Raw genomic sequence first — 72089 nt, 5'->3', positions numbered from 1 at the left:
TATACTCCTCTATCCCCAGGACTACTCCTCCTATTATACTCCTCTCCCACCAGGACTACTCCTCCTATTATACTCCTCACCCCCCAGGACTACTCCTCCTATTATACTCCTCTATCCCCAGGACTACTCCTCCTATTATACTCCTCACCCCACAGGACTACTCCTCCTATTATGCTCCTCTCTCCCAAGGACTACTACTCCTATTATACTGCTCTCTCCCCAGGACTACTCCTCCTATTTTACTCCTCTACCCCCAGGACTACTCCTCCTATTATACTCCTCACCCCACAGGACTACTCCTCCTATTATACTCCTCTCTCCCAAGGACTACTACTCCTATTATACTGTTCTCTCCCCAGGACTACTCCTCCTATTATACTCCTCTCCCCCCAAGACTACTACAGATATTATACTCCTCTCCCCCCTGGACTACTCCTCCTATTATACTCCTCTCTCCCCAGGACTACTCCTCCTATTATACTCCTCTCCCCCAGGACTACTCTTCCTATTATACTCCTCTCCCACCAGGACTACTACTCCTATTATACTACTCTCCCCCCAGGACTACTCCTCCTATTATACTCCTCTACCCCCAGGACTACTACTCCTATTATACTCCTCACCCCACAGGACTACTCCTCATATTATACTCCTCTCCCCCAGGACTACTCCTCCTTTTATACTCCTCTCCTCCAGGACTACTCCACCTATTATACTCCTCTCTCACCAGGACTACTCCTCCTATTATACTCCTCACCCCCCAGGACTACTCCTCCTATTATACTCCTCTATCCCCAGGACTACTCCTCCTATTATACTCCTCACCCCACAGGACTACTCCTCCTATTATACTCCTCTCTCCCAAGGACTACTACTCCTATTATACTCCTCTCTCCCCAGGACTACTCCTCCTATTTTACTCCTCTACCCCCAGGACTACTCCTCCTATTATACTCCTCACCCCACAGGACTACTCCTCCTATTATACTCCTCTCTCCCAAGGACTACTACTCCTATTATACTGTTCTCTCCCCAGGACTACTCCTCCTATTATACTCCTCTCTCCCCAGGATTAACACTCCTATTATACTCCTCTCCCCCCAGGACTACTACGGATATTATACTCCTCTCCCCCCTGGACTACTCCTCCTATTATACTCCTCTCTCCCCAGGACTACTCCTCCTATTATACTCCTCTCTCCGCAGGACTACTCCTCCTATTATACTTCTCTCCCCCCCAGGACTACTCCTCCTATTATACTCCTCTCTCCCCAGGACTACTCCTCCTACTATCCTCCTCTCCCCCTAGGACTACTCCCCCTATTATCCTCCTCTCCCCCCAGGACTACTCCTCCTATGATTCTCCTCACCTCCAGGACTACTCCTCCTATTATCCTCCTCTCCCCCCAGGACTACTACTCCTATTGTACTCCTCTCCCCCAGGACAACTCCTCCTATTACACTCCTCTCTCCCCAGGACTAATCCTCTTATTATACTCCTCACCTCCAAGACTACTCCTCCTATTATACTCCTCTCTCCCCAGGACTACTTCTCCTATTATACTCCTATCTCCCCAGGACTACTTCTCCTATTATACTCCTCTCCCTCCAGAACTACTCCTCCTATTATACTCCTCTCTCCCCAGGACTACTCCTCCTATTATACTCCTCTCCCCCCAGGACTCCTCCTCCTATTATACTCCTCTCTCCCCAGGACTACTCCTCCTATTATAGTCCTCCTATTATACTTCTCTCTGAGGGTTGCGCAGCATGGGGGATGAAGCACGATGGGGGTGCGCAGCATGGGGGGATGAAGCACGATGGGGGGTGCGCAGCATGGGGGATGGAGCATGATGGAGGTGCGCAGCATGGGGGATGGAGCACGTTGGGGGGTGTGCAGCATGGGGGATGGAGCACGATGGGGGGTGTGCAGCATGAGGGATGGAGCACAATGGGTGGTGCACACCTCCCCCCAAAACACACACACACGCACACCACCACACACGCACCGCACAATACACCACACACACACTGGAACCACAAATCCCGCTTTACACAGACACCCAGACACCCAGACAACGCTGTACACACCCAACACCCAACACACAAACACTGCGGCACACACAAATATGCGCACACACCGCGCAACACACACACTGCACAAAACATACCTCCCAAAATACACACACGCACCCCACACACACACACACCCACACAAACTACGCAACACACACAGCACCACACACACAGCACCACACACACACAACGCTGCAGACACACAGCACTCCCCAAACAACACAACACACACAACGCAACACACAAACAACACCGCTCTCACACACCCCCATACCCAGACAACACCCAGCACCCAGCAGAGCCCTACACAAACACTTGGCAACTACACACAACAACATCTATATAACAAAAATCATACATTAACTACACAATAAATTGTAGACTACCCAATGCGTTAGAATCGGGCCACCTTCTAGTATTAGATATTAGTTAGATTAACTAGATAGGGATTTAGATGGAAGTGTCTTTGGCCTTTGGACCACCCCTTTAATGTCCAGCACATTTATCACCCTCTTGGCATGTGTACCTAATTTTTTTTTAAAGGGAACCTGTAATTTAAAAAAAAAAAAACACTATTAACCTAAAATTACGGGTTTAAGCTGAAGGTTAATCTGCAGGTTAATACTGGTCTGACGTCATGTACCCGGGAGGAAATTAACTTTTTGCATCCTGGCAGAAAATGATTTTTAGGCATTGATGCACAGCCAGTGCAGTTTCAGTCAATGCACACAGTATACAGCATGCAGTGGCTGTAATTGCATCACCCTGGCACTGACTGACAGCTGGTTCAGCATTGGACTAGCACAGAGCTGGCTTTCAGTCAGTGCCAGGATGTGATTACAACTGCCACTCACTATGTACAGTATGTGGTGACTGAAACCGTGCCAGCTGTGCCTCTATGACTGAAAGCCATGTGTTGTTGAGACAATTAAAGTTAATTTCCTCCTGGCAGCGGTGCTCACAATGATGCGGCAGCATGGCGTCAGAACACTATTAACCTGTAGATAAAGCCCATAACTGCAGGTTATTTACATTACAGGTTCCCTTTAAATTATATCATCCCCAATGTTCTTGTATCCATTCTACATATTATTTGCACCTCGTATCATATATACATGTGAGTGAGACACAGGTAACACAACATTGTCCCCAGGATTTATGTAGATTGTCTCTTCAGGGTGGAAGGAGATAAACTGTAGTGCTGCCTATTGGAAGTAGAAATCCTAAAAGTCAAAAGTGACCCTTTAATGAGCTTTAGACCCTATTATATCTTTTTATACAGCCAGATCAGATCTCATACTTTGCACTGACGAGGGGCAATCACCCCAAAACACAGAGCCTGCAAATTAACGTTCTGATCTGGCATAAATAAGTCATATGACAAAGCTCCTTAAAGGGCCACTTTTGACTTTTAGGATTGCTGCCTGCAATAGGTGATGCTAGAGTTCGTCTCCTTTCTCCCTGAAAAGACAATTTGAATATTACCCAGAGGAGCATTACAGCTATAAGGCTATGTGCCCATGGGAGCTTGTTTGTGCGGATTTTGCTGTGGAAAACCTGCGGATTTTTTGGGATTTTCCAGATAAATCCGCAGGTTTTAGCATGTACAATCACTCCCCATGTTATCCTATGGGACATGGGGAGTGCTGTGTCCACGCTGCGGAAAGTGCAGCTGCCGAACATGCTGCGGATGTCCGCATCCGCAGGTATAATTGCATGTCAATTATTCATGAGGAATTACCTGCGGATGTCCCAGCCCTCCGCTATGGAGATAGAGGCTGGGACGTCCGCAGGTAAGCCGCATGAATGTCCGCATGTTTCCCGCAGCTATTCCGCTGTAATCTCGCAGCTACAAATAGCTGCGGACGCCGCCGGGCAGCTGCGGGAAACATGCACTCGTACCTGCGGATACATCCGCAGGTACGAGCACCCGTGGGCACATAGCTTAAGACTCCTCACCACTGGCAGCCAGAATAGTTTGTCAGTCTCTGCAAGAAGAAACATTTTCCCCTTAGACAGGCTTTATGAAGGAAAAGGGAGCCAGCACTATCTGAGAGTGGCATGCATCATATAAAAAGTGCAAATTCACAGATTTATTCCAACTGTACTATAATATAAAATGAGATTTTTAGCAAATAAACAATCGATTCTTTGAGCCACCCCTGTTAGTTCACGGAAAATCTCAATAAGGGGGTCCTACTCTTTATTATGTATTTTATGTGCCATGCGGCCTTCTAGATAATAAATTAAAATCAGAACCATATTGCAGCACACATTCCTGTAACCTGTATATAACCGCTTCTATGTCGCAAAAAGAGGCAACTGTAGATAAAAGCCAGCCCAGGTCCCAATGTGAGCAGCAGACGCCACACACGCCAGGACTATATCAGAACTGACTTTCACAGTGCCACATCAGCAACTATACATCAAGGCGGATCAGATCCAAGTATGGTGCTTAATTAACATTGCCTGTGGAAAAAGGTTCAGGCAACTGAATGTGAACAGCTACCAACAGAAAGAATATATTGCATACCAAAGTCAGGCATGTATGGTAATATGTGGTGGTCAATCACCAGACCAATGTAGCATAACTACAACCGAACAAAGAAAAGAGAGCCAGCACGATCTGAGAATGGCATGCTTCATATAAAAAGTGCACATTCACGGATTTATTCCAAATGTACTATAATACAAAATGAGATTTTTAGCAAATAATTGATCAATTCTTTGAGCCACCCATGCCATTTCATGGCAAATCTCGACAGGGGGGTCCTACTTTATATTATGCATTTCATGTGCCATACGGCCTTCTTGATAAATAAATTAAAAGCAGAACCATAATGCAGCATGTGCCGTCCCGCCGTCAGCAGCCGGGCTGCTCGGATCCGGATCCGCGGTGGCTCGAGGGGGAGGTAAGGGTCACTTGCGTACTCACTCAGTCCAATGACGCTGACACAGACAACTTAGTAAACCAAAGTTCTGGACACTGCTGCCACTAAGGGGAGCACGTTTGGGTCCCGTTTCTGCTGGTGTTGCCTGTTGATCTGTGACCTTTCCCTTGGCACCTTGTTCTCTTCCTAGTTGGCCCCTGTAGCTTGAAACTAGTTGTGTCCTTCTCCCCAGTGTGGCTAACTGGGTGAGCTTGCTCTCAGGGTTCACGCTTGGGATTTTCTGGACCATATGTGTGGAAAGTCCTATCCCCCTCGTTGCGCTAGTACCCCGATTTTGGAGCGGGTGGAGAGTGGATCTTGAAGGCTCTGCTCTCGTCGGGTAAATTGTCAGGTTGCCTGAAGCTACTCCCTGACCTACGGTCGACATACCCCGTCGTGCCCTGGTCCCAGCCCGGTGATGGTACAAAGCCGCCGGCTGTCCTCCACAACAATGCCGTGCCCCTTGTCACGATGCCTTGCGACCGGGGGTCCAGCTTCTACCAGGCCCAGACCAACGTCTGCTACCTAGTACTTCCAAGGAGCCCAGCTCCTGACCTCTTCTCTCCTTCACTTCCAACAGTACACTGGCCTACTCCTGACACTCCTGACCTCCCCTTAACGAACCCCCCCACGTTGGCGACCCGATTCCACTTAGGCCGTCCACTGGTGTGTCTGATGGGTGTGGTGCAGAGTGGATTTTGATTAACTGGTTTTGGCAACACCAATGGTTAAGAACCCGTAACCAAGGAGGAGGTGGATATTGCACAGAAGGGCAGATTGCACAATACCCTGTGATGACCTGACAAGCACACATACCTGTAACCTGTATATAACCGCTTCTATGTCGCAAAAAGAGGCAACTGTAGATAAAAGCCAGCCCAGGTCCCAATGTGAGCAGCAGACGCCACACACGCCAGGACTATATCAGAACTGACTTTCACAGTGCCACATCAGCAACTATACATCAAGGCGGATCAGATCCAAGTATGGTGCTTAATTAACATTGCCTGTGGAAAAAGGTTCAGGCAACTGAATGTGAACAGCTACCAACAGAAAGAATATATTGCATACCAAAGTCAGGCATGTATGGTAATATGTGGTGGTCAATCACCAGACCAATGTAGCATAACTACAACCGAACAAAGAAAAGAGAGCCAGCACGATCTGAGAATGGCATGCTTCATATAAAAAGTGCACATTCACGGATTTATTCCAAATGTACTATAATACAAAATGAGATTTTTAGCAAATAATTGATCAATTCTTTGAGCCACCCATGCCATTTCATGGCAAATCTCGACAGGGGGGTCCTACTTTATATTATGCATTTCATGTGCCATACGGCCTTCTTGATAAATAAATTAAAAGCAGAACCATAATGCAGCATGTGCCGTCCCGCCGTCAGCAGCCGGGCTGCTCGGATCCGGATCCGCGGTGGCTCGAGGGGGAGGTAAGGGTCACTTGCGTACTCACTCAGTCCAATGACGCTGACACAGACAACTTAGTAAACCAAAGTTCTGGACACTGCTGCCACTAAGGGGAGCACGTTTGGGTCCCGTTTCTGCTGGTGTTGCCTGTTGATCTGTGACCTTTCCCTTGGCACCTTGTTCTCTTCCTAGTTGGCCCCTGTAGCTTGAAACTAGTTGTGTCCTTCTCCCCAGTGTGGCTAACTGGGTGAGCTTGCTCTCAGGGTTCACGCTTGGGATTTTCTGGACCATATGTGTGGAAAGTCCTATCCCCCTCGTTGCGCTAGTACCCCGATTTTGGAGCGGGTGGAGAGTGGATCTTGAAGGCTCTGCTCTCGTCGGGTAAATTGTCAGGTTGCCTGAAGCTACTCCCTGACCTACGGTCGACATACCCCGTCGTGCCCTGGTCCCAGCCCGGTGATGGTACAAAGCCGCCGGCTGTCCTCCACAACAATGCCGTGCCCCTTGTCACGATGCCTTGCGACCGGGGGTCCAGCTTCTACCAGGCCCAGACCAACGTCTGCTACCTAGTACTTCCAAGGAGCCCAGCTCCTGACCTCTTCTCTCCTTCACTTCCAACAGTACACTGGCCTACTCCTGACACTCCTGACCTCCCCTTAACGAACCCCCCCACGTTGGCGACCCGATTCCACTTAGGCCGTCCACTGGTGTGTCTGATGGGTGTGGTGCAGAGTGGATTTTGATTAACTGGTTTTGGCAACACCAATGGTTAAGAACCCGTAACCAAGGAGGAGGTGGATATTGCACAGAAGGGCAGATTGCACAATACCCTGTGATGACCTGACAAGCACACATACCTGTAACCTGTATATAACCGCTTCCATGTCGCAAAAAGAGGCAACTGCGGATAAAAGCCAGCCCAGGTCCCAGCATGTGCAGCAGACGCCACACACACCAGGACTTTATCAAAACTGACCTTCATAGTGCCAGACCAGCAACTATAAATCAAGGCGGATCAGATCCAAGTATGCTGCTTAATTAACATTGCCAGTGGAAAAAGGGTGAGGCAACTGAATTTGAACAGCCAGCAACAGAAGGCTCTTCTTTCTCTGTTAGGCTGTAGTTATGCTACATTGGTCTGGTGGCTGACCACCACCATTAGCATGCACGCCTGACTTTGGTTTACAATATATATTCCTCCTGTTGGTAGCTGTTCACATTCAGCTGCCTCACCCTTTTCCACAGGTAATGCTAATTAAGCATACTTGGGTCTGGTCCGCCTTTATTTTTGGTTGCTGGTCAGGCACTGAGAGGGTCATTTCTGATATTGTCCTGGTGTGTGTGGCGTCTGCTACTCACGCTGTGACCTGGGCTGCCTTTTATCCGCAGTTGCCTCTTGCTGCGACATGGAAGCGGTTATATAGAGGTTACAGGTATGTTTATGGTTCTGCTTTTAATTTATTTATCTAGGAGGCTGCATGGCACATGAAATACATACAGTTAGGTCCAGAAATATTTGGACAGTGACACAATTTTCGCGAGTTGGGCTCTGCATGCCACCACATTGGATTTGAAATGAAATCTCTACAACAGAATTCAAGTGCAGATTGTAACGTTTAATTTGAAGGTTTGAACAAAAATATCTGATAGAAATTGTAGGAATTGTACACATTTCTTTACAAACACTCCACATTTTAGGAGGTCAAAAGTAATTGGACAAATAAACCAAACCCAAACAAAATATTTTTATTTTCAATATTTTGTTGCGAATCCTTTGGAGGCAATCACTGCCTTAAGTCTGGAAACCATGGACATCACGAAACGCTGGGTTTCCTCCTTCTTAATGCTTTGTCAGGCCTTTACAGCCGCAGCCTTCAGGTCTTGCTTGTTTGTGGGTCTTTCCGTCTTAAGAAAAAACAAAAAGCCAGCACCAAATGTGCACTACAGCACTAAACATTCCAAACTGTACTTATTTTAAAAATTTTGAGATTTTTGGCAAAAAATTGCAATTTCTTGAGCTGCTTCGCCACGTCACGGCAAATCTCATTTGAAGCAGTCCTACACTAAAATATTTTTATAAAATGTGCCATACGGCCTCACATATGAATAGTAGAACTGCTCTTAGCAGCACTCACCTGGTCTATTTCAATCCCGTACCCATGACTGAGTCATGGCTGTGGGCGGGACAGGTCCAAGCAAATGCTGCATGAAGTAAATAGCCTGTGGACAAAGCCTGATGACTTAATGTGAACAGTCACCAACCGCCAAAATCCAGACAGATGGAATACATCCCAAATTGGGGTGCATAGCAAGGTGGAGGTCACCCACCGACCAATTCAATGAAGAAAAAACAAAAAGCCAGCACCAAATGTGCACTACAGCACTAAACATTCCAAACTGTACTTATTTTAAAAATTTTGAGATTTTTGGCAAAAAATTGCAATTTCTTGAGCTGCTTCGCCACGTCACGGCAAATCTCATTTGAAGCAGTCCTACACTAAAATATTTTTATAAAATGTGCCATACGGCCTCACATATGAATAGTAGAACTGCTCTTAGCAGCACTCACCTGGTCTATTTCAATCCCGTACCCATGACTGAGTCATGGCTGTGGGCGGGACAGGTCCAAGCAAATGCTGCATGAAGTAAATAGCCTGTGGACAAAGCCTGATGACTTAATGTGAACAGTCACCAACCGCCAAAATCCAGACAGATGGAATACATCCCAAATTGGGGTGCATAGCAAGGTGGAGGTCACCCACCGACCAATTCAATGAAGAAAAAACAAAAAGCCAGCACCAAATGTGCACTACAGCACTAAACATTCCAAACTGTACTTATTTTAAAAATTTTGAGATTTTTGGCAAAAAATTGCAATTTCTTGAGCTGCTTCGCCACGTCACGGCAAATCTCATTTGAAGCAGTCCTACACTAAAATATTTTTATAAAATGTGCCATACGGCCTCACATATGAATAGTAGAACTGCTCTTAGCAGCACTCACCTGGTCTATTTCAATCCCGTACCCATGACTGAGTCATGGCAGTGGGCGGGACAGGTCCAAGCAAATGCTGCATGTAGTAAATAGCCTGTGGACAAAGCCTGATGACTTAATGTGAACAGTCACCAACCGCCAAAATCCAGACAGATGGAATACATCCCAAATTGGGGTGCATAGCAAGGTGGAGGTCACCCACCGACCAATTCAATGAAGAAAAAACAAAAAAAAAAAAAAAAAAAAAAAAAAAGCCAATACCCAATTTGGGATGTATTCCATCTGTTTAGATTTTGGCGGTTGGTGACTGTTCACATTAAGTCATCAGGCTTTGTCCACAGGCTATTTACTTCATGCAGCATTTGCTTGGACCTGTCCCGCCCACAGCCATGACTCAGTCATGGGTACGGGATTGAAATAGACCAGGTGAGTGCTGCTAAGAGCAGTTCTACTATTCATATGTGAGGCCGTATGGCACATTTTATAAAAATATTTTAGTGTAGGACTGCTTCAAATGAGATTTGCCGTGACGTGGCGAAGCAGCTCAAGAAATTGCAATTTTTTGCCAAAAATCTCAAAATTTTTAAAATAAGTACAGTTTGGAATGTTTAGTGCTGTAGTGCACATTTGGTGCTGCTTTTTTGTTTTTTCTTCATTGAATTGGTCGGTGGTTGACCTCCACCTTGCTTTGCACCCCAATTTGGGATGTATTCCATCTGTTTAGATTTTGGCGGTTGGTGACTGTTCACATTAAGTCATCAGGCTTTGTCCACAGGCTATTTACTTCATGCAGCATTTGCTTGGACCTGTCCCGCCCACAGCCATGACTCAGTCATGGGTACGGGATTGAAATAGACCAGGTGAGTGCTGCTAAGAGCAGTTCTACTATTCATATGTGAGGCCGTATGGCACATTTTATAAAAATATTTTAGTGTAGGACTGCTTCAAATGAGATTTGCCGTGACGTGGCGAAGCAGCTCAAGAAATTGCAATTTTTTGCCAAAAATCTCAAAATTTTTAAAATAAGTACAGTTTGGAATGTTTAGTGCTGTAGTGCACATTTGGTGCTGCTTTTTTGTTTTTTCTTCATTGAATTGGTCGGTGGTTGACCTCCACCTTGCTTTGCACCCCAATTTGGGATGTATTCCATCTGTTTAGATTTTGGCGGTTGGTGACTGTTCACATTAAGTCATCAGGCTTTGTCCACAGGCTATTTACTTCATGCAGCATTTGCTTGGACCTGTCCCGCCCACAGCCATGACTCAGTCATGGGTACGGGATTGAAATAGACCAGGTGAGTGCTGCTAAGAGCAGTTCTACTATTCATATGTGAGGCCGTATGGCACATTTTATAAAAATATTTTAGTGTAGGACTGCTTCAAATGAGATTTGCCGTGACGTGGCGAAGCAGCTCAAGAAATTGCAATTTTTTGCCAAAAATCTCAAAATTTTTAAAATAAGTACAGTTTGGAATGTTTAGTGCTGTAGTGCACATTTGGTGCTGCTTTTTTGTTTTTTCTTCATTGAATTGGTCGGTGGTTGACCTCCACCTTGCTTTGCACCCCAATTTGGGATGTATTCCATCTGTTTAGATTTTGGCGGTTGGTGACTGTTCACATTAAGTCATCAGGCTTTGTCCACAGGCTATTTACTTCATGCAGCATTTGCTTGGACCTGTCCCGCCCACAGCCATGACTCAGTCATGGGTACGGGATTGAAATAGACCAGGTGAGTGCTGCTAAGAGCAGTTCTACTATTCATATGTGAGGCCGTATGGCACATTTTATAAAAATATTTTAGTGTAGGACTGCTTCAAATGAGATTTGCCGTGACGTGGCGAAGCAGCTCAAGAAATTGCAATTTTTTGCCAAAAATCTCAAAATTTTTAAAATAAGTACAGTTTGGAATGTTTAGTGCTGTAGTGCACATTTGGTGCTGCTTTTTTGTTCTTTCCGTCTTAAGTCTGGATTTGAGCAAGTGAAATGCATGCTCAATTGGGTTAAGATCTGGTGATTGACTTGGCCATTGCAGAATGTTCCACTTTTTTGCACTCATGAACTCCTGGGTAGCTTTGGCTGTATGCTTGGGGTCATTGTCCATCTGTACTATGAAGCGCCGTCTGATCAACTTTGCAGCATTTGGCTGAATCTGGGCTGAAAGTATATCCCGGTACACTTCAGAATTCATCCGGCTACTCTTGTCTGCTGTTATGTCATCAATAAACTCAAGTGACCCAGTGCCATTGAAAGCCATGCATGCCCATGCCATCACGTTGCCTCCACCATGTTTTACAGAGGATGTGGTGTGCCTTGGATCATGTGCCGTTCCCTTTCTTCTCCAAACTTTTTTCTTCCCATCATTCTGGTACAGGTTGATCTTTGTCTCATCTGTCCATAGAATACTTTTCCAGAACTGAGCTGGCTTCATGAGGTGTTTTTCAGCAAATTTAACTCTGGCCTGTCTATTTTTGGAATTGATGAATGGTTTGCATCTAGATGTGAACCCTTTGTATTTACTTTCATGGAGTCTTCTCTTTACTGTTGACTTAGAGACAGATACACCTACTTCACTGAGAGTGTTCTAGACTTCAGTTGATGTTGTGAACGGGTTCTTCTTCACCAAAGAAAGTATGCGGCGATCATCCACCACTGTTGTCATCCGTGGACGCCCAGGCCTTTTTGAGTTCCCAAGCTCACCAGTCAATTCCTTTTTTCTCAGAATGTACCCGACTGTTGATTTTGCTACTCCAAGCATGTCTGCTATCTCTCTGATGGATTTTTTCTTTTTTTCAGCCCCAGAATGTTCTGCTTCACCTCAATTGAGAGTTCCTTAGACCGCATGTTGTCTGGTCACAGCAACAGCTTCCAAATGCAAAACCACACACCTGTAATCAACTCCAGACCTTTTAACTACTTCATTGATTACAGGTTAACGAGGGAGACGCCTTCAGAGTTAATTGCAGCCCTTAGAGTCCCTTGTCCAATTACTTTTGGTCCCTTGAAAAAGAGGAGGCTATGCATTACAGAGCTATGATTCCTAAACCCTTTCTCCGATTTGGATGTGAAAACTCTCATATTGCAGCTGGGAGTGTGCACTTTCAGCCCATATTATATATATAATTGTATTTCTGAACATGTTTTTGTAAACAGCTAAAATAACAAAACTTGTGTCACTGTCCAAATATTTCTGGACCTAACTGTAATATAGAGTAGGACAACCCTATTGAGATTTGCTGTGTAGTGGCAGGGGTGGCTCAAAGAATTGATCAATTATTTGCTAAAAATCTCATTTTGTATTATAGTACACTTGGAATAAATCCATGAATTTGCACTTTTATATGATGCATGCCACTCTCAGATCTTGCTGGCTCTTCTTTCTAGTCTTTATGAAGGGCACACAACCAATTTTTACATGTGAATCCATTGAGTTTTTAATACATAACACACTTCAGGAAATGCCAGTGAGTTTTTTTCCTGAAATGTTTTTTGCAGGATCATTTCAGATTTTTTTTATGTCTTTTTTATTTGTGTTTTTTCATTGAATAAAGTAGTGAGCAGCTTACAAGCAGAAACCACATGAATAACTATCCAGTCACTTTGTTTAATCGCTTTATGTCTTTGTAAACCTGAAGCGATTAAAAGAAGCTTAGATGTCTGAAGATGTGCACAAGTCATTCTACACTGCAGCACATATGTTTATTCTTTTTAGCATCTATTTAGCATTTTTTAAGGTAGATTATGGAGCATACAAGCCTGAAAAAGACGTGTGCACATCAGTGAATGCTATACCAAGTTACTTTATGTCTCTGCTACCTCTTACTGCAAATGTTTGAGGTTACACGACCAAGATGGTGCAACAAGATGCGAAAAAATCCTAATCATTCTTTAGGCTATGTTCACACACTGCGTTTTTTACCTGCGTTTTTGGTCCGTTTTTGCTACAGAAATTTCTTGAGAAATTCTTGTAACCTTTCTGATGACATTCCCCAGCAAAACCTATGGCAAAAAAAATTAGCTGTGCGCACACTGCATTTTTTTCTTAAGAAAATTCTTTCAGTAGATTTTCTTAAGAAAAAGAATGAGCATGTCACTTCTTTTCTGCAGCTAACTGCGTTATTTGCCATAGATAATTGGCACAATAACGCAGGGAGCAACCAGCGGTAAAAATGCACCAAAAACGCACCAAAAACGCAGGTGCGTTTTTGGTGCGTTTTTTAACGCAGGTGCACTAATGCTTCACTCTTGAGAAATTTCTTAAGAAATTTCTTAAGAAAAATCATTTTTCTAGTGTGAACATAGCCTTATAGCTATGGCATAGAACAATCACTGGATGTAAGTCAGATCCATGTGTGAATGCTGTACATACACAGTACATTGATGGGACAGGATGAGGAACCAACAGCAGGAGTCCGCTGTCACATACTGGATCAGCCTTTTAACCACTTAGGTAGCTGGGTCAGTTGCCACCACAACCAAGTGGCTAGAAAGAGGATGGAGCTACCGAGTTGTGCCATTGTGACAGGACTGCAGACTGTCAAAGGCTTTAATGGCAGCTGGGGGCCTAAGAGCTCTGGAATTTTAACCACAAAAAGTCAAATAGATTTGTCACATTAATCCTTCATACTCTTCATGCGACAAAAAAAGGAGTAGAATGAGCATTAACTAGCCACCTGTAAAAAGTGGTGCCAAACCTTCACATACCCCGTTTCCTCAAAAATAAGACATCACCTGAAAATAAGACCTAGTAGAGGTTTTGCTGAATTGCTAAATATAAGCCCTCCCCTGAAAGTAAAACCTAGTAAAGTTTTTGTTTGGAAACATGTCCCCCGAACAGAATACCAGGGCATGTTGTACATGGAAATAATGGTAGTAACAAGAAATTCTTGATAAGATTCACAGTTTGTTTATGCTGGTTTGTGATGACCACTGCTGTACAGTATATAATAAATGTTCATTTTTTGTCTTCAACAGTAAATGTGAATTCTTTTTCATGGAAAAATAAGACATCCCCTGAATATAAGACCTAGTACATCTTTGGGAGCAAAAATTAATATAAGACCCTGTCTTATTTTCGGGGAAACAGGGTTGATGGAATAGCAAAGCCGAGTGTAGAAGAAATAGGTGGCACTCAGAATCCTTAAAAGTAATTTATTTTGTTTGCTTAAAACCCATGGATGCAGGAGGAAATGGCGCTGCCCGCATACTACTAAATCCATGGCTTTATTTAAACAAAATAAAAGACTTTTATGGATCGGTAAGTGCCACCTATTTCTTCTATTCTCAGCTCTGTTATTTTAGATCTCTACAACCTTAGCATACAATACATTTCATTTTTAAATTATTGTGATATCCTGATGAAGGAGTTTTCAACTCGGAAACGTGTTGAATAAAATCACTCTTTCTAGCACCAGCATTTTCCTTGTGGATAGCAGGCCAGCTTTTAACCCTTCATCTCCATTTTCAATAAAATTTTAAAGGCACAACCCCTTTAAAAGGAATTTGTCCACTCATTCTACCCTTTCACTCAAACTGATGACAGGTGTGCTCCTTATAAAAACGCAAGTTAATGTTTACGCTTTTCAAACTAAAATGATGATCTGCAAAGATATGCATTTTCAAGTAATATGCAAATAATGCAACCTATATAAGTCCTCTATATATGAACATCCCCATGTGGGCTATATATATATATATATATATATATATATAAATATTATAAATTTAAGAGCAGTCAGACTGTGGAATACCCTACCACAAAAGGTAGTAATAGCAGATACTATAACAGCTTTTAAAAAATAGCTGGATGATTTCCTCAGTGCACACAAAATTGTTGGTTATAAATGATTTCGTGATGAAATCAGATCATGCAGGGGCCAATTTCACACACAAATATGGGGATGTTGTCCTGGACACATCATGTCTTCTCCTGCAGAGACGCAAGTGTTCTATGCAGGAGAACGCAGCAGTCCGTGCCCATGATCAGGGAACTGACTGCTGAGGACTTAAGCTGTGTTCTCCCCACTGAGAATACTTGTGTCTCTGTAAGCATAAATTCACATGATGCTGCTCGCAAAGTCGCATCGCATGTCTGTTCACACTGCAGGAAAAAAAGCACAGTGTGTATGGAATTTATCTTAGTCCCATCCACTGTGCTTCTACTGTACAACGTAACATCTTGGACTTAGTGAAAACATGGTGCATCCAAAACACTGCTATTTCTGATTGTGGGTCTGTACCCTTGTAGATCTATTTCTACTTGGATTTCATATGATTTTGAAGTTTTCATTTTAGGCTTTTTTTTCTTGCTGTGCCTTTTACTAAACACATCTCTTTATACTTAAAGGGAATCTGTCGGCAGGTTTTTGCTTCCTCAACTAAGAGCAGCATGATGTAGGCAAGGTGATTCTGAAACCAACAGTGTATCACATAGATTACTGGGTACAGCTGTTCTGACACAATCTGAATTTTTAGAATTAGTCATGTAGCTGAGCCCAGGGAGCTGTCCCCGCCCACACAAAGCTATCAATAGAGATTGCAAATTGACAGTGATATGTCAATTAGAGAAGGAGTTGTGCTGCACAACATGGCACAAGTTAATTAGTCCTAGCAATGATTATCACCAAGTGATAAAGCCTTTAGTTTAGGTAAACAACAATATGGAGCCTGATAAGCAAGGCATAAATATTTTTTGTTGTTTAACCACCTTTAGCATGCTTGCTTCGGCTTACATAGCAAAATCCTGCTGACAGATTTTCTTTAACTTAGCTGAAAAACTTTTTACTTAACGTTTGCAAAAACACAAGTGATAATATATTTTGTTTCTTAGTGAGTAGCAACCATAACCCAGGAAAGAAGCCTTTTGAATTTTTTTTACTTTCAATCAATGCAAAGTAATAGAAAACTAACAGACATATTGTATATTTACTTTGCAGTGCTGTGCTCATCATACCGTATGGCCTTCTCGTATTAACATTCATTTTTGGCAGGCTCACTGATATTAAAGTGAAGCGCTCATAACTGTAAAGGAATCACATTACTCATTACTGTACTAGCAGCTATCAATTTGTTCAATATATGAGGAAATATTAAACCTGACAAGATTTTTATTAATACTCTATGCTATTGGAACATCCACATGACCAGCGCCAGAGTGAAACAATTTCCAACATAAAATATCTGTAGTAATGATTCAACAGATGGGGAATAATAAGTGTTCTGAGTAAAGAAAAGGAAAATTCTAATGAACATTGTATACGTGCATGGAAATCTTATCAGGTGCATGAGAGAGTTTCCTAACATTGTGTGATCCAATGCTCAAGACAACAATCCGTACTTGACTGGTACAAAGTTAAAACCCATTGAACATCCAAAGATTACAGCACCTAAGGATTTTACTCACCTTAGTCATGGCACTTGACAAATAAAAATTGACACATATTGAAAGGTTAAATTATTAAAAAATTTAAAAAAACTTGCATATTGGGATAACCGCACACTGCCTGGAGACCAATAATCTCTTTTATTGGCTACCTAAAAGGGTTCAAGAACACTAAGCCATCTCCTTCAATTTCTCATCCAGAGCGTTCCCCAACTGAAACATTAGTTAACTATTTCACGACAAGGCAGAGTTTCATTTTTTTCAAACAAGAAGCTATGGGAAATACCGTATTTTTCGTTTTATAAGACACACCCCAAATTTAGAGATAAAAAAGGTAAAAAAAATATGGCATCCGTTTTATAATCTGGTGATGTTTTACTGGAGGGGACGGCAGCTATGGTGAAGCAGGGGTCACAGGAGGCAGGGGCAGTGCTGGAGTATGGTGATGCTGTGGGTGGTGCAGAGGGGGGCCCAGATGCTCACTGCGGGATGCGGCACTGTGTTGGGACAGCTGGAGCTGCTGTGTGCTGGAGCAGCCGACACTGCTCTGTGCTGGGGCAGCCAGCGCTGCTCTGTGCTGAGGCATCCAGGACAGCTCTGTGCTTGGGCAGCGCTGCCCTATGTTAGTGCTTGCTGCAGGCAGTGAGGCACTTGCCATTCTGAAGATGTTGGCGGTGCGGGCTTCAAAGAAATGGCAACCGGAGTCGGTACATGCGCAGATGAGAGCTTGAGCCGAGAGCTCCATTTGCGCACACTCCAACTTTGAGGCACCATTATTTGAAGCCCTTACCGCCGACATCTCCAGAATAGCCCGTGCCTCACTGCCCACCGCACAAAGCCTCATTGTGCGCCGCACATAGCCTCGCTGCCCACCACACAGAGCCGCACAGAGCCTCACCACCCGCTGCACAAAGCAACGCCTACCCTGGCACAGAGCTACACAGAGCAGCACCACCTGCTGCAGAGAGCTGCACAGAATAGCACCACACGCTGCACAGAGCCGCACAGAGCAGCACAACCCACCGCACAGAGCAACACCCGCAGCACAGCGCACAGAATAGCCCGGCCTCATGTGACCCCTTCTCCACCACCCAGTAAGCTATATTCAGATTTTAAGACGCACCCGTCCTTTTCCTCCCAAATTTTTGGGAGGAAAAGTGCAGCTTATAATCTGAAGAATGCGAAAGTTATTCAAATATTTTTGCATCTTGTTTGTGGTACAAGAAGTCCAATTTATACTTGATTTTGTTATTGATATTTCTTATTTTGTGGCACTATAAGGTGACAATTTAAAGAAAAAGGAAGTTATGCATCTAATTACTACTAGAGATGAGCCACCCCCTAGAGTTCAAGTTCGGTTCAGTTCGTCGAACGGTGCCCCGTTCGACGAACCGTTCGACGAACCTCTCGAACCCCATTGAAAACAATAGGAGGCAATCACAAACACCTAAAAACACCTGGAAAACACCCTCAAAGGTGTCCAAAAGGTGACAAACAACTCCCAAGACAACACAAACACATGGGAAAGTGACAAGGACAAATACCCATGCGAAAACTAAACAGCTGGACGAGGAAAAAGAGGAGGAGACACAGATATAGGCATGGCATGCCCTTCTAAAGTCATGAAAAACACAGCTTGGAGTCTCCCTTTTTTCCCAAAATTGGGCCACACAGACACCCCTTCAGTGGCATCACTTGTGCCCCAGTTGTACACTTCACAGGTACATTTGCATCAAGCACATTCAAAAATACGCCAGCCTTAACTGTCCCCAGGATGACACCGGGGAAGGTCTAGCAAAGTCTTTGCTGATCCCAGATCTGTTCATCTTGGATCATTTTTAAAAACACAGCAAGCGGACTCAAAACAGAGTCTTCTTTTTTTCCAGAAATTGGGCCACACACACCACTTCAGTGGCAGCACTTGTGCCCCTGTTGTACACTTCACAGGTAGATTTGCATCAAGCACATTCAAAAATACGCCAGCCTTAACTGTCCCCAGGATGACACCGGGGTAGGTAGCAAAGACTTTGCTGAACCATGACTTGTTCATCTTGGCTCGTTTTTAAAAACACAGCAAGGGGACTCCAAGCGGAGTCTCCCTTTTTTCTAAAAATTGTGCCCCACAGACACCAATTCAGTGGCATCACTTGTGCCCCAGTTGCAAACTTGACAGGTACATTTGTGTTACGAGGGGGACCCGGGGAAGCGTGCCAAGATGGGGAATGGACAGCCTCCGCCGGTCAAGGTCCACTGTGCGGTGTAAGGGACCGCTGCTATGGTGGGTGAAGAGTGAGCGGGTTGCTGCTAGCGATCGTCTGGAATGTCACAGACGATCTATGTACACCGGTCTGCCCTAACCCGTGAGGGTTGTATGGCAGGGATCACACGGCTCGGTGTACCTGTTGCACGGGGAAGCACAGAGGTGCCCACGCACGTGTGCCAGTGGAAGTCACGAGAATATGGCACGAGGGTAGCACAGAGGTGCCCACGCACGTGTGCTTTCGATAACCAGGTGAGTCCGGTGGAGACTCGAGGAGCTCACCTGGAACAGGAACACGGCCTGTCAAAGGAGCTACTGCCGGAGCAGCAAGGCAGGGACACGGCCTGCAAACCAGGTGCTGCCTAAGCAGCAAGGGCCAAGCCCACAGAAGACGATAATGCCTGAGCAGTGGCGTGGCAGCACGCTGCCAGACATCCAAACATAGAAGGACGGTCGCGCGCCGCCATGATGGCAGGAGGAGCTTTTAAGGAGGTGTAGCTCCAGCCAAGGGCGGGCGCGAGGCGGAGATGACGGATTTGACCCAATCAGGATCCACGACATCCCAGCCTGGCCAGTCAGGATTCACCACGTCACCAGCCTTGTCATCAAGCCGTGTGACGTCAGTGGGCGAATCAGGATCCACCAAGCATAGCACATGCTCACCCTCCTGCCTCTGGGAAATAGAGGCGGGATCCTCGGTCTCATAATGTGTAGAGATAACAGGAGTCTCACTGCTTCCCTGAACAGCAAACCTCTGCACATTGCGCAACCTCACAGACCTTCGAGGCTGCTGAGCAGGAGGAGCTGCGGCAGGCAAGGAATGGGAGACCGCCTCATCTCTTGCAACAGGAGTACCACTAGGTGTCACTCTCGTGCTGCCTCTCTGAGGAGGTTTCTCCTGCACTCTGCGCAGTCTGGCAGACCTTCGGCGCTGTTGAGCAGGAGCGCTCGTGGCAGGCAAGGAGACTGTCTCATTCCTTGCCACAGGAGAGCCACGAGGTGTAACATTACCCCCCCGTCTAGGCCCCCCCCTGCCCGTGCTCGAAGGCCGCTATCAACCCCGGGGCGCGGATATGATCCTCCAACTCCCAGGATCTATGCTCCGGACCACGACCGGCCCACTCCACGAGGAAGTACCTCTTGCCCTGTATGACTTTTGTCTCCACAATTTTTGCCACCTCAGGGTCGTTGGACGGGGAGTCTGTTTGAGCCGGCAGGGACCCCGAGAATTTATTAAGTCGTACGGGTTTCAGGAGGGACACGTGAAAGGTGTTGGCTATAGCCCAGCGTGGAGGGAGCTGGAGTCGGTATGCCACCGGGTTTACCTGCTGTAGTACCTTAAACGGACCCAGATACCTAGGGGCGAATTTGGCTGCCTGTACCCGTAGGTTAACATTCTTAGAGGACAGCCATACTAGGTCACCAGGGGCGAAGGATGGTGCAGGGCGACGGCGGACATCAGCCGTTGTCACCATCCGGTCTTTAGCCCTCTTAAGAGCCTCTTGGGTGTCATCCCAGATCTCCCGGGCCTTGGTCGCCCAATCCTCCACTCTAGTATCGGGTGACGTAATGGGCATCGGAACCGGGATTCTGGGATGTTGTCCGTTATTGAGTAGGAACGGAGTCTGGCCAGAGGATTCATGGACCGAATTGTTAATGGCAAATTCGGCCCAAGGAAGGAGGTTAGCCCAGTTGTCGTGATGCGCGGAGATAAAATGGCGGAGGTAAGTTACCAAGGTTTGATTAGTCCTCTCCACTAGTCCATTGGTCTCGGGATGGTATGCGGAGGAGATGTTCAGCTCTATCTGCAGGAGCTTACAGAGCTCTCTCCAGAAGCGAGACGCGAACTGGGGACCCCGGTCGCTCACCACCTTGTCAGGCATGCCATGCAACCTAAATACATGCCGAATGAACAAGGTGGCGAGAGCACGTGACGTCGGGAGTCGTGGGAGAGGCACCAAGTGGACCATTTTAGAGAAGTGGTCCGTGATGACCCATACGACCTTGTGCCCTGCTGACTTGGGCAGATCTCCCAGGAAGTCCATCCCTACCACTTCCCAGGGACGATCCGGCACTGGCAGTGGGTGAAGAAGACCTGCCGGTCTCTGCCGAGACGGCTTATTCCGAGCACACGACATACAGGCTCCCACATACTCCTGTACGTCCTGGGGTAGTCTCGGCCACCAATAATGCCTGGTCACCAGGTCTCTGGTCCTTTTGACCCCAAAGTGACCCCCGACCTTGGAGGCATGGGCCCACGATAGCACCTCGTTCCGTAGTTCAGGGGGAACGAGGGTTTTGCCAGGTGGCACCTGGTCCAAAGAAGTGGGAGTGACCATCCTCAAGCTGTCCGGGGGTAGTATAAGACGAGGCTCCTCCTCGTCCTCCTCCAACACAACCATACAACGTGACAAGGCATCGGCCCGTACGTTCTTCTCACCGGCCAGGTGGCGGATAATAAAGCGGAACCGGGAGAAGAATAAAGACCAACGGGCCTGCCTTGGGTTCAGGCGTTGTGCTGTCTGGAGGTATGTGAGGTTTTTGTGGTCAGAATATACCTCAAATGGATGCTTCGCACCCTCCAGGAGATGCCGCCATTCCTGGAATGCTAGTTTCATCGCCAGTAACTCCCTATCCCCTATGGAGTAGTTCCTCTCGGCCGGAGAAAAGGTCTTGGAGAAAAAGAAACAAGGATGCTTCCTTCCTCGTTCGTTTTTCTGGTACAGGACTGCACCTGCACCGACCGAAGAGGCGTCTACCTCCAGTAGGAAGGGTTTGGAGATGTCTGGACGATGAAGGATGGGAGCTCTGGAGAAGTGAGTTTTGAGAGAGTGAAATGCCTCTACCGTTTCTCGTGTCCATGCTTTGGGATTAGCGCCCTTGCGGGTAAGGGCAATGATGGGTGCTGCCACCGTCGAGAAGTTGGGAATGAACTGGCGATAATAATTGATAAACCCCAAGAATCGCTGGATCGCCTTCAGCGAGCGGGGCTCAGGCCAGTTCATCACTGTCTCCAACTTCCCCGGATCCATTGCTAACCCCTGACTGGACACGATGTACCCCAGGAACGGCAAGGATTCCCGTTCAAAAACGCACTTTTCCAGCTTAGCATATAGCGAATGGGTGCGGAGCCTCTTAAGTACTCGGATGACATCCCTCCGATGGGTGGTAAGATCGGGTGAGAAGATAAGAATGTCATCCAGGTATGCAACCACGGAAAGATACAAATCCCGGAAAATGTCATTCACAAAGTCTTGAAATACGGCGGGGGCATTGCAGAGTCCGAAGGGCATTACTAGATACTCGTAGTGACCGTCCCTGGTGTTAAAGGCGGTCTTCCACTCATCGCCCTTTCGGACTCGCACTAGATTATACGCCCCGCGTAGATCCAGCTTTGTGAAGACTTTTGCCCCGCGGAATCGATCAAATAGCTCAGTAATGAGGGGCAAAGGGTATTTGTTCTTGATCGTGATTGCATTTAATCCCCTGTAATCGATACAAGGGCGCAGATCCCCTTCCTTCTTCTGCACAAAAAAGAACCCTGCACCAGCCGGTGAAATAGACTTGCGAATGAACCCCTTCGCCAGGCTGTCCTGAATATATTTGGACATAGCCTCCGTCTCTGGAGCAGAGAGTGGATACACTCTGCCCCTAGGGGGCTCGGAGCCTGGCTTCAGGTCAATTCGGCAATCATATGGCCGGTGGGGAGGAAGAGTATCTGCGGCCCTTTTTGAAAAGACATCCCTATAGGCCTCATAAGGTGTCGGTAAACCCGGCCCCCCTGTATTCTCTGAGGACCCAACCGACCTAATGGTAGCGGGTGGTTCGGTAGTCACGAGGTGCTCTCTACAGGATCCTGCCCAGGATGAGATCTCCCCTGTTGCCCAGTTGAGTATAGGAGCATGCTGTCTCAACCAGGGAAGGCCCAGTAGGATCTCATCCGTCCCCCCTGGAAGCACCAGGAAGGACACCTGCTCATGGTGTCCCGGTGGTACATCCATCCTGAGAGGGATAGTGATCTGGGTGATAGGATCGAGTAGTATGGACCCGTCGACTACCCGGACCCTGAGTGGCTTGGGCAACAGAACCAGGGGAACTGAGTATCGGGTTGCCAGGGAGGTCGAGATAAAATTGCCTTCAGCACCTGAGTCCAAGCAAGCCAGGGCAGAGAAGAGAGTAGTGCCGAACTGCAACTGGGCGCTGATAGTCAACCTAGAGGGAGAGGTAGCGTCTAGAGTCCCCCCTCTGATAGAAACTAGACGCTGTCTTTTCCCGACGGTTTGGGACATCGGGTAGCTATGTGTCCCCTCTGCCCACAGGAAAAGCAGATGACACCAGACCGAGAACCTGGGGTAGAGGAGACCGCTTTGGACACCTCCATTGACTCCAAGGAGTCGCCTACAGAGCTGGCTGGGAGACCTGTCTGGTGAAAAACGGAAGCCAGACGCTTTTTAGGCCTTGAGGACGTGGGTACTGAAGAGACCTCGAGCCTCCGCTCCGCCTGGCGGATGTCTATGCGAGAGGCAACCACAATCAAGGACTCTAAAGTAGCAGGCACCTCACGCGTGGCCAGTGCGTCTTTGACGAACCCCGCCAGGCCCTCCCAGAACACAGGGACAAGGACCTTATCCGGCCAGTCCAGCTCTGCGGCAAGTGTCCTAAAGTGTACGGCAAAGTCCCCGACTGAAGCGGACCCTTGCCGAAGTCGTAGGAGGCGCAGCGCGGAGTCGTGGGTGACTTGAGGCCCGAGGAACACCATTCTCATGGCCCCAAGATAGGCTGCTAAGTTATTCACCACCCGATCTCCGCGCTCCCACAACGGCGTGGACCACTTCAGCGCTCTGCCTGTGAGCAGGGACTGGACGAAGGCTACCTTCGCCTTCTCGGTAGCGTAAAGAGTCGCGGACAGCTCTAAGTAGGTGGTGACCTGGTTTATAAAGCCACGGCACTCGGAGCTGTCCCCGCTAAAGCGCTCTGGAAGCGCAAGGTGAGGAGACCTTCCGCCCAATATCACAGCCTGGGTAGCCGCCTGGGTGGCGACTGTCGTCAGAGTAGTCTTGTCGGAGGAAGACTGCTCCACTGCTGCCAATCGTGATTCCAACTGCTGCACATAACGCAGCAACTGCTGCTGCTCTTCAGCCATAGCCAGACCTTTGGCGCGACCGTAATGTTACGAGGGGGACCCGGGGAAGCGTGCCAAGATGGGGAATGGACAGCCTCCGCCGGTCAAGGTCCACTGTGCGGTGTAAGGGACCGCTGCTATGGTGGGTGAAGAGTGAGCGGGTTGCTGCTAGCGATCGTCTGGAATGTCACAGACGATCTATGTACACCGGTCTGCCCTAACCCGTGAGGGTTGTATGGCAGGGATCACACGGCTCGGTGTACCTGTTGCACGGGGAAGCACAGAGGTGCCCACGCACGTGTGCCAGTGGAAGTCACGAGAATATGGCACGAGGGTAGCACAGAGGTGCCCACGCACGTGTGCTTTCGATAACCAGGTGAGTCCGGTGGAGACTCGAGGAGCTCACCTGGAACAGGAACACGGCCTGTCAAAGGAGCTACTGCCGGAGCAGCAAGGCAGGGACACGGCCTGCAAACCAGGTGCTGCCTAAGCAGCAAGGGCCAAGCCCACAGAAGACGATAATGCCTGAGCAGTGGCGTGGCAGCACGCTGCCAGACATCCAAACATAGAAGGACGGTCGCGCGCCGCCATGATGGCAGGAGGAGCTTTTAAGGAGGTGTAGCTCCAGCCAAGGGCGGGCGCGAGGCGGAGATGACGGATTTGACCCAATCAGGATCCACGACATCCCAGCCTGGCCAGTCAGGATTCACCACGTCACCAGCCTTGTCATCAAGCCGTGTGACGTCAGTGGGCGAATCAGGATCCACCAAGCATAGCACATGCTCACCCTCCTGCCTCTGGGAAATAGAGGCGGGATCCTCGGTCTCATAATGTGTAGAGATAACAGGAGTCTCACTGCTTCCCTGAACAGCAAACCTCTGCACATTGCGCAACCTCACAGACCTTCGAGGCTGCTGAGCAGGAGGAGCTGCGGCAGGCAAGGAATGGGAGACCGCCTCATCTCTTGCAACAGGAGTACCACTAGGTGTCACTCTCGTGCTGCCTCTCTGAGGAGGTTTCTCCTGCACTCTGCGCAGTCTGGCAGACCTTCGGCGCTGTTGAGCAGGAGCGCTCGTGGCAGGCAAGGAGACTGTCTCATTCCTTGCCACAGGAGAGCCACGAGGTGTAACACATTTGCATCGAGCATATTCCAAGTCAACAAGCCTTTACTCTCCCCAGGATGACACAGGGGTAGTAAAGTTCTTGCGAATCCATGACTTGTTCATCTTGTCACATTGTCACTAGACAGACGCCTGTGCTTATCTGTCAGCACACACCCAGCAGCACTGAAGACACGTTCTGAGACAATGCTGGCAGCTGGACACGACAAGATCTCCAAGGCGTAAGTGGAGAGCTCAGGCCATTTTTCAAGATTTGAAGCCCAAAATGAGCAAGGCTCCAGTTACAAAGTCATGGCATCGATGTTCATTTGGAGATACTCCTGTATCTTCCTCTGCAGCCGTTGACTATGTTTCAGACTTCTTGTCTCTGTTGGCCTTGCAAAGGATGGTCTAAAAAAATTATGAATTGATTCAATAAAATGGCTGTTACCAGCAACAGATATGGTGCTGCTGGTACGGTTAGACGGTTGATGACGAGACCGTCCCATGTTTGTCAAGTTACAACTGGGAGATTCACTCCATGCACCACTGGTGTTTGGTGGAAATGCCGAGCTAAGATTGAGTAACAACTTCTGCTGATACTTCTGCATACGTGCGTCCCTTTCTATGGCTGGAATTATTTCACAAAATTTGGACTTGTACCAGGGATCTAATAGTGTGGCAACCCAGTAGTTATCATCACTTCTAATTTTGACAATCTGAGGGTCATGTTGTAGGTAGTGCAGCAAGAAGGTGCTCATGTGTCTTGCGCATCCATGCGGACCAAGTCCTTGCTGTGTTTGTGGCATAGAGGTGCTAACCGTTCTTTCTTCCTCTGACATCTCCCCCCAACCTCTTTCAACTGAAATGTGACCAAGGTCTCCCTCATCTGCTGAGTCTTCCATGTCCATGGACAGTTCGTCCTCCATTTCTTCATGTTCTCCTGCACCTTCCTCAACATTTTACATGCTACCATGCGCCCTTGTTAATCCCTGTCCCCCATCGTCACATGCCTGCCGCCTTGGTGATGATGAATGTCTGGACCTTGGTGATGTTGTGATCCCTTGCGCATATGAAGCCTCATGTACTTCCTCCCCTTCCTGTTGAATCACCCCCTGACTCCGAATAGTGTTTAGCGTGTGCTCCAGCATGAAAATGACTGGAATTGTCATGCTGATAATGGCATTGTCAACGCTAAACATATTCATCGCCATGTCAAAACTGTGCAGAAGGGTGCATAGGTCCTTGATCTGAGACCACTCCATCAGGGTGATCTGCCCCACCTCTGCATATCGTTGGCCCAGGCTATACGTCACGACGTATTGCACCAGTGCTCGGCGGTGCTGCCACAGTCGCTGTAACATGTGGAGAGTCGAATTCCATCGTGTCGGCACATCACATTTCAGGCGATGAACCGGCAGGCCGAAAGACTTCTGGAGCGATGCAAGTCGGACAGCTGCGGCGGTTGAACGGCGGAAGTGAGCAGACAGTTTTCATGCCCTGTGCAGAAGGCCATCTAGGCCGGGATAGTGTGTTAAAAATTGCTGGACAACAAGGTTCAACATGTGAGCGATACAAGGCACGTGTGTCACCTTGCCCAGGCGAAGGGCCGCACCCAGGTTTGCAGCATTGTCGCACACATCCTTACCTGACTGCAGGTTGAGTGGAGACAACAATTTTTGAAACTCGGACCGCAGAGCTGCCCACAAACTCAGCCGCTGTGTGACTCTTATTTCCAAGACATTTCAAGCTAAAGACCGCCTGATGCCGTTGTGCTCTGCTGCCAGCATAGTAATGAGGGGTGCGTGATTCCTTGTGCGCAGTTACAACACGGGTGGCCTGACCAGGCAGGCTTGGGGTGGAGGTGGAGGACCCAGACGAGGTTGAGGAGGCAGAAATGTTGGAGGAACTTATACATACAGAGGATTGACGCCCAAGTCGTGGGGACGGCAAGACTTGTTCAGCAGACCCTTCTCCATCTATCACCATAGTTACCCAGTGCCCAGTCAGAGACATGTAACGCCCCTGTCCATGCTTACTGGTCCAAGTATCGGTGGTGAAATGCACCCGTTCACACACAGAGTTTGTCAAGGAAGTGGTGATGTTGTGTGCGACAAGCTGGTGTAGCGCAGGCACACCTTTCTTAGAGAAGTAGTGGCGACTGGGCATCTGGTACTGGGGCACAGCGACGGACATAAGGTCTCGAAAATCCTGTGTGTCCACCAGGTGGAAAAGCAGCATTTTGGTAGCCAAGAGCTTACAGAGGGATAAAGTCAACCTCTTAGCTTTGTCATGGGTCAGAGGAAATGGCTTTTTATTTGTCCACATCTGGGGGACAGAGATCTGGCTGCTGTGTGTAAACGGTGGTTAGTAGTGTGTCCCTGGAAAAATGCAGGTTTGTGAGGAAAGTGCAGGCGGAGATATAATGTTGCCTTCATCCAACGTTGGTGCTATCGATGTCTGAGAGAGCTGTACACCCGCATTTGTTTTCCCTTTCAAACCAACTGACGACGTACCAAGCAAACTGCCTGTTGCGGTTACAGTGGTGGAAGGTGTGCGTGTAAAACCAGGTGTGACAGCTGTCCCCACAGTCATAGAAGATGAAGAGTGCGCGGATGCACTGGAAGGGACAGACGGTGGTTGGCCCGCTACACTATGCCGCATTGCAGCACTGTGAGCTTCCCACTGGGGATTATGCTTGGTATTCATGTGACGATTCATGGAAGAAGTTGTCAAACTGGTGAGCTTTTTGCCTCTACTTATAGATTCCCGACAAATTTTACAGATCACATGATTTGGGAGATTCTTTGCAAGGTCAAAAAAGGACCAGGCTAGGCAAGGTTTAGAGGGCATGCGACCTGCAAAGCCACCCCGACTTGTGCTCAGAGGCAGAGTGGGGGCTGAGGATGCAGTTGTAGACGTGTTACCAGTACTCCTACTTTGTCCAGGAAGGCGCAAGGTAACTTCGTCATCAGTTGCATCCTCCTCCACCGCCTCTGTTGACCTCCTCAAGTGCCTGATTGTGGGTTGACAGTAAGTGGGACCTAGAACTTCATCATCAAGCGTTGTGTTTGCACTCCCCTCGCCCTCAGACCTAGCCTCTTCCTGTCCTGACCGAATATTTAAGTTGTCATCCCAATCTGGTATCTGCGTCTCATCGTCATCAGTATGTTCCTCATTGTCTACACCAACAGGTGTTATAGTTTGTGAATGAGGGTCTACATTATGATCATAAACTTGGTCATCAGGGCCTGAATATGAGTCACAAAGCTTCTGGGCATCACTGCAGACCATTTCCTGGTCTGTACTCACTGTAGCTTTGGAGCAGACCTCTGATTCCCAGGCTATAGTGTGACTGAACAGCTCTGCAGACTCAGCCATCTCTGTTACACCATACTGTGCAGGGCGGGTGGAGACTTGAGAGCTGGGAGAAAGCAAGTGTGATTGGGATGGCAACTCAGAGGACTGTTTTTTTTATGTGGTAGTTGAGGTGGAGGAGAGGGCACTTGTTGGAGCACTTGAGATCCATTCAAGCATGTTCTCTTTTTGTGGATCATCTACCTTTCTTACAGTTGTTCGGGTCCATAAAAAAGGGAGCACATCGGATTGTCCACGGAAAATAGTAGACATCTTACTTTTGCTGGAAGATGGCTTATCTTCAGCAGATGTTAATGTAGCTTTGCCACCTTCCCCACGGACACAAACGTTTTTCCTTTTCCAACACGCCTGTTCCCTTTTCCACCAGCATCTGTCCTTTTGCCACACATTTTGTTAGCGACAAGATTAGCCACTTAAAATGTGGTAGCAAAAATTGAGAGGGGGTGTAGATTGCAGAGGTGGTCTAGCTTTATTGACAGTTGAAGAATCAACACTGACTACCCCTGACAATCCAACTACGGCCGTAAAACTGGCAGCACTGTTTGCTATAAAAATAGCGTAGCAAACATGGGCAGTAGGGTAGAATGGAGAGGTGGTGGGACTTGCTTGGCACAAGTGGGACACAAAATTAGTATAGAAGACACTTTTTGGATGCCACTTATGTTCAGCACTGTTTGCTATAAAAATAGCGTAGCAAAATGTGCATGAGGGTAGAATGCAAAGGTGCTGGAAATTGCTTGGCACCAGTGGGACACTAAATTAGTATAGCAGACACTTTGTGGATGCCACTAATTTTCAGCACTGTTTGCTATATGAATAGCGTAGCAAAATGTGCATGAAGGTAGAATGCAGAGGTGGTGGGACTTGCTTGGCACCAGTGGGACAGTAAATTAGTATAGCAGACACTTTGTGGATGCCACTAATTTTCAGCACTGTTTGCTATAAAAATAGCGTAGCAAAATGTGCATGAGGGTTGAATTCAGAGGTGGTGGGACTTGCTTGGCACAAGTGGGACACAAAATTAGTATAGAAGATACTTTTTGGATGCCACTTATGTTCAGCACTGTTTGCAATAAGAATAGCGTAGCAAAATGTGCATGAGGGTAGAATGCAGAGGTGCTGGGACTTGCTTGGCACCAGTGGGACACTAAATTAATATAGCAGACACTTTGTGGATGCCTCTAATTTTCAGCACTGTTTGCTATAAAAATAGAGTAGCAAAATGTGCATGAGGGTTGAATGCAGAGGTTGTGGGACTTGATTGGCACAAGTGGGACACAAAACAAGTATAGCAGACACTTTTTGGATGCCACTTATGTTCAGCACTGTTTGCTATATGAATAGCGTAGCAAAATGTGCATGAAGGTAGAATGCAGAGGTGGTGGGACTTCCTTGGCACCAGTGGGACAGTAAATTAGTATAGCAGACACTTTGTGGATGCCACTAATTTTCAGCACTGTTTGCTATAAAAATAGCGTAGCAAAATGTGCATGAGTGTTGAATTCAGAGGTGGTGGGACTTGCTTGGCACAAGTGGGACACAAAATTAGTATAGCAGACACTTTTTGGATGCCACTTATGTTCAGCACTGTTTGCTATAAGAATAGCGTAGCAAAATGTGCATGAGGGTAGAATGCAGAGGTGCTGGAAATTGCTTGCCACCAGTTGGACAACAATGGAGTATAGCAGCCAATTTTTGGATGTCACTAAGTTTCAGCACTGTTTGCTATAAAAATAGCGTAGCAAACATGGGCAGTAGGGTAGAATGGAGAGGTGGTGGGACTTGCTTGGCACAGGTGGGACGCAAAATTAGTATAGAAGACACTTTTTGGATGCCACTTATGTTCAGCACTGTTTGCTATAAAAATAGCGTAGCAAAATGTGCATGAGGGTAGAATGCAAAGGTGCTGGAAATTGCTTGGCACCAGTGGGACACTAAATTAGTATAGCAGACACTTTGTGGATGCCACTAATTTTCAGCACTGTTTGCTATATGAATAGCGTAGCAAAATGTGCATGAAGGTAGAATGCAGAGGTGGTGGGACTTGCTTGGCACCAGTGGGACAGTAAATTAGTATAGCAGACACTTTGTGGATGCCACTAATTTTCAGCACTGTTTGCTATAAAAATAGCGTAGCAAAATGTGCATGAGGGTTGAATTCAGAGGTGGTGGGACTTGCTTGGCACAAGTGGGACACAAAATTAGTATAGAAGATACTTTTTGGATGCCACTTATGTTCAGCACTGTTTGCAATAAGAATAGCGTAGCAAAATGTGCATGAGGGTAGAATGCAGAGGTGCTGGGACTTGCTTGGCACCAGTGGGACACTAAATTAGTATAGCAGACACTTTGTGGATGCCACTAATTTTCAGCACTGTTTGCTATAAAAATAGCGTAGCAAAATGTGCATGAGGGTAGAATGCAGAGGTGCTGGAAATTGCTTGGCACCAGTGGGACACTAAATTAGTATAGCAGACACTTTGTGGATGCCTCTAATTTTCAGCACTGTTTGCTATATAAATAGAGTAGCAAAATGTGCATGAGGGTTGAATGCAGAGGTTGTGGGACTTGATTGGCACAAGTGGGACACAAAACAAGTATAGCAGACACGTTTTGGATGCCACTTATGTTCAGCACTGTTTGCTATATGAATAGCGTAGCAAAATGTGCATGAAGGTAGAATGCAGAGGTGGTGGGACTTCCTTGGCACCAGTGGGACAGTAAATTAGTATAGCAGACACTTTGTGGATGCCACTAATTTTCAGCACTGTTTGCTATAAAAATAGCGTAGCAAAATGTGCATGAGGGTAGAATGCAGAGGTGCTGGAAATTGCTTGGCACCAGTGGGACACTAAATTAGTATAGCAGACACTTTGTGGATGCCTCTAATTTTCAGCACTGTTTGCTATAAAAATAGCGTAGCAAAATGTGCATGAGGGTTGAATTCAGAGGTGGTGGGACTTGCTTGGCACAAGTGGGACACAAAATTAGTATAGCAGACACTTTTTGGATGCCACTTATGTTCAGCACTGTTTGCTATAAGAATAGCGTAGCAAAATGTGCATGAGGGTAGAATGCAGAGGTGCTGGAAATTGCTTGCCACCAGTTGGACAACAATGGAGTATAGCAGCCAATTTTTGGATGTCACTAAGTTTCAGCACTGTTTGCTATAAAAATAGCGTAGCAAACATGGGCAGTAGGGTAGAATGGAGAGGTGGTGGGACTTGCTTGGCACAGGTGGGACACAAAATTAGTATAGAAGACACTTTTTGGATGCCACTTATGTTCAGCACTGTTTGCTATAAAAATAGCGTAGCAAAATGTGCATGAGGGTAGAATGCAAAGGTGCTGGAAATTGCTTGGCACCAGTGGGACACTAAATTAGTATAGCAGACACTTTGTGGATGCCACTAATTTTCAGCACTGTTTGCTATATGAATAGCGTAGCAAAATGTGCATGAAGGTAGAATGCAGAGGTGGTGGGACTTGCTTGGCACCAGTGGGACAGTAAATTAGTATAGCAGACACTTTGTGGATGCCACTAATTTTCAGCACTGTTTGCTATAAAAATAGCGTAGCAAAGTGTGCATGAGGGTTGAATTCAGAGGTGGTGGGACTTGCTTGGCACAAGTGGGACACAAAATTAGTATAGAAGATACTTTTTGGATGCCACTTATGTTCAGCACTGTTTGCAATAAGAATAGCGTAGCAAAATGTGCATGAGGGTAGAATGCAGAGGTGCTGGGACTTGCTTGGCACCAGTGGGACACTAAATTAGTATAGCAGACACTTTGTGGATGCCACTAATTTTCAGCACTGTTTGCTATAAAAATAGCGTAGCAAAATGTGCATGAGGGTAGAATGCAGAGGTGCTGGAAATTGCTTGGCACCAGTGGGACACTAAATTAGTATAGCAGACACTTTGTGGATGCCTCTAATTTTCAGCACTGTTTGCTATAAAAATAGAGTAGCAAAATGTGCATGAGGGTTGAATGCAGAGGTTGTGGGACTTGAGTGGCACAAGTGGGACACAAAACAAGTATAGCAGACACTTTTTGGATGCCACTTATGTCTGGCACTGTTTGCTATATGAATAGCGTAGCAAAATGTGCAAGAAGGTAGAATGCAGAGGTGGTGGGACTTCCTTGGCACCAGTGGGACAGTAAATTAGTATAGCAGACACTTTGTGGATGCCACTAATTTTCAGCACTGTTTTCTGTAAAAATAGCGTAGCAAAATGTGCATGAGTGTTGAATTCAGAGGTGGTGGGACTTGCTTGGCACAAGTGGGACACAAAATTAGTATAGCAGACACTTTTTGGATGCCACTTATGTTCAGCACTGTTTGCTATAAGAATAGCGTAGCAAAATGTGCATGAGGGTAGAATGCAGAGGTGCTGGAAATTGCTTGCCACCAGTTGGACAACAATGGAGTATAGCAGCCAATTTTTGGATGTCACTAAGTTTCAGCACTGTTTGCTATAAAAATAGCGTAGCAAACATGGGCAGTAGGGTAGAATGGAGAGGTGGTGGGACTTGCTTGGCACAGGTGGGACGCAAAATTAGTATAGAAGACACTTTTTGGATGCCACTTATGTTCAGCACTGTTTGCTATAAAAATAGCGTAGCAAAATGTGCATGAGGGTAGAATGCAAAGGTGCTGGAAATTGCTTGGCACCAGTGGGACACTAAATTAGTATAGCAGACACTTTGTGGATGCCACTAATTTTCAGCACTGTTTGCTATATGAATAGCGTAGCAAAATGTGCATGAAGGTAGAATGCAGAGGTGGTGGGACTTGCTTGGCACCAGTGGGACAGTAAATTAGTATAGCAGACACTTTGTGGATGCCACTAATTTTCAGCACTGTTTGCTATAAAAATAGCGTAGCAAAATGTGCATGAGGGTTGAATTCAGAGGTGGTGGGACTTGCTTGGCACAAGTGGGACACAAAATTAGTATAGAAGATACTTTTTGGATGCCACTTATGTTCAGCACTGTTTGCAATAAGAATAGCGTAGCAAAATGTGCATGAGGGTAGAATGCAGAGGTGCTGGGACTTGCTTGGCACCAGTGGGACACTAAATTAGTATAGCAGACACTTTGTGGATGCCACTAATTTTCAGCACTGTTTGCTATAAAAATAGCGTAGCAAAATGTGCATGAGAGTAGAATGCAGAGGTGCTGGAAATTGCTTGGCACCAGTGGGACACTAAATTAGTATAGCAGACACTTTGTGGATGCCTCTAATTTTCAGCACTGTTTGCTATAAAAATAGAGTAGCAAAATGTGCATGAGGGTTGAATGCAGAGGTTGTGGGACTTGATTGGCACAAGTGGGACACAAAACAAGTATAGCAGACACTTTTTGGATGCCACTTATGTTCAGCACTGTTTGCTATATGAATAGCGTAGCAAAATGTGCATGAAGGTAGAATGCAGAGGTGGTGGGACTTCCTTGGCACCAGTGGGACAGTAAATTAGTATAGCAGACACTTTGTGGATGCCACTAATTTTCAGCACTGTTTGCTATAAAAATAGCGTAGCAAAATGTGCATGAGGGTTGAATTCAGAGGTGGTGGGACTTGCTTGGCACAAGTGGGACACAAAATTAGTATAGAAGATACTTTTTGGATGCCACTTATGTTCAGCACTGTTTGCAATAAGAATAGCGTAGCAAAATGTGCATGAGGGTAGAATGCAGAGGTGCTGGGACTTGCTTGGCACCAGTGGGACACTAAATTAGTATAGCAGACACTTTGTGGATGCCACTAATTTTCAGCACTGTTTGCTATAAAAATAGCGTAGCAAAATGTGCATGAGGGTAGAATGCAGAGGTGCTGGAAATTGCTTGGCACCAGTGGGACACTAAATTAGTATAGCAGACACTTTGTGGATGCCTCTAATTTTCAGCACTGTTTGCTATAAAAATAGAGTAGCAAAATGTGCATGAGGGTTGAATGCAGAGGTTGTGGGACTTGATTGGCACAAGTGGGACACAAAACAAGTATAGCAGACACTTTTTGGATGCCACTTATGTTCAGCACTGTTTGCTATATGAATAGCGTAGCAAAATGTGCATGAAGGTAGAATGCAGAGGTGGTGGGACTTCTTTGGCACCAGTGGGACAGTAAATTAGTATAGCAGACACTTTGTGGATGCCACTAATTTTCAGCACTGTTTGCTATAAAAATAGCGTAGCAAAATGTGCATGAGTGTTGAATTCAGAGGTGGTGGGACTTGCTTGGCACAAGTGGGACACAAAATTAGTATAGCAGACACTTTTTGGATGCCACTTATGTTCAGCACTGTTTGCTATAAGAATAGCGTAGCAAAATGTGCATGAGGGTAGAAAGCAGAGGTGCTGGAAATTGCTTGCCACCAGTTGGACAACAATGGAGTATAGCAGCCAATTTTTGGATGTCACTAAGTTTCAGCACTGTTTGCTATAAAAATAGCGTAGCAAACATGGGCAGTAGGGTAGAATGGAGAGGTGGTGGGACTTGCTTGGCACAGGTGGGACGCAAAATTAGTATAGAAGACACTTTTTGGATGCCACTTATGTTCAGCACTGTTTGCAATAAGAATAGCGTAGCAAAATGTGCATGAGGGTAGAATGCAGAGGTGCTGGGACTTGCTTGGCACCAGTGGGACACTAAATTAGTATAGCAGACACTTTGTGGATGCCACTAATTTTCAGCACTGTTTGCTATAAAAATAGCGTAGCAAAATGTGCATGAGGGTAGAATGCAGAGGTGCTGGAAATTGCTTGGCACCAGTGGGACACTAAATTAGTATAGCAGACACTTTGTGGATGCCTCTAATTTTCAGCACTGTTTGCTATAAAAATAGAGTAGCAAAATGTGCATGAGGGTTGAATGCAGAGGTTGTGGGACTTGATTGGCACAAGTGGGACACAAAACAAGTATAGCAGACACTTTTTGGATGCCACTTATGTTCAGCACTGTTTGCTATATGAATAGCGTAGCAAAATGTGCATGAAGGTAGAATGCAGAGGTGGTGGGACTTCTTTGGCACCAGTGGGACAGTAAATTAGTATAGCAGACACTTTGTGGATGCCACTAATTTTCAGCACTGTTTGCTATAAAAATAGCGTAGCAAAATGTGCATGAGTGTTGAATTCAGAGGTGGTGGGACTTGCTTGGCACAAGTGGGACACAAAATTAGTATAGCAGACACTTTTTGGATGCCACTTATGTTCAGCACTGTTTGCTATAAGAATAGCGTAGCAAAATGTGCATGAGGGTAGAAAGCAGAGGTGCTGGAAATTGCTTGCCACCAGTTGGACAACAATGGAGTATAGCAGCCAATTTTTGGATGTCACTAAGTTTCAGCACTGTTTGCTATAAAAATAGCGTAGCAAACATGGGCAGTAGGGTAGAATGGAGAGGTGGTGGGACTTGCTTGGCACAGGTGGGACGCAAAATTAGTATAGAAGACACTTTTTGGATGCCACTTATGTTCAGCACTGTTTGCTATAAAAATAGCGTAGCAAAATGTGCATGAGGGTAGAATGCAAAGGTGCTGGAAATTGCTAGGCACCAGTGGGACACTAAATTAGTATAGCAGACACTTTGTGGATGCCACTAATTTTCAGCACTGTTTGCTATATGAATAGCGTAGCAAAATGTGCATGAAGGTAGAATGCAGAGGTGGTGGGACTTGCTTGGCACCAGTGGGACAGTAAATTAGTATAGCAGACACTTTGTGGATGCCACTAATTTTCAGCACTGTTTGCTATAAAAATAGCGTAGCAAAATGTGCATGAGGGTTGAATTCAGAGGTGGTGGGACTTGCTTGGCACAAGTGGGACACAAAATTAGTATAGAAGATACTTTTTGGATGCCACTTATGTTCAGCACTGTTTGCAATAAGAATAGCATAGCAAAATGTGCATGAGGGTAGAATGCAGAGGTGCTGGGACTTGCTTGGCACCAGTGGGACACTAAATTAGTATAGCAGACACTTTGTGGATGCCACTAATTTTCAGCACTGTTTGCTATAAAAATAGCGTAGCAAAATGTGCATGAGGGTAGAATGCAGAGGTGCTGGAAATTGCTTGGCACCAGTGGGACACTAAATTAGTATAGCAGACACTTTGTGGATGCCTCTAATTTTCAGCACTGTTTGCTATAAAAATAGAGTAGCAAAATGTGCATGAGGGTTGAATGCAGAGGTTGTGGGACTTGATTGGCACAAGTGGGACACAAAACAAGTATAGCAGACACTTTTTGGATGCCACTTATGTTCAGCACTGTTTGCTATATGAATAGCGTAGCAAAATGTGCATGAAGGTAGAATGCAGAGGTGGTGGGACTTCCTTGGCACCAGTGGGACAGTAAATTAGTATAGCAGACACTTTGTGGATGCCACTAATTTTCAGCACTGTTTGCTATAAAAATAGCGTAGCAAAATGTGCATGAGGGTTGAATTCAGAGGTGGTGGGACTTGCTTGGCACAAGTGGGACACAAAATTAGTATAGCAGACACTTTTTGGATGCCACTTATGTTCAGCACTGTTTGCTATAAGAATAGCGTAGCAAAATGTGCATGAGGGTAGAATGCAGAGGTGCTGGAAATTGCTTGCCACCAGTTGGACAACAATGGAGTATAGCAGCCAATTTTTGGATGTCACTAAGTTTCAGCACTGTTTGCTATAAAAATAGCGTAGCAAACATGGGCAGTAGGGTAGAATGGAGAGGTGGTGGGACTTGCTTGGCACAGGTGGGACACAAAATTAGTATAGAAGACACTTTTTGGATGCCACTTATGTTCAGCACTGTTTGCTATAAAAATAGCGTAGCAAAATGTGCATGAGGGTAGAATGCAAAGGTGCTGGAAATTGCTTGGCACCAGTGGGACACTAAATTAGTATAGCAGACACTTTGTGGATGCCACTAATTTTCAGCACTGTTTGCTATATGAATAGCGTAGCAAAATGTGCATGAAGGTAGAATGCAGAGGTGGTGGGACTTGCTTGGCACCAGTGGGACAGTAAATTAGTATAGCAGACACTTTGTGGATGCCTCTAATTTTCAGCACTGTTTGCTATAAAAATAGAGTAGCAAAATGTGCATGAGGGTTGAATGCAGAGGTTGTGGGACTTGATTGGCACAAGTGGGACACAAAACAAGTATAGCAGACACTTTTTGGATGCCACTTATGTTCAGCACTGTTTGCTATATGAATAGCGTAGCAAAATGTGCATGAAGGTAGAATGCAGAGGTGGTGGGACTTCCTTGGCACCAGTGGGACAGTAAATTAGTATAGCAGACACTTTGTGGATGCCACTAATTTTCAGCACTGTTTGCTATAAAAATAGCGTAGCAAAATGTGCATGAGGGTTGAATTCAGAGGTGGTGGGACTTGCTTGGCACAAGTGGGACACAAAATTAGTATAGCAGACACTTTTTGGATGCCACTTATGTTCAGCACTGTTTGCTATAAGAATAGCGTAGCAAAATGTGCATGAGGGTAGAATGCAGAGGTGCTGGAAATTGCTTGCCACCAGTTGGACAACAATGGAGTATAGCAGCCAATTTTTGGATGTCACTAAGTTTCAGCACTGTTTGCTATAAAAATAGCGTAGCAAACATGGGCAGTAGGGTAGAATGGAGAGGTGGTGGGACTTGCTTGGCACAGGTGGGACACAAAATTAGTATAGAAGACACTTTTTGGATGCCACTTATGTTCAGCACTGTTTGCTATAAAAATAGCGTAGCAAAATGTGCATGAGGGTAGAATGCAAAGGTGCTGGAAATTGCTTGGCACCAGTGGGACACTAAATTAGTATAGCAGACACTTTGTGGATGCCACTAATTTTCAGCACTGTTTGCTATATGAATAGCGTAGCAAAATGTGCATGAAGGTAGAATGCAGAGGTGGTGGGACTTGCTTGGCACCAGTGGGACAGTAAATTAGTATAGCAGACACTTTGTGGATGCCACTAATTTTCAGCACTGTTTGCTATAAAAATAGCGTAGCAAAATGTGCATGAGGGTTGAATTCAGAGGTGGTGGGACTTGCTTGGCACAAGTGGGACACAAAATTAGTATAGAAGATACTTTTTGGATGCCACTTATGTTCAGCACTGTTTGCAATAAGAATAGCGTAGCAAAATGTGCATGAGGGTAGAATGCAGAGGTGCTGGAAATTGCTTGGCACCAGTGGGACACTAAATTAATATAGCAGACACTTTGTGGATGCCACTAATTTTCAGCACTGTTTGCTATAAAAATAGCGTAGCAAAATGTGCATGAGGGTAGAATGCAGAGGTGCTGGAAATTGCTTGGCACCAGTGGGACACTAAATTAGTATAGCAGACACTTTGTGGATGCCTCTAATTTTCAGCACTGTTTGCTATAAAAATAGAGTAGCAAAATGTGCATGAGGGTTGAATGCAGAGGTTGTGGGACTTGATTGGCACAAGTGGGACACAAAACAAGTATAGCAGACACTTTTTGGATGACACTTATGTTCAGCACTGTTTGCTATAAGAATAGCGTAGCAAAATGTGCATGAAGGTAGAATGCAGAGGTGGTGGGACTTCCTTGGCACCAGTGGGACAGTAAATTAGTATAGCAGACACTTTGTGGATGCCACTAATTTTCAGCACTGTTTGCTATAAAAATAGCGTAGCAAAATGTGCATGAGGGTTGAATTCAGAGGTGGTGGGACTTGCTTGGCACAAGTGGGACACAAAATTAGTATAGCAGACACTTTTTGGATGCCACTTATGTTCAGCACTGTTTGCTATAAGAATAGCGTAGCAAAATGTGCATGAGGGTAGAATGCAGAGGTGCTGGAAATTGCTTGCCACCAGTTGGACAACAATGTAGTATAGCAGCCAATTTTTGGATGTCACTAAGTTTCAGCACTGTTTGCTATAAAAATAGCGTAGCAAACATGGGCAGTAGGGTAGAATGGAGAGGTGGTGGGACTTGCTTGGCACAGGTGGGACACAAAATTAGTATAGAAGACACTTTTTGGATGCCACTTATGTTCAGCACTGTTTGCTATAAAAATAGCGTAGAAAAATGTGCATGAGGGTAGAATGCAAAGGTGCTGGAAATTGCTTGGCACCAGTGGGACACTAAATTAGTATAGCAGACACTTTGTGGATGCCACTAATTTTCAGCACTGTTTGCTATATGAATAGCGTAGCAAAATGTGCATGAAGGTAGAATGCAGAGGTGGTGGGACTTGCTTGGCACCAGTGGGACAGTAAATTAGTATAGCAGACACTTTGTGGATGCCACTAATTTTCAGCACTGTTTGCTATAAAAATAGCGTAGCAAAATGTGCATGAGGGTTGAATTCAGAGGTGGTGGGACTTGCTTGGCACAAGTGGGACACAAAATTAGTATAGAAGATACTTTTTGGATGCCACTTATGTTCAGCACTGTTTGCAATAAGAATAGCATAGCAAAATGTGCATGAGGGTAGAATGCAGAGGTGCTGGGACTTGCTTGGCACCAGTGGGACACTAAATTAGTATAGCAGACACTTTGTGGATGCCACTAATTTTCAGCACTGTTTGCTATAAAAATAGCGTAGCAAAATGTGCATGAGGGTAGAATGCAGAGGTGCTGGAAATTGCTTGGCACCAGTGGGACACTAAATTAGTATAGCAGACACTTTGTGGATGCCTCTAATTTTCAGCACTGTTTGCTATAAAAATAGAGTAGCAAAATGTGCATGAGGGTTGAATGCAGAGGTTGTGGGACTTGATTGGCACAAGTGGGACACAAAACAAGTATAGCAGACACTTTTTGGATGCCACTTATGTTCAGCACTGTTTGCTATATGAATAGCGTAGCAAAATGTGCATGAAGGTAGAATGCAGAGGTGGTGGGACTTCCTTGGCACCAGTGGGACAGTAAATTAGTATAGCAGACACTTTGTGGATGCCACTAATTTTCAGCACTGTTTGCTATAAAAATAGCGTAGCAAAATGTTCATGAGGGTTGAATTCAGAGGTGGTGGGACTTGCTTGGCACAAGTGGGACACAAAATTAGTATAGCAGACACTTTTTGGATGCCACTTATGTTCAGCACTGTTTGCTATAAGAATAGCGTAGCAAAATGTGCATGAGGGTAGAATGCAGAGGTGCTGGAAATTGCTTGCCACCAGTTGGACAACAATGGAGTATAGCAGCCAATTTTTGGATGTCACTAAGTTTCAGCACTGTTTGCTATAAAAATAGCGTGGCAAAAGTGGGCAGGTGGATACAGTGGCCAGGTTCTCTTGGTCAGTGGACAGGAAAGGAAGCCTCACTTTCTATCCTTCCTAATGGTGAAATGCAGCAAGGAATTCCCTGAATTCCCTGAATTCCCTGAGCTTAGGTACACAGACGCTGTTATCTGAAGCTGTATACAGCGTTTCCACGGACCTGCCTGTCACCTATGGCTCTGAGCTCCAGGAAATCAGCCCTGAAAAGGGCTGAATTAACCTTCTGTCCCTAATCTGTAGAGCACTGTGTGTATAGCGTACACAGCCGGAGCAGCAACAGGAGCTGCGTGAGCAGTGACTGTCACCTACACGCAGAAAGAAGATAATGACGCCGATCCTGGATAGGTCAAGGGTCAGTCCCAGTGTACCCCTTTTGTGTGTGTCCTTTTCTGACTGGCTTCCTAGCCTTCGACTGTTTTAGCTGGTCTTGGGCCTCCACCACAGGGCCTGTACAAAGGGGGCTGACCGCAGTCGTATCTTGCCCTCTTCACCGGGGGTCTGTGGCGGGACATGGCCCTGGGCACTTGCAACGATCTCCCAGGCCTTCGGTTTTACCTTTGAGGAATTGTCTTTCTTCCCTCTGTCTGGGGACCGTCCCTGAATGCAGCCAGATCCCTCCACCCGATGTTGTCAGTGGAACAGGTCATGGGACAATTTCCCTTCCGTGGCCCTGGATTCCTTTCTTTCTTTGGGTGTCACCTGGGCCTAACAAAACCCCAGGATCTCCACCAGGAACCTCCTTCTGTCTCTCTCCTTTCTGTCTCTATATGCTCTCCTCTACTGACAGCCCACCTCCTCACTCCTCTACTCCTTCTGACAGACTGCCTTGCTTAGACTCCCTAAACTTGAACTTCCTAGTTCCTTTTGTCTACTCTCTCTTTCTGACTCCTCCCACACACCCACTGGCTAGGCCCCACCCACACCATTGGGACCAGTGATGGGACTTACGGCCCCGTGACTACATCTATGGGGGTTGCTGCCACTATCCCTGAGCCAGTGTATGCCTACCAATTATAAGCAATAATAGGTAATATCAGCTCACCAAGCCTGCTGCAGTCCCATAATCGTCCTGTTGTGGATGATCAGCGCACGCCTGGGCATCCTTTATTTTTATGCTGCATGTACCTTTTGGATTTTATGAAAAACTATCAATAAAGAAGACAACTTTTTAATATTCCATGTGATTGCGCTGGATTTATATTTTATATCTATATGCCTACCAATTGGTGTGTGCAAGTTTTGTCTGTACACCGGCAGTTGACCCCATTCTTACCCGGGATGGGATACCACACCTCTGGCTGAGGTGCAATATCTCTGTGACGACGGAAGCCTCAGGGGCGGCACACTATGATCGATCATTGTAGTACATTGCAGCTGTCCGAGCTGCACTGTGAAAAGCTTCAGTGATCATGCTGCAGGCTTCCCATAGTCAGATGAACTGGAGGTCATCATGGCGACCTCGGTGCGCCATATTGATGATCGGGCCCTCGCGATTACATTGCGGGGAAACTGATAGGATGGGAAAGGGAATGCAACACCTCTCTCAATGCCCCAAGTGCTGGGATTAATAGCTATCATGGCATTTAGGTGCTATGAGCCGTGAGCAGTGCGAGGACTGTCCCTAGCTGTGAGAGCTGGGGCTTGACTTTTGGGAAAGCTGAGTCCACAGCGGCTATCACGCCCTGTACAGCGCCTGTGCACGTGCAGTTGACAGGACCATACAGCTTAGTTTTTACAATTAGATGATTTATGTTGGAGATCCAATATATTTATTTATTTACTTATATATTTATTTATCTATTTATTTTTCTCACTTTTTTAGTGCAATTAATTCTACAGCTCTTTGCAAACATTTTCACCCTCAGTTATTTCAGAATTGCATTGACTCCTAAAAAAGTTTTGCCTTTTTTGAACGTCTAAAAATAAATGCTGCTTAAATCATAAGCCTTTCAATATTCTATAACAGTTAAAGAATTTTTTAAAACTGCTGCCATTATTAAATAGACTTGATAAATATTGATAACTGTCTAGTATGGTATAAGACACTAACAAGCAGTAAAACATACTGTTTCCAAACGGCATTATTTTTTCTAAATTTTAAACATATTTTTCACGCAGACTATATTAACTAAAATTGATTATGGACATATAGTGCAATATATTAGGAAAATAATCTAAGATAGATAAGAATTACTATAATTTGAGAGCAAGCAAGAAAAAGTTATTCTCAGATAAAGGCAGACCGAAAAAATGGGTTTGTCATAAAAGCCAAACTGTCTTCGGTGGTAAGGGTTTATTTGTAACTACCTTCGTCACAGTCAGCAATGTTGGTGGCTTCTTTTCTTAGACTAATGTTTCATTAATAATCTTTCCTTTACTTTTCTAGTTGATGTTTATTGAAAAGCATAGAAGTAGCAAAGCCGAGATCTTTGGCAATGCACTTGATCTCATTACTAAGCTGCTTAATTGTGGCTAAATCAGATTAAGGCTAAAATTAGCTGAGTTTACTCTAGGTTCTTTTTGGTCTGTAATACAATGGTTAAGATGGCATCACCACAATCTTAAATAACAAAATAATCTCAAGTATTACATTATCTACAAACCCACATATTTTTGTCCTTAAGGCCACGTCACACTAAGCAACATCGCTAGCAACATCGCGTCTGACGCACGACTTGCTAGCGATGTAGCTGTGTGTGACATCCAGCAACAACCTGGCCCCTGCTGTGAGGTCGCTGGTTGTTGCTGAATGTCCTGGACCATTTTTTAGTTGTTGCTCTCCCGCTGTGGAGCACACATCGCTGTGTGTGACAGTGAGAGAGCAACAACTGAATGTGCAGGAAGCAGGGAGCCGGCTTCTGCGGACGCTGGTAACCACTGTAAATATCGGGTAACCAAGAAACCCTTTCCTTGGTTACCCGATATTTACCTTCGTTACCAGCGTCCGACGCTCTCACGCTGTCAGTGCCGGCCCCCTGCTCTCTGCACACATAGCCAGACTACACATCGGGTAATTAACCCGATGTGTACTCTGGCTAGGAGTGCAGGGAGCCAGCGCTAAGCGGTGCGCGCTGGTAACCAAGGTAAATATCGGGTTGGTTACCTGATATTTACCTTAGTTACCAAGCGCAGCATCGCTTCCACGCATCGCTGCTGGCTGGTGGCTGGTTCCTGGTTGCATGTGAGATCTGCCTGTGTGACAGCTCACCAGCAACCCGTGTAGCGACGCTCCAGCGATCCCTGCCAGGTCAGGTTGCTGGTGGGATCGCTGGAGCGTCGCTTAGTGTGACGGTACCTTTAGCTTAATATACAATAGTTGCATTAGAAATATGTAGAAAAGTACAGCTCCTTTGTGGGCATAGATCAAAGCCAAATACTTGGCTTTGGAGAATCTATAAATGCCCCAGTTTTGAGGCACAAAATATTGATCTATGTAAATCTGAGAGTGTGATTTATCAAGGCCAGCATTTTTCATGCGGAGAGTGAGGCAACTGATTCATTAAGAGGCATCATCACTCATCTTACTCTACTCGGGCACTCAAGTAAGATTTGTAGCATAAGGTACGTTACAGTTCATTACTAATGAGACAAGCAGGGGTCATTGTGATGCCCTGGCTGGGCCAGGTAGTCACAGATAGGCCCCTGCACTACAACTTTCTCTCACAGGTGACATCAGCCATCCTTTAAAACTCTAGTCACCCCCTCAGGGCTAGACGGACACACCAGGGGGCGGAACCAGGCAGGCAGTTGGAAAACGTCCACCAAGGAGTCTAGACAGCCCGGGGTGGGAAAGTAAAGAGATGAGTTTTAGAGTTCAAGTGGAGAGGAGTGTGGGCTGGAGCTGGGTGCAGCTCCAGCAGAGGCGAATACCCCAAATTGAACGGCACCAGGGTAGGAACCCTGGTGCCAGTGGCTAGGAGGCAGACGGCAGTCTCCGTCTGCAGGAGCCGGGAAGATGGCTCGGTGGAACCGAGGTGGACCGGGACATAGTAGTGGCCCGCCGGTACCGACCCGGGGAATCAACTCGGAAATCGGAGCACACAGGGGGGTACTCGGACCCTGAAGCCAGGACCAGAAGAGACTGGAACCAGTTAATTTACCGATTGAGGCCAGGTCTAGAGGTCCTGTCCCACCCAAAATCCCTATTAGAAGACAACAGCCCACCGAGGGGGATAGAAGGCCACCGCCAGGGCTCAGAGATCCCACAGGCCAGCGTCTGCGGACAAAGGCTTCTTAGGCCACATCCAGCCGGGAGCGGACTCCTGAAGTTGCAAGCACAGGCAGTCCACCATCTTACAAAGGTGCAGAAGAAAGACAGAGACCACCAGCCGGGTGGGGGACCAGAACGCAGCAGGCTGCGGGCACCGACCACCATCACCTTGGTTTACCAGAGACTCGTGTGTTTCCTTCAATAGTGAGTACATCAGCACCCTGCGGTCGCCCATCTCCCTGCACCAAAACCCCAATGGGTCCCGGGGCCACCATCCCTGCCCGCGCAGGTGTTAACAACTTGCTGCATAACATTTTCCCCCGGGTGCCCCGTAACTGCAGCGTGGTGTCCAAACTCACCACATACCGTGGGTGGCGTCACAAACTTAATACGGCTCAGCCCGTACATATACGTCCTACAGCCACCACAATAACCCCCTTTTTGATCGGAGTGACCTCGAGACTCCCGGGTCCGGAGACCCTTGAGCCACCCACAGATGGTTCGGATCCGAGCAGCTCGGCTGCTGAGAGCGGGGCGGTATACCTCGATTTCTGGTGTCACGAACAGGATAGATACCCATCCACTTACCTTGTGGAAGTGCGGCTTGTGTTGAAGTCAGCGGTGATCCATTGAAGAAATTTCAGAAACCGCCATCTTGCCGCAATTTTTGGGCGTGAAGATTCCCGCCCAGAGTCTTCTTCCCCGAGAAAAGGGTGTGAAAGCCAAAGCTTTTCCCCCTGGAAACACAGCTGGAAAGCAAGGCCAGAAGTCGCAAAACGAAACTTACCGGCCTAAAAGAGGAGTGCCAGAAAAAGACCAAGGTGGGGGCGGCTGAAGATCTCGTGCCATGTGACCGAGTGGATAAACGGCGGAGACTCCAGGACCCTGCCATATTCCCTGTTCCTGGACACCAGCCGAGCAGTATGGCCGTACCATCTGGCAAGCCCACGGTGGAGGAGCCCGTGCCCGGAACAGCGACCTGGGTGGAAGCCCGAACGGAGCAGATGTGCCGCCGTATCCAGGCCCAGGCGACCGGTCTTCTAAGGCAGTGGGCAGCCGAGATGGGGGAGATAGCCACGGCTGTGAGGATTCGTGAAGGGGATACAACGTCGGAGGAACGGGTAAGCGACCCACGCCCTTGCGTCCCTCAGGGACCGGTCGTTCAGGCTGAAGGGCCCGGTCTGCCCCTGCCCACCGCGCTGCCTCCCTCGCCATCCGCACCTGTGACTGCCTCCCCGCTCGGTCCACTGCCATCAACACCGGCAGTGGTGCCCGTGCCGTCGGCACATGAGGACCAGCCCGAAGAGGCAGCCAGCGGTCAGCCCGTCGCTGCCCCGGCACTACACCAGCTTTGCGGAAGACCAGCATCCGGAAGGTGCCCTGTCCTGCCTTGGACCCACCACCGATCCCGGAAGAGGGCACTCCCCAGACAAGCTCCGGCAGTCCGCCCGGCCAAGGTGGAGGTGATTCCTAACCGGAAGCCAGCCCAGCGGGCAAAGCTGTCCGCTCCCAGATTCCAAGCCTTGGCTGAGGCGCCGCGGGATTGCAGCTGTCAAGCAGCTAAGCAGGCCACATCACAGCGGGGTCCCCCAGTGCAGAAAGTGTCGGTCATGGCCGGCACGGGGGAACTCTGGCTGGGCCCGACCCTCACGCAGAGCGAACTGGAGCAGGCCACAGACGCTCCATATTGGAAATGGCACCAGCGCCAGCTGGGCCGAGAGATCGCCGCCCGTGAAAAGTGGAAGGCGGAGGTGCTGTCCCGGACCTATTTGGAGAAAGATAACCTCTGCAATGCCACCTTCCTGGTGAGGGGCCCTACGTACGAGGGCCAGGTCCAGCACTTTAACCCCCAAAGGGGATGGGGGTTCATCTTTTGAGCCGGGTCTGTATGCGGAGATCTTCGTGTCCCGGAGAGATGTGGCCCCTCACCTACCCAATGGCCATCTGGACCGGGACTTGGAGCCCGGGGAATTGGTGACATACACCCGACACTGCGGGGAGAGGGGGTGGTTTGCCCTCGATGTTAAGAGGAGGGTGAGCAAAAATACCTGGTGGTGCGCCCATCCCTCTCCACCGCCATCAAGATCTGAAGAAGCAAAGTATTAAAGAGGTAGTAGTTCCCGGCTACCGGCAAGTTCAGTTCCCCATTGGGACAGTCGACTGTTTTAAAGTTCCCATTTTTTCACTTATAAAGAGACATGGCTGAGAACTTGCAGGCCAACCCATAAACTATTGGGTCTTGTAAATAGCCCCAGACCACCCTTTTCATCATGCTGCAGTCTCCGGAGAGGCTGGTTGGAGAAAGGGCCTGCGGCAGAGTAGGCCGAGGTCCTGTCACCATGGAAACTGGTGACTACACTCTGGGTCAGGGGTCCCCTGGACATGGGGCCTCTGAGAGAGACTGTCGGGTAAGGAACTTATTACCCGGCCCGAGTGGGCACCACCCGGATCCAAACCCATTTCCTGGACTAGGGAAAAGGGGTGCTGACCTGGTTTTTAGAGGCAGCATCAGGGCGAGGTTTGTTTGGGTGGGTTAAGGTGAAAAAGACATGGTCCCGTCCCGTCCTGGTTAATAAAAATGTTTTATGCAACGTTAAAGTAAATTCCCTCCCGTTAAGGGAAGAAACCAAAGTATCCATGAATGTAAATATGTTATTATGCTTGTAAATGTTTTATCCCCTTTTATCCCCTTTTGCAGTTACAAAATAAACCGGTGGTGGTCGGACAGCCCGCAGACGGTCTGTGTTTAACCAAGGGGGAGTGTGACGCCCTGGCCGGGCCAGATAGTCACAGATAGGCCCCTGCACTACACCTTTCCCTCACAGGTGACATCAGCCAGCCTTTAAAACCCTTGTCACCCCCTCAGGGCTAGATTGACACACCAGGGGGCGGAACCAGGTGGTTGGAAGATGCCCACCAAGGAGTCTAGACAGCCCGGGGTGGGAAAGTAAAGAGATGAGTTTTAGAGTTCAAGTGGAGAGGAGTGTGGGCTGGTGCTGGGTGCAGCTCCAGCAGAGGCGAATACCCCAAATTGAACGGCGCCAGGGTAGATGCCCTGGTGCCAGTGGCTAGGAGGCAGAAAGGCGGTCTCCATCTGCAGGAGCCGAGAAGACGGCTCGGTGGAACCGAGGTGGACTGGGACAGGGTAGTGGCCCGCCGGTACCGACCCGGGGAACCGACTCGGAAACCGGAGCACACAGGGGGGTACTTGGACCCTGAAGCCAGGACCAGAAGCGACTGGAACCGGTTAATTTACCGATTGAGGCCAGGACTAGAGGTTCTGTCCCACCCAAAGTCCCTATTAGAAGACAACAGCCCACCGAGGGGGATAGAAGGCCACCGCCAGGGCTCAGAGATCCCACGGGCCAGCGTCTGCGGACAAGGGCTCCTTAGGCCACATCTAGCCGGGAGCGGACTCATGAAGTTGCAAGCACAGGCAGTCCACCATCTTACAAAGGTGCAGGAGAAAGACAGAGACCACCAGCCGGGTGGGGGACCAGAACGCAGCCAGCTGCGGGCACCGACCACCATCACCTTGGTTTACCAGAGACTCGTGTGTTTCCTTCAATAGTGAGTACACCAGCACCCTGCGGTCGCCCATCTCCCTGCACCAAAACCCCAAGGGGTCCTGGGGCCACCATCCCTGCCCACGGAGGGGTTATCAACTTGCTGCATAACATCTCCCTCGGGTACCCCGTAACTGCAGCGGTGGTGTCCAACCTCACCACATACCGTGGGTGGCGTCACAAACTTAATACGGCTCAGCCCGTACATATACATCCTACATCCACCACTATAACCCCCTTTTTGATCGGAGTGACCACGAGACCCCCGTGTCTGGAGAACCTCGAGCCACCCACAGATGGTCCGGATCCGAGCAGCTGGGCTGCTGAGAGCGGGGTGGTACATCATCACAACCTGTTATGCCCACAACCTCCCACCCCAGTTCTGCCTACTTTATTGAATAAAAATGGTGAAATGCTAAAAGTTGCTAAACTTTGCCGCAGCCTCGTGTAGTGTAAATGTTTTGCAACTTTTCAAAGCTTTTTATATCAATTTTCTGGTACAAAAGCTTGGATGAATCAAGGAATAAGAGTTGGCATGTTTCATTCGGATGATCTTCAAATAGTTACAGTGGGGTAAAAAAGTATTTGATCCCTTGCTGATTTTGTAAGTTTGCCCACTGAAAAAGACATGACGAGTCTATAATTTTAAGGGTAGATTAATTTTAACAATGAGAGATAGAATGTCCAAAATAAAATCCAGAAAATCACATTGTATAAATTATATACATTTAATTGCATTTTGAGACGAGAGAAATAAGTATTTGATCTGTCTGGCAAACAAGACTTAATACTTGGTGGCAAAACCCTTGTTGGCAAGCACACCTGTAAGACGTTTTTGTAGTTGATGATGAGGTTTGTGCACATGTCAGGAGGAATTTTGGTCCACTCCTCTTTGCAGATTATCTCTAAAACATTAAGATTTTGAGGCTGTTGCTTGGCAACTCGGAGCCTCAGCTCCTCCATAAGTTTGATATGGGATTAAAGTCTGGAAACTGGCTAGGCCTTTATGTGCTTCTTTTTGGGCCACTCCTTTGTTGCTTTGGCTGTATGTTTTGGGCCATTGTTGTGCTGGAAGACCCAGCCATGACCATTTTTAATGTCCTGGCAGAGGGAAGGAGGTTGTCACTCAGAATTTTACGTTACATGGCTCCATCAATTGTCTCATTGATGCAGAGAAGTAGTCTTGTGCCCTTAGCAGAGAAACACCCAAAAAACATAATGTTTTACCTCCATGCTTGACAGTAGGGATGATGTTCTTTTGGTCATAGGCAGCATTTTTCTTCCTCCAAAAATGGCGAGTTGAGTTAATGCCAAAGAGCTCAATTTTTGTCTCATCTAACCACAGCACCTTCTCCCAATCACTCTCAGAATCAACCAGGTTCATTGGCAAACTGGTGCCTTCTTGAGCACTGGGACTTTGCTGGCACTGCAGGTTTGTTATCCATTACAGCATAATGTGTTACCAATGGTTTTCTTGGTTACAGTGGTCCCAGCTGCCTTGAGATCATAAACAAATTCCCCCTGTTTAGTTTTAGGCTGATCTCTCATCTTCCTCATGATCCTGGATGCCCCTCGAGGGGATATTTTGTATGGACCCCCAGATCGATGTCAACTGCCAGTCATTTTGTATTTCATCCATTTTATTACTATTGAACCAACAGTTGTCTCCTCCTCACCCAGCGTCTTACTTATGATTTTGTAGCCCTTTCCAGCATTGTTCAGGTCTATGATCTTGTCACTGACATCTCCAGCTCCATGCCAACAGCTCTAACACACAGCAGCCCCAGTACAGTGCAGCCACGCACAGAGCAGCGCCACACAGAGCAGTGGTGCATAGAGCAGTGCTGCGCCCACAGCCCTAGTGCGGAGCAGTAGGGCAGCAGAGCAGCGCCACACAGAGAAGCACCACACAGAGCTGCGCCGCACAGAGCAGCACCATGCCCGCAGCTATGCCACAGAGCAGTACCGCTGCACAGAGCAACGCCACCCACTGCACACCTCATAGCATTGCCCCTGCATCCTTTGACCCCTCTGCACCACCCCCTGGTAAGCTACATTCCGATTTTAAGACAAACTCCTAATTTTCCTCCACAATTTTTGGAAGAAAAAGTGTGCTTTATAATCCAAAAAATACAGTAGATATGCCAATTAATGCTCTACATTAAGGCTCAACAGGGCCAATCATTTTTCAGAAACTTGAAACCAGTTTGTGATTATAATTGGAAAAGTGTCAATTCTTGTTCTAAGGTAGACTGGTTAAGAAACAATGAAGATAACCACAATATATTATATTAATAATATTTTTTTTTTTATTGAATGATTTTAGACATTTTTTATAGGGTTTCTCGAGTCATAATATTGATCACCTATTTTATTTGATTTGCGGAGGTTCAAGCTTTGGCACTCCCCTATTCCCTACCGTATCTATTTGTCATTAGATCCCGGCCAGATGTAAATATTAATTCAGTTGCATGGTGCGGCTCTATTCAATTTGAAACAACTATAAATATTTAAACCTGAAAACCAGTTGATTGGTGGTGTGGCTGTCGTTGGACACCTAGTAATCCAAAATCCTAAGGATAAGTCAGCAGTATCATAAGACCTGAACTTCTTAAAGTTACATTTCTTTTCTTTGAGCTGTTAGTGTAGGAGAATGCTATCATTATATTATACAATCATTGTGTGGTTGAATATATTATTCTTATTTAAAATAAGAAACTTATTGTGATAAGAGAAATAAATTAGGAAAAGATAATTAGATAGAACGGCTCATTGCCTAACACAAATACTCACAGATCACTTGGATACAAAAATATAAGGCTTCTCATTATGCAGATTATTGTAACTCATCATTGTATTTTGGTAATTCACATCATGACAGTAATAAAGAAAAACATTTACTCAGACATACTCATATACAATGTAACAGATATTTTGATAAACTATGTTATGGTTTGTTTAGTTTTAATAAACAAGGAAAACTTTAGGCTTTTAATTATAAATGTTCATACGTTGTCTTTAGAGTAAAAGCAAAGAAAGCTCAATCAAAACTGGATTATTCTTTCAGCTCTTAATAGACTGATGTGTTCAAGTTACTGAACCCTATTGTTATTCTTCCTAATAACAGAGAGAGTGCACAACTGGATGGATTTTTTTTTTGTCTTCCCATTAACTACTCATTGTCTGAGACCCGACCACCATGAGAGAATAAAGCAGGCTTTACACGCTACGATATATTAAACGAGATGTCGGCGGGGTCACGTCGTAAGTGACGCACATCCGTCATTGTTAGTGATATCGAAGCTTGTGACATCTTTGAACAAGGCAGAAATAATCACCTTCACGTTCATCGTTGACACGTCACTCATTTTCTAAAAATCGAACGTCCGGTTGTTCAATGTTCCCGAGGCACCAAACATCGCTCCGTGTGACACCTCGGGAATGATAAACACAGCTTACCTGCGTCCCGCCGGCAATGCTGAAGGAAGGAGGTGGGCAGGATGTTTACGTCCCGCTCATCTCTGCCCCTCCGCGTCTATTGGCCGGTCGCTGTGTGACGTCGCTGTGACGCCGAACGTCCCTCCTCCTTCAGCAAGTGGATGTTCGCCGCCCACAGTGAGGTCGTTTGGAAGGTAAGTCCGTGTGATGGGGGGTTACAGCATTGTGCGACATGGGCAACAAATTGCCTGTGCCGCACAAATGGTGGGGCGGGTGCGATCAAAAATGCGATCGCACAACATATTAAAACGTGTAAAGCAGGCTTTAGAGTGCACAATTGGGGATAGCTGGTCCAAATACTAAATAAAGAGGATATTTCCCCCCAGCAAGCAGGAAGCCATAGGAAATAAGGGAATGGTCCATTACAGAACTCAAAATTAGAATAACCCTTTAATCTGGCCCTTTTGTAGGGTACTTTATTATTACAAGACAATACAGTTTTCTATGAACTGTATCACAGGCATGAAAAAAAATGTGCTGAAAACTCATAAAAAATTAACAAAACCAAATCAGAGATTACTCAGTTCAATGTGCCCTAATGTGTTTTTCAATTTAGTTGATTACTATCCAGAGACTTTCACTTTTCAAAATGGGGTCTAAGGGGAAAACATTTCTCCTTGTGGAGACTAACAAAACCAATCTGGCTGCCAATGAGAAGACTTACAGCTGCTATGCGCTTCTGGGAAATTTGAAAAGTGTCTCTTCAGGGAGGAAGTAGACAAACCCTAGTGCCACCTCTTGAAAGTAGCAATCCTACAAGTTAAAAGTGTCCCTTTCACGAGCCTTGTCATATGACTTTGATTTATTTGACTGCTAGGATTATTTCCAATAGGTGGCACTAGAGTTCATCTCCTTCCTCCCTGATGAAACACTTTGCATATTTCCCAAAGGAGCATTGCGGCTATAAGTCTCCTCATTGGCAGCCATATTGGTTTGTTAGTCTCTGAAAGGAGACTCAAGGTCTAAAAATTTCACCCGTGATTAGTGACCACACAAATAGACGGACACAAGCAAATTGAGTATTCAGATCCAATAGGCATACAGAACCATATTAGAAAGAGAAAAATCAGATGTCAAATACCCTCACCAAACCAAAGGGTAGTGTAATTACACAAAAACATCCGTTTTTTTTTACCTCAAATTGCTTTTTTAACATCTGACAGAAGCAGGGTCTCATATTTCACCCATCCTCTCTGACAGGAAAAAGAAACAGATATTACCTTAGTAGGGCATGATACACATTATCTATTCAGCCCAATGATAACAGCTAGGATATGCTCAAAGCCCTCCTTGTTTTCTTCCCAACGCGTTTCCTCTTATCGATTCATCAGGGGAAATTACCATTTGGAGGCTGTAGTATGTAAAAGGTATAATGAGCTACTGACCAGTCTAAGTGGTGCTCAGGTAGAGAAAAAGACATTACTGTAAAAGTCCCCAAATTATAAACTGATATTACCTTATCAAAGGAGCATGGGATCTATATCATCCTAGGTGTGTGCTTCCATAACACACCGGGTCCGGGGACCACGCTTCTTGTGACGTCCACATGGATTACTAGGCCGCCGGCATTTTTATCCGGTCCCAATTAGCCTCATTTTGAAAAACGCGCGCCATGTGACATTAGTCACATGACCGCCGAGTCATAGCACCGCGTCATCTTTCCTTGGCACGTGACCATCGCGTCATGAATCATGGTCACATGCTCAGGTTAATTCCTGGTCAAATGCATGCTGGACCATGATCATCTTTACCGCGGTCACGTGGTCACTGTTTGGCCGCGCCTCCAAGCCCAGTTTCCAACAGAGAACGTGAAGACCAATAGTATTAGGAGGAAACCGCGGTCATGTGACCTCCGTTCAAAGCCACGCCCCCAGCCTTTCATTTCAAAGCAATAATGGACGTATTATGGAGATAAACAAACAAGCACCTCTAAAACAATCAGCAGTTAGGCTTAATCCCTAAGGGGGGTGTTATATGTGGAATATAAATCAGTTTATTAGTAAGATAGTAGAATGCAATGCGATTTTCCCAATATGTTAAATCACAACTATATCCCCTTCACCATGTACATCCCATACAGGGAGTTCAAATACATAAAGAAGAGGGGAGGCTTAATAATTGGGTATAGTCTTTTTCCCTACTTAGACTAGGTGATAATAAAAAGGACGGAGCCCCGTCCAGAAAAATAACTGATCCATAACCAATGGATACAGAACATAATATGGTATTTTTTGGCAAGCTCCTGACCAACAGGGACAAGATATTACAATACAAAGAGAAGGATTTTTTATATATATATCTTAGGAGATGATAGATGTTTTTTTGGTTATTTGAACAGCATTGATCAATCCTCCAGACAGACAATACAGTAGAGAAAGAGAGGATGACCCTAGTAAAAAACTGTCATCTGAAACTACCTGACTGCGGAGGTCGGCACCCTATCCGTCACATCATGGCGCCCCCGCTCTACGGTGGCTCACCCTATCTGGCCCTATACTATCCCTTCACAAAAAGCAGCTGAAGGTGAGGATCTCGTTTATGTCCCTATAATTACACCAATCCATGACCACAACATTGCCTCCCTTGTCAGAGGGTTTTATGACAATGTCGTGGTCATGTTGGCCAAACACATCAATCAAGTACATGGGGGGGATACAAGGGGTCTCACGTTTATGGGCATTGACTCTGTCGCCCGCCCCCTTCGGGGTGGCGACTGGGACAAGAGCCTTCTGCAGCGTGAGACCTTTTGGATCTATACTCTTAGGACCCAGGTTTCTATGGGATTAAACGAGATCCTCACCTTCAGCTGCTTTTTGTGAAGGGATAGTATAGGGCCAGATAGGGTGAGCCACCGTAGAGCGGGGGCGCCATGACGTGACGGATAAGGTGCCGACCTCCGCAGTCAGGTAGTTTCAGATGACAGTTTTTTACTAGGGTTTTTTACTGGGCTTGGAGGCGCGGCCAAACAGTGACCACGTGACCGAGGTAAACATGATCATGGTCCAGCATGCATCTGACCAGGAATTAACCTGAGCATGTGACCATGATTCATGACGCGATGGTCACGTGCCAAGGAAAGATGACGCGATGCTATGACTCGGCGGTCATGTGACTAATGTCACATGGCGCGCGTTTTTCAAAATGAGGCTAATTGGGACCGGATAAAAATGCCGGCGGCCTAGTAATCCATGTGGACGTCACAAGAAGCGTGGTCCCCGGACCCGGTGTGTTATGGAAGCACACACCTAGGATGATATAGATCCCATGCTCCTTTGATAAGGTAATATCAGTTTATAATTTGGGGACTTTTACAGTAATGTCTTTTTCTCTACCTGAGCACCACTTAGACTGGTCAGTAGCTCATTATACCTTTTACATACTACAGCCTCCAAATGGTAATTTCCCCTGATGAATCGATAAGAGGAAACGCGTTGGGAAGAAAACAAGGAGGGCTTTGAGCATATCCTAGCTGTTATCATTGGGCTGAATAGATAATGTGTATCATGCCCTACTAAGGTAATATCTGTTTCTTTTTCCTGTCAGAGAGGATGGGTGAAATATGAGACCCTGCTTCTGTCAGATGTTAAAAAAGCAATTTGAGGTAAAAAAAACGGATGTTTTTGTGTAATTACACTACCCTTTGGTTTGGTGAGGGTATTTGACATCTGATTTTTCTCTTTCTAATATGGTTCTGTATACCTATTGGATCTGAATACTCAATTTGCTTGTGTCCGTCTATTTGTGTGGTCACTAATCACGGGTGAAATTTTTAGACCTTGAGTCAATTTTAATAAATAGAATTAAAAGTTAAATTTTAAATCTTATTACCAATTGCTGTATACCTATCCATTTCTGGTAATAACTTTTCCTAATTGCATTATATATATTGGTATGGCGGGTTTCCTGTCAACGGGACTTGATTTAAATAATTGGACATCTGAAGCAAGAGACGTCTTCTCAGAACGAGAATTCATCCAACCGAGCTGTACTCCAGCCTATAGCACTGTATTCAAGGAATTGACAAAAATTTATAAAGACCATATAAGCTCATGGTGGGAAGTCCAAAGTTTGGAAAATTATATAAAGGCAGCTATTGTACCCCGACACCTCCGTATTACTCTTACCCCTTGGATGAGATATAGGGAACAGGGACTATCTGATAGGTGGGAAATTACAGCCAGTTCTTTGCGATTAATGCACCTCCTTTTAGAGGAAGAAAAAACTAGACTAGCAGTTTTGTCAAAAAAACTAACTGACCAAATTGAGACAACAAAAAAATTCTCATCAGAGGTAGACTTTAAATCTCGGGAGTCTACCCTACAAAACTCAGTTGAAAGGTTTCAGTACCATCTTAAGGAGAGGAAACACCGCTATTTCGTCAGGGACCTTCAGGAATTTAAGGACCATAAGGCATATCTTTTTCCTGCTAATAAGGCCCATATACCTCCACCAGAAACAGAACCCTCGTCAACTGACACAGAGGTGTCAGATAACGACACTAGACCTAAGAGAGGTAAAAATAAAAATAAGAATTATAATCGCGGAGGTAGGGGAGGCCGACCATATACTTCCCATTTTTTAGATCACCAACATTACCTTCGGAGCCGCCAGCAACCCTACAACCCACTGCAGGGGGATTTTCCCAGATAATAAATTTATCCACCAAAAACCTAAGCCCAGCAGCTATGTGTGTTCTTAGCAAGGGCCTATCTTTTGTGCCTACATCAGGACTTAATGTGTTTGATACCATTAAGGACCTTCATTTATTTGTAAGAAAATTAAAATGGCGGAAACACTTAATTCATAATGAAAAGGTACAATGTAGGGAATTGGGAGTCTCAGAAGATCTTTTACCGGATATTCGCCTTCTGATTGGTATTTCAAAGGAAGACCCAAACCTTGTTGGTGAGGGTCCTTTCACCGATTTAAAACAAAGGAGTACCCGCTTACCTCCACCTCAGAGTGATGTCTCTGCCATAGATGTCTTTTCTCGTTTAGTGTGTGAAGACATAGAAAATTTGGACAAAAAACAATACACCGACTTTAATACAACGCAGGAGGAAATGAGAGCTTTGAACGAGCTACAACATGACCACGACATTGTCATAAAACCCTCTGACAAGGGAGGCAATGTCGTGGTCATGGATTGGTGTAATTATAGGGACATGTGTCGGTCACTTCTAGATGACACAGCGGGGTATACCAAATTAAGTTCGGATCCTACTGTGTTATTCTTGGGACAACTAAAGACAATTCTTGTAGATGGTCTTACTAACAACTATATCAGCAAAAATGAGTATGAATTTATGTTACCATCACATCCAGTAACTGCTACCTTCTACTGCCTACCAAAAATCCATAAGGGCATAACACCCCTGAAAGGCAGGCCTATTGTGTCTGGTATAAATGGTCTGTGTCAAAATGTGGGTATCTATCTGGATAAATTGTTTACCCCCCTTGTAAACTCTCTGTCATCTTTTACTCGTGATACAACTGATCTTTTGAGGAAATTGGATGGTGTTGCTCTGGAACCGGATGACATTTTATGCAGTATTGACGTCGAGGCCCTTTTCTTCCTCAATAATACACTCAGTAGGGCTACACGCGATTGAATTTTTTCTAAAAACGCGTGGGCGTCAATTTCAGGGACACAACAACTTTCTCCTCCAAATTTTAGAATTTTGCCTCACAAAAAATTATTTTTTATTTGATGGGCGGATCTATCACCAGCTCAGGGGTACTGCAATGGGGAGCCCTTGTGCTCCCTCGTATACAAATTTACTCCTGTGCTGGTGGGAGGAGACTTTGATTTTTGGTGATGGGGACCCCCCAGGTATTGAGAATATAGTTTTTTGGTCAAGATATCTGGATGATATTTTTGTGATTTGGAGGGGCAACCCTGAAAACTTCAAGAGATTTGTCGCACACCTGAATGATAATACCATCGGTCTCTTTTTTTACTAGTGAGAGCAGCGCCACCCAGCTTCTCTTTGTGGACGTTCTGATCATGAGAGATGACTTGGGGAACCTATCCACAAGAACATATAGAAAACCCACATCCACCAACTCATTATTACGTTGGGAAAGCAGCCATCCATTCCCACAAAAGAGAGGTATCCCAAAAGGGCAAAACTTTAGACTTAGACGCAACTGCTCTACGGACCGTGAGTTCCGGGAGCAGGCTGCGGATCTAAGGAAACGTTTTAGGGAAAGGGGATACCCGGATAAGATCTTAAAAACAGCATACCAAGAAGCATGTAGAAAGGATAGAACAAGCCTTTTGGTCCCCTCCCCGAGACGACCTGAGGAAAACAAAATCAGATTTATCACTACATATAGTAATGGATCAAAGGCCCTATACTCCATTCTAAACAAGCATTGGCCAGTCCTCCAGATGGATTTGGATATTGGGGACCTGGTAGGTGGGCACCCTCAGTGTACATATCGATGTAATAGATCACTGCAAGACAGATTAGTCCACAGCCACTTTAACCCACCAAAAAGAACTACATGGTTGGAGCATGGAATAGTGGGCTCCTTTAGATGTAGTGGTTGCATTGCTTGCCCGGTTATAAGAACTGGAAAGGATTTTCTAGGTCATAATACGGGTAAAACATACTCAATAAGGTCATTTATCAACTGCCGTACATCTGGGGTAATTTACAAAGCCACTTGTTCTTGCCCTGTTGAATACGTGGGAAAGACGAAACGAGAGCTACGGCGCAGGGTTGGAGAACATCTGCGAGACATGATCAATAAACAAGATACCCCTCTGGCCAAACACATCAATCAAGTACATGGGGGGGATACAAGGGGTCTCACGTTTATGGGCATTGACTCTGTCGCCCGCCCCCTTCGGGGTGGCGACTGGGACAAGAGCCTTCTGCAGCGTGAGACCTTTTGGATCTATACTCTTAGGACCCAGGTCCCTATGGGATTAAACGAGATCCTCACCTTCAGCTGCTTTTTGTGAAGGGATAGTATAGGGCCAGATAGGGTGAGCCACCGTAGAGCGGGGGCGCCATGACGTGACGGATAGGGTGCCGACCTCCGCAGTCAGGTAGTTTCAGATGACAGTTTTTTACTAGGGTCATCCTCTCTTTCTCTACTGTATTGTCTGTCTGGAGGATTGATCAATGCTGTTCAAATAACCAAAAAACCATCTATCATCTCCTAAGATATATATATATAAAAAATCCTTCTCTTTGCATTGTAATATCTTGTCCCTGTTGGTCAGGAGCTTGCCAAAAAATACCATATCATGTTCTGTATCCATTGGTTATGGATCAGTTATTTTTCTGGACGGGGCTCCGTCCTTTTTATTATCACCTAGTCTAAGTAGGGAAAAAGACTATACCCAATTATTAAGCCTCCCCTCTTCTTTATGTATTTGAACTCCCTATATGGGATGTACATGGTGAAGGGGATATAGTTGTGATTTAACATATTGGGAAAATCGCATTGCATTCTACTATCTTACTAATAAACTGATTTATATTCCACATATAACACCCCCCTTAGGGATTAAGCCTAACCGCTGATTGTTTTAGAGGTGCTTGTTTGTTTATCTCCATAATACATCCATTATTGCTTTGAAATGAAAGGCTGGGGGCGTGGCTTTGAACGGAGGTCACATGACCGCGGTTTCCTCCTAATACTATTGGTCTTCATGTTCTCTGTTGGAAACTGGGCTTGGAGGCGCGGCCAAACAGTGACCACGTGACCGCGGTAAACATGATCATGGTCCAGCATGCATTTGACCAGGAATTAACCTGAGCATGTGACCATGATTCATGACGCGATGGTCACGTGCCAAGGAAAGATGACGCGGTGCTATGACTCAGCGGTCATGTGACTAATGTCACATGGCGCGCGTTTTTCAAAATGAGGCTAATTGGGACCGGATAAAAATGCCGGCGGCCTAGTAATCCATGTGGACGTCACAAGAAGCGTGGTCCCCGGACCCGGTGTGTTATGGAAGCACACACCTAGGATGATATAGATCCCATGCTCCTTTGATAAGGTAATATCAGTTTATAATTTGGGGACTTTTACAGTAATGTCTTTTTCTCTACCTGAGCACCACTTAGACTGGTCAGTAGCTCATTATACCTTTTACATACTACAGCCTCCAAATGGTAATTTCCCCTGATGAATCGATAAGAGGAAACGCGTTGGGAAGAAAACAAGGAGGGCTTTGAGCATATCCTAGCTGTTATCATTGGGCTGAATAGATAATGTGTATCATGCCCTACTAAGGTAATATCTGTTTCTTTTTCCTGTCAGAGAGGATGGGTGAAATATGAGACCCTGCTCCTGTCAGATGTTAAAAAAGCAATTTGAGGTAAAAAAAACGGATGTTTTTGTGTAATTACACTACCCTTTGGTTTGGTGAGGGTATTTGACATCTGATTTTTCTCTTTCTAATATGGTTCTGTATGCCTATTGGATCTGAATACTCAATTTGCTTGTGTCCGTCTATTTGTGTGGTCACTAATCACGGGTGAAATTTTTAGACCTTGAGTCAATTTTAATAAATAGAATTAAAAGTTAAATTTTAAATCTTATTACCAATTGCTGTATACCTATCCATTTCTGGTAATAACTTTTCCTAATCTCTGAAAGGAGAAAAGATTTCCCCTTAGACCCCACTATAGTTTTTCATACAGTCAGATAAGAGCTAATACTTTGCACTGATGAGGGGCAATCACCTTGAAACACTGTGTGTGCAAATTGAGGTTCTGATCTGGCATAAATCCTAAGAAATATGACAAGGCTCGTTAAAGGGTCACTTTTGACCTGTACGATTTCTACTTCCAATAGGTGGCATTAGATTTCGTCTCCTTCCATCCTGAAGAGACAAATTGCACTTTTCAAAATGCAAATTTAATAATCCTGTGTGAACACTAATTCAGCAAGTACTGGAGATGTTGGCTTTAATGCCTGCTGATTCGTAAATAAAACTGTGAATTCTGAAAAAGGCTCTAATTGTTAAATCAGAACATGTTTCTGTCAGGATGAGTCTCCTTAATGGATTGTGTCCTTTTAGATCTACAGTACATTGATGCCTTTCTGATCAGACAGTGTTCTGCCAATGATTTAAAAACCTTTATGATCTAAATTAACAACCACAATCTTAATATCTGCTTGGACCATAAACACTATCAACGTGCAATTGACATTTTAGATGTCATCAAAAATTGTCATCCACATGATATGTGCGAATGGATTGTGAGGCTGGTTACGGTAGAACCTCTGGGACTCAATGAGAAAGTGAGCTTTTCACCCTTTCTATAATTTATTGGAGGTAGCATACATTGGGGAGGTAGACACATACATATGTGTACATATGCATGTAGTCATAGAGACACGTAGAAATGTCTATGTCTTGTTGTGCCCCATTCTGTATATGTGTATATTCCATTTTCAATGTGGTTCTTTTATTTGGTGTGGCTTTTATATTTGCCCCTTTTCCCTGTTTTTAATCACTTATTTTTTTCTCTTTTTCTATATTTTCTATAGCCGATGTGTCGCGGGCGGGGAGGACGCCGTCGCTGCTGCGCTCTCGCTATCGCTCGGGTCCGGCACTGCTGCGGCTGCTGCTCAGTGGCTCGAGCGGTGGGCCGGATCCGGGGACTCGAGTGGCGCTCCTGGTTTGGGGGATTTAGTCCGTGACGCCACCCACGGGACGTGGTGAAGATAGGCACCATCGCTGCTGATGACGGGGATCCCGGGAGCGATGGTAAGGAGCAGCTGGGATGTTGTTTTCCCCCTCCGTGGGTAGGGGTCGGTGGTCCTGGGGCCCGGTGATATTGTAACGGGAAGGCAGGGTTGCTGAGGTGCAGGGTTGCAGGGACAGCGTGGCGCAGTGTCGGATGGCACAGGTGTACTCACTCAGCAAGAAAGGTACAAAGTCCTCGGTAAACCAAACGGCTGGATGGACGGGTCCCGTAGCCGGCTGCAGTGCTTTTTCCCGGACAGGTGATGGCGGCTGTCTTTCCCTGCACCTTGATGTTCTCTTTCTGACTACTATGGATTCCCAACGGTAGTCCGCTCCCCGGTGTATGGGTACCGGAGGAGCCCGTTTGCCCGCAGACGCTGGCCCTTGGGTCTCTAGCCTTAGGCGGTAGCTGTATACCCTCACGGTGTGGGCTGTTGCCTTCAATCGGGACTTTTTCTGTTGTGAAACCCCTGGGGTTCCAGTCACATTTGGATCTGACTATTGTCGGCGGCTCCAAGCCTGGTCGAGGTCCGATGGCCCTGCCTGTGTGTGCTGGCCTCACTTCGCTCCCCGGTCGGTACCGGCGGGCCATCGCCCAACCCCGGTCCTATGGTTCCGCGTTGCTCCACCACTCCTGCAGACGGCCACCACTGTCTGCCAACCTTGCTGTCAGTGCCTGGGCCACAAACCCAGACACCCAAGTGCTCACTCCTCACTCCTCAAACTCCAACGCTCAACTACTGTCACTTTCGCCGCCTCTAGGCCTGTGAACTCCTCGGTGGGTGAGGCCAACCACTTAGCTCCACCCCACCTGGTGTGGACATCAGACACTGGAGGGAGGCAACAAGGATTTTTGTTTGGCTGGTGTCCCTGTCTAATGGGGGGTATTTGTATGTTATCTGTGACGACCTAGCTAGGCCAGGGCGCCACAGATGCGATGCATGATTATGTCACTTTTAGATGAACAGCACGGCCATTATGGAACTATCTTGTGGATTTATCTATGGCTAGAAATATGCACCTTTGACCCTTTATGGATGCCTCCTATGCCTGTACCACCATCTAATGTTGACCAATAATTTTTTAGAATATTGATTATAATGTTGTGGACTTTTTTATTGTGGCCATTCCTCTCCTGTGCATAATGTGTTCCATATTTCTATGCATTGTTCTTCCTCTTCTTTCCCTCCACCTCTTTACCTGCCACTGTTCGATCTCTTTTGGTATACAGGATATACAGCACTTCCCCTTTAAGTTAACTCCTAACGTTACAAGTGTGGGACTCGTAGTGTGGATTCCTCTCTGATACATGGTGCCACTGGTGCGTGCGCACCCGCTGCTGCCCCACTGCCCCCGCCCCAAAGGCCTCCAATAAGCACTAATATAATTTAATGTGCTGGAGAGCCGGACAGGATGTGGAGGTTTGGGGTGGAGCGACCGCGCGCGCCCCAGCAAGTGGCGACAGCATCAGAGGGAACTTGCCATACTACTCACGTGGGCTGCTGTAATAGCGCTGCTCCGGCTGACTAAAGGTGTGGGAGAGCGCATGCGCTTTCCTGAGAACATACATACTCGTTCTGATGACTGATGTACTCCCCTGTGAGCGCTCCCTGCACTGACGTCCTATCGGGAGAGCGCATATGCCCCCTGCTAATTGTCCACACATGACGTTTATGAGCTGATTCTGAGCTCTATATAACCACCTCATTCTGTGACAGCATGCATAGGCACCGGTTCCAGTACTTCACTTTCCCCCTTATGAAGCCCTAGTGAGACGCGTAGGGGAGCGTTTATCTACTTCTGTTTTGATACCTGATGGGTGAGTAATTTGAATGTGGACTTAGTGCTCTCCATTCTCTGGAGTGCCTTGTATCCCTGACTTGAAGCACTTATGCACTTTATGTGAACGTTTGTCTTATGGGATACACTTCCACCTCCCCCTCTTTTGGTTAACCCTCTCAGGTCTATAACATTAGCTTTTACATCTTTTACCATTCTTCAAGGGAATTGCTTGTGCCTCTTTCTCTCTTTATTATTTTGATCCTATTTATATACTTTTTTACTTACCACTTCATGACCCTTATGTATTTCTTGTAACCAATAAAATTTGTCTTTTAAATGCATGAAATTTAATTTGGGCTCTGCTTATTCTGACGTTTGGCACTTTAAGTCCCTCTCTTCTTAAGTTTCTCAATTTTGTATATGGGGTGTGCCCACACAGCCTACAGAGAGCTGTTTTTGTGTCCTTTTCCTTGCGGTTTTGTTTATCCTGATATGTTATAGACATTTCAATGACAAAGACTTTGTTAACTTTCTATTTTTTTGATACTTCCTCTGAGCCCCCACAGCTAATTGTGCCATACCTGTTAGTACTGGCGTACACAAACAAGAAGGGCCCCTGTGCAAAGACAGTATATGGGCCCTTTTCAGTCCAATATCTCATCAAAATTCACAATTCCACCTGCTTTGGAAGTAGAAATGGCCTTCCAATCTATTAGGCCCCTGTGCAACCGCAAGTTGATATGTCTGCCTCTGCCTCTTGGTTAAATCTTAGGTTTCAGACAAAAGTCCTGGCTGAAATTTTTGGTACCCTTGTATTAAACAGATATTACAGAACTTGAGATAACAAACTGTATTCCAAACTGGAGAGGTGTGTTTTTGTTGTCCAAGAGGTGACATTTTTTGGTACCTGTTGTCATCTTCAGATTTTCAGGTGGATCCAAAGAAAGGCCGTGCTGTATTTGACTGCAATTGTCCTGAGGACATGAAAGCATCACAGCACTTTCTGGGGTTTACCAATTTTTACTGGAAATGTGTTTAGAATCATTTGATAATTGCGAAACCTTTCATTGACATGACAAAAAAGGGTTTGGAATTCATTAACTAGAAAGCTTTCACCCCAATTTTATTTTATTTTGGCTTTAGCTTCAGCTTTTGCCGTTCCATTTTTTGGAGAACCCCTTCTTGGTTGCATTCTTTTACATAATTGGTGAAGCTGTCTCTCAATTCAAAGTCTTACAAGTCTTAACTGCTCCACTTCTCTTAGGTGTGTCACCCAGTACTCAAGAAGAGTCTGTATATTTCTAAGACTCTCGACCGTAACCATAACAAAGAATAGATCTATGCCATCCTCTCTGGGCATCTTGTCTTCATTGTAAACAGGAATTCTTATGCTCACCATTCTGGACTTATCCACCATTTCCTGCATAATTCAACCATTTCTTCCAATGACTTTTCTCACCAGAGCAGTAGGCACCTGGACGACAACTTCTTCCAGAAGACTTTAAGATTTCCATGTATGCTTCAGCTGTCCAGCTGCTTCTTCATTTCTTAACCAGATAATCCACTTCATGCGAACACATCTCTTTTTTTTAATCCAATCAATTTTTATTGTAGGAAGTTACATTACAAAAAGGAGAAATTCAGGTATCATTGGCAATAATACACAAAGAGGACAACGCTGTAACATGTGGTAGTATCCTCTTTGATTATGATTCACATTTCCTGTCACACCACCACCAATCATATCTGATGCAAGTTGCAACTTTTTTAGGTTAATCAATACCCAATACGTATAGAGTCAACCTACCAATTTACTCTTTAATCCTCAAAATGAGGGATCCAAACAACCAGAACCAGAGAGTAAGAAAGGAAGATAAGAAAAGGGAGGGGATAGAGAGGTGGGGGAGATGGGGAGAACCATGGATGGTTGCAAGGAAGCAACCAGGGAGGGGGAGGGGGGAGGGAGGGAATTGGATGGCGTTTCGGGGTAGCCCGAGCAGTAACAACAACAGAGATTTAAACTCCTTGAATATTGACATGTGGTATGGGTGAACTCCCTGCGTAACACACTCTTTGACCCTATTTGACCTGTTTTTAATTATCAACAGTTTGCCCTGGAAACAGATGCCTGACAGGGGATGCGTATACTGAGTTTAGCCACGTGTTCCAAATCTGAAGTATTTTGTTTTTGCCGCGGATGGAGTGAGCCAGACAGAACTCGTATTGGCATTGGAGATTAATTCGGTTATATAGTTCAACTAATGTAGGCGTCTTTGGGGATTTCCAGTGCAAACCTATGCAATATCTGGCAGCTACTAGAATGTGAACTAATAAACCCCTGGATTCCCAAGAGAACTCCTCTATACCCACGTTTAGCACTGCCAGAGCCGGATTCGGATTAATATGATTGCCTGTCAGCTCACCCATCAGGCCAAACACCTCCAACCAGAACGAGAAAACCTTGGGACAAGCCCACCAGCAGTGACCAAGAGTACCCATTTGGAGGCAGCCCTTCCAACAATGTGGCGAATAATTTGGGAGGAACTGTGCTAAGTTGGCTGGGGACCGATACCATCGCAGGTGTACTTTTTTCAGTTGCTCCAGATGATTTATACACTTGGAATATTTTTGGATATTTGCTGATGCCGAGTGACAGTTGGAAGGGGAGGTAGAGACACTCAACTCCACGTCCCATTTATTCATATAAGGAGATTTTTGCTCTTCAGGGGGGTTATTGAGCCATTTGTATGTCGAGGAGATACCTTTGGATTTAATTATCTTTTTAAATACCAAAGCCTTTGTTGTAGGTAACAGAGGCTTTGACTTTGGAGGATATTTAGAGGCCAGAAAATGATTAATTTGGATATGTTGATAGAAACAGCCCTTTAAAGAGGGGTGTTCCCGTACTATTTCATTAAAGGGGTTAACACCCATATCAGAGTATAGATCCGCCAGCACTGTAATGCCCGATCCCTCTCACCTGGCCAGATTCAAAAAGGGGATTTGAGATTCCAACGACTTGAGGGAAATCTCTGAAAGAGGAATCTGAATCTTATGAATCAAGTCATTTCGCCAGACTTCCAAGGAGGCTGACATAGTGGGAACACACGGGGAGAACCGTGATCGGCTCAAATATTCTGCTTCCATCATTCTTCTGACCGAGTCCTGGCGGGACAGGAAATTTTTAATCTGAGCCCATCTATGTGAATTACCTGGACGCCACCATTCCTTTAGTGATTCAATTAGTAAGGCTTTATAATATGCCGTTATGTTTGGGGTGCCCAATCCCCCTAAGTCATATGGGGGGTATAACACTTTACCTGCGACCCTAGCCCTTTTATTACCCCAGACAAATTTGTTAGTCAACGATTGAAGTTTCATCAGGGTTTTGTGAGAAATTTTGATGGGAAGGCATCTGAGCACATACAATATTTTGGGTAAGAAAACCATTTTAAAGGACTGTATCCTGGCCATCCAGGACAATGATATTTTTTCATACCTTCCCAATTCCTTTTCTAAATTTTGGATCAGAGGTTCCAAATTTTCTTTAATTAACATCTGCGATGGTGTCAGCTTAATACCCAAATAAGGTATCCCCCTGTCGCACCATTTGAATTGAAAGGCCCCCTCCAGCGCACTCCTGGCCTCCACCGGTACATTAAACGGCAGTATCAAAGACTTTGCTGCATTAAGCTTATAATACGACACTTTAGAAAAGTTTGATAATGTGTTCACCACTGCTGGAATCGACACTGCAAGGTTAGAACAGGAAATTATCACATCGTCTGCGTATAAACCAAGTTTATGTTCAAATTCCCCAACTCTTATACCAGAAATGGCTATGTTTTTTCGTATAGCTTCCGCCAGAGGTTCTACCATTAAAGCAAAACTAGCGGGAGACAATGGACACCCCTGGCGGGTGCCATTACTTATTTGAAATTTAGATGACAGAAACCCCGATGCCAACACTGACGCATTTGGGTAAGAGTAGAGGGCTAGAATGGATGACTTGATTTTCCCCAAGAACCCGAATTTTGTTAGAACTCTCTCCAGGTATCCCCAGTGCACCCTGTCAAAGGCTTTTTCAGCATCAAGAGACAGGAATGCACTGGGTTCACCCAATATCTCCACCAGTCCAATCAAGTCAAGCATCCATCTGGTGCCATCCTTAGATTGCCTCCCTGTCACAAACCCAACTTGGTCTGGAGCCACTAAGGTCGGGATCACTTTATGAAGTCTATCTGCCACTAGTTTGGCATAAATTTTAACATCACAATTTAGGAGTGAAATGGGCCTAAAATTACCCGGGGTGTCTGCAGGTTTCCCTGGCTTTGGTAGCGTGATAATTATCGCTTCTAAGTTGTCTGGGGAAATTGACCCTTTATTTTGCCAAAAATTGAAGGTTTTTGACATAAAGGGGGATAGAGTGGATGTAAATTGTTTGTAATATTCGTATGGCAGCCCATCGGGGCCCGGGGCAGAGTTAGACTAAAGGCTACTTTACACACTGTGATATCGGTCCCGATATCGCTAGTGTGGGTATCCGCCCCCATCTGTTGCGCGACACGGGCATATCGCTGCCCGTGCCGCACAACATCGCCCAGAGCCGTCACACATACTTACCTGTCCGGCGACGTCGCTGTGACCGGCGAACCGCCTCCCTTCTAAGGGGGCGGTCCGTGCGGCGTCACAGCGACGTCACTGAAACGTCACTGAACCGCCGCCCAATCGCAGCGGAGGGGCGGAGATGAGCGGGACGTAACATCCCGCCCACCTCCTTCCTTCCTCATAGCGGCCGGGAGGCAGGTAGGGAGAGCTTCCTCGCTCCTGCGGCGTCACACGCAGCGATGTGTGCTGCCGCAGGAACGACGAACAACCTCGTTACTGCTGAAGTAACGATAATTGGGAATGGACCCCCGTGTCGCCGATTAGCGATTTTGCACTGTTTTGCAACGATGCAAAATCGCTTATCGGTGTCACACGCAACGGCATCGCTAATGCGGCCGGATGTGCGTCACAAAATCTGTGACCCCAACGACTCCGCATTAGCGATGTCGCAGCGTGTAAAGTCCGCTTTAGTCATTTTGATGGCACCTAGGATTTCATGTGTAGTAAAGGGAAGATTAAGTTCCTCTAATTGCTCATCTGAGACCCGGGGAAGATCCAGGGTGTCTAGGAAACCCTGTATATCCACTTGAGTCGGCTGTGATGTATTGGAATCATATTTCAGATTATACAGGGCCTCATAGTATTTCGCAAATGCTTCTGCTATTTCAATGGGATATCTAGTGATTGTTACGTTCGGGTCCCTCAGGAATTCTATTTTAGATTGGATCTCAAGTTTTTTCGTCCTTCTTGCCAATAAGGACCCCGCTCTATCCCCCATAGCATAAAATGTCGATCTATTTTTTTTTAAGATTATGTTCGTATTTTTGCAGGAGTAGGGATCTTAATTGGAATCTATGGGTTACAATTTCTTTAGTCAAGTTAGGGGATGCTTTGGCTTTATTCAGGGATTCAAGGTGATGAATACGGGTTAATATATATTTAATATCTGCGTCTTTTTTCCGTTTTTGGATGGAGGCTATTTTTATGAGCTGCCCTCTGACTACAGCTTTATGAGCAGCCCACAGGGTCTCGTCAGAAATTTCCCCATTATTATTAAGTTTAAAATATTCTGTTAACACTGACTCTACTTCATCATGTACCTTCTGCCTACCAAGCAAGCTGGTATTCAGTCTCCACCTAGGGGAATTTTGAACATTAAAGCTACCCTGAACAGACAAAGAGATCGGCGCATGATCTGTCCAAGTAATTAAACCAATATCAGCTGCCACACAATTACTTATAGATTTGCTGTCGACCAAAAAAAAATCAATTCTACTGTATGAGCGATGCCTGAAAGAGAAGAATGTATAGTCTCTTTCTGATGCGTGCAAATATCTCCAGATGTCATGAAAATGGAATTCATTGATGAGATGCTTAAGTTCCTTAGCATGTGGGATGCTGGTGTTGGAGCAATCCATGCGAACACATCTCAAGCACATGTCATTCAGAATAGCTACCCACTTCACTGTGTCTTCAGTTGTGGACAGTATTACTAACTGTTGAGCCTCAGGGGACCAGTAACTTACTTGCTCCCATAGTTTTCTTAAATTCTTCATGCACAGACTCACTGGCACATGCTTCTCTTAAATCTTCGAGTATGTTTACCTTGCATTTAAAAAGAAAAGTCTCTTCATTCCCTACGTTCACCAGACGATTGTATTGCTCAGCTCTCACAGCCAGCTCCTTCTGATGTTCATACCCTTTAAGATGGTTGGCTAGGATGAACACCTGTCGCTCCATCTTCTCTAAGGCTGCCTTATTCATCATCTAACATTCCGCCAGGAGACCTCTGGGCTCAGACACTTATTTTTCCAACTCATCTGCTCGGCTCTCAGCAGCCTATCTCAGGAACTTTTCTTGCTTCAAATGGTCTTTTACTATCTCCTTGACCATCTTTATCTCATTAATTAAATTTTCACTGGGGATGTCTTGACCAGCCTTTCCTCATTCCTTCAGAGAATTCTCGGCTCCTTCATCCTCAGAACCAATTGAGCTTCTTTTTACTCAAGAGTCGTCTGATTCAGTCCTCACATCTTCAGTGGCTTCTCCCACTTATGCATATTTGGCTTCCACTTGGAGTTCTGTAGTGACACTGGCAACCCTATCCTGGGGCCCTGCAGCAACATCTTCAGTTTTTCTTTGATCTCTGTAGCCTCATCTTCAGCCCCCTCAGAGCTGGGTGAAACACCAGTCTCTTCGTAATCTTCATGGATGTTTGCTTCAGCAACATTCCCCAGAGCTTCTTCTGCTATGGCGATCTCAAGGACATCTTTGGCTATAACGCCGTATACTGGTTGACCACCAGCTCATTACTCAGCATTTGGATAGGACACCAATACGTCTTCTTGACTGGCTCCATCTCTTTGATATCGTCTTGTGGACCACAGTCATTTCAATGTATCAGTTTCTCTTGCAGCACATTTTTGTTGGCCTTTAAGCCGGTGGTTGTCACTGGCAATGGGACATGCCAGAAAGGACATCGACCTTCTTTACACTTGCTGAGGGTGCAACGTGTTCTCCTTTTCTGCGGCCCTTGTGTTTCCAGCGACAGAAGGGGGATCTTTCCTATATGTGTGGCCCTTCCTTACTGCACCCACTTTCTACCCTAGCAGAGTCACAGTCAGACCTGGAGTCAGAGTCACTCTCCCTGGTAACTTGGACCAACAAGTCACCACTTAACTTGGTTTCGGCCCCATCACTGGAGCTACCATGTGACTATCATTCATACTGTTATTCACTTCAGCTGACATCAGGTTCCTAAGTTGGGTAAGCCCATAACACTATCTGGTCACCTCTAACTCAGGACTGTTAACCTTAGGAGTTAATAACTCCTCATTACATATCATCATACTAGAGGGATCCCATCAGCCTTCTGCTGTGGATAGGATTCCTCAAGGCCATTTCAGCTTTTATCTAAGTGAACAGAAACATTTCCCATTAACCACAAGTTCCACAATACTCACATGTCCTTGCCTATTACCATAGGATACCACATATTTCGGATTACCTCAACATTGTGGTACTTACCAACCTCAGTCGTGTCAATGTGGTCTCTGACCATTGGAGAACCCTTAAAAAGTACACACACTGATTACTTCTGTCTTATTTTCCAGCATTATAGATCTATCAGTCCCATCCCACATTCTCTATCCAGCCATATGGTACACTTTTGCAAACCCTCATCTGACAAGTAGTCTATACTGCAGACTGCACATGCAAAGAATGAACCTCGTTGTTCCTGGCTGTAGATCTGTTCCATGACTCTGGTACATTGGTCTGCTAAATGTTCTGCACTATGACATTCCCTGCATTCCCTGGGGGAAAGCGCACACTGTTTTTTAAAATTATTGATTTAAATTTATTTATTTATTTTTTTTAAATCTGCATGTGGTTCCTCTTATTTTGATATGCAGCCACAATAAGTGTGCGGCTGGGGCTGCAGTCTGTAGCCATTGATTTATCTGTGCTGGTATCAATACAGGGTAGAACCCTATGACATTTTAATTTATTCATTTATCATCAGTATAAAGACACATCTCTGATTCCAACCATTCACAGACACTGTCAGATAGGGTGGGCTTGGTCCAAGGGCAGCCAATCAAAGATGTCGGTGGAAGGAGAAAGCAGTAAATATGTGTGAGTGGATCCAGAAGTAGCACTGCAGCTGTGAGGAGACTGGTAAGTATGTACTGCTTTAACTCTTTTTTTATTTTCTTTCTTTTACAGCCCCTTACCCCATTTTACAACATATTGTCACGCTCCCCGGGTCCTCACCCCCGTTCCCCGGCT

The sequence above is a fragment of the Anomaloglossus baeobatrachus genome, chromosome 1 (genome assembly GCF_048569485.1).
Source record: "Anomaloglossus baeobatrachus isolate aAnoBae1 chromosome 1, aAnoBae1.hap1, whole genome shotgun sequence".
Classification (NCBI taxonomy): Eukaryota; Metazoa; Chordata; class Amphibia; order Anura; family Aromobatidae; genus Anomaloglossus; species Anomaloglossus baeobatrachus.
Note: the sequence above shows the minus strand (reverse complement) of the source record.